The 69458-nt window shown below is 52.3% G+C and overlaps 12 protein-coding genes across 12 annotated transcripts in view; 9 read left to right on the plus strand and 3 right to left on the minus strand.

Annotated features, from left to right (window-relative positions):
• Window positions 1–375: 375 nt before the first annotated feature.
• Aud_000793 (myo-inositol transporter) lies at window positions 376–2061 on the minus strand (the record flags this gene model as incomplete). The annotated part of the gene is made up of 3 exons (XM_043286297.1): window positions 376–861; window positions 921–1846; window positions 1893–2061. 3 exons carry the CDS (start codon window positions 2059–2061, stop codon window positions 376–378), a joined length of 1581 nt encoding a protein of 526 aa, XP_043142232.1.
• A 713-nt stretch (window positions 2062–2774) lies between these two features.
• Aud_000794 (cytochrome P450) lies at window positions 2775–4417 on the plus strand (the record flags this gene model as incomplete). The annotated part of the gene is made up of 2 exons (XM_043286298.1): window positions 2775–2880; window positions 2931–4417. 2 exons carry the CDS (start codon window positions 2775–2777, stop codon window positions 4415–4417), a joined length of 1593 nt encoding a protein of 530 aa, XP_043142233.1.
• A 976-nt stretch (window positions 4418–5393) lies between these two features.
• Window positions 5394–7526, plus strand: Aud_000795 (NADPH--cytochrome P450 reductase; the record flags this gene model as incomplete). The annotated part of the gene is made up of 1 exon (XM_043286299.1): window positions 5394–7526. One exon carries the CDS (start codon window positions 5394–5396, stop codon window positions 7524–7526), a length of 2133 nt encoding a protein of 710 aa, XP_043142234.1.
• Window positions 7527–7665: 139 nt separating this feature from the next.
• Window positions 7666–12490, minus strand: Aud_000796 (putative ATP dependent RNA helicase; the record flags this gene model as incomplete). Its single annotated transcript, XM_043286300.1, has 9 exons — window positions 7666–8287; window positions 8334–8547; window positions 8595–8979; window positions 9029–9170; window positions 9220–9277; window positions 9323–10044; window positions 10092–10979; window positions 11035–11695; window positions 11749–12490. 9 exons carry the CDS (start codon window positions 12488–12490, stop codon window positions 7666–7668), a joined length of 4434 nt encoding a protein of 1477 aa, XP_043142235.1.
• Window positions 12491–12796: 306 nt separating this feature from the next.
• Window positions 12797–22890, plus strand: Aud_000797 (translational activator of GCN4; the record flags this gene model as incomplete). Its single annotated transcript, XM_043286301.1, has 13 exons — window positions 12797–12917; window positions 13002–15070; window positions 15125–15809; window positions 15862–16056; window positions 16121–19945; window positions 20001–20192; window positions 20252–20407; window positions 20464–20545; window positions 20605–20746; window positions 20799–21352; window positions 22085–22354; window positions 22481–22631; window positions 22738–22890. 13 exons carry the CDS (start codon window positions 12797–12799, stop codon window positions 22888–22890), a joined length of 8595 nt encoding a protein of 2864 aa, XP_043142236.1.
• Window positions 22891–24086: 1196 nt separating this feature from the next.
• Window positions 24087–25349, minus strand: Aud_000798 (uncharacterized protein; the record flags this gene model as incomplete). Its single annotated transcript, XM_043286302.1, has 1 exon — window positions 24087–25349. The coding sequence occupies one exon, from the start codon at window positions 25347–25349 to the stop codon at window positions 24087–24089; it is 1263 nt and encodes a 420-aa protein (XP_043142237.1).
• Window positions 25350–27584: 2235 nt separating this feature from the next.
• Window positions 27585–29546, plus strand: Aud_000799 (uncharacterized protein; the record flags this gene model as incomplete). The annotated part of the gene is made up of 3 exons (XM_043286303.1): window positions 27585–27612; window positions 27869–29250; window positions 29301–29546. 3 exons carry the CDS (start codon window positions 27585–27587, stop codon window positions 29544–29546), a joined length of 1656 nt encoding a protein of 551 aa, XP_043142238.1.
• A 9069-nt stretch (window positions 29547–38615) lies between these two features.
• clcA (putative C6 finger domain protein) lies at window positions 38616–42325 on the plus strand (the record flags this gene model as incomplete). The annotated part of the gene is made up of 6 exons (XM_043286304.1): window positions 38616–39254; window positions 39349–39461; window positions 39531–40973; window positions 41034–41114; window positions 41177–41379; window positions 41433–42325. 6 exons carry the CDS (start codon window positions 38616–38618, stop codon window positions 42323–42325), a joined length of 3372 nt encoding a protein of 1123 aa, XP_043142239.1.
• A 1257-nt stretch (window positions 42326–43582) lies between these two features.
• On the plus strand, window positions 43583–44761 carry Aud_000801 (short chain dehydrogenase/reductase family protein; the record flags this gene model as incomplete). Its single annotated transcript, XM_043286305.1, has 2 exons — window positions 43583–43665; window positions 43726–44761. The coding sequence occupies 2 exons, from the start codon at window positions 43583–43585 to the stop codon at window positions 44759–44761; spliced, it is 1119 nt and encodes a 372-aa protein (XP_043142240.1).
• A 1261-nt stretch (window positions 44762–46022) lies between these two features.
• lah (involucrin repeat protein) lies at window positions 46023–63145 on the plus strand (the record flags this gene model as incomplete). The annotated part of the gene is made up of 3 exons (XM_043286306.1): window positions 46023–51416; window positions 51562–61527; window positions 61616–63145. 3 exons carry the CDS (start codon window positions 46023–46025, stop codon window positions 63143–63145), a joined length of 16890 nt encoding a protein of 5629 aa, XP_043142241.1.
• A 1116-nt stretch (window positions 63146–64261) lies between these two features.
• On the plus strand, window positions 64262–67115 carry Aud_000803 (corA metal ion transporter; the record flags this gene model as incomplete). Its single annotated transcript, XM_043286307.1, has 4 exons — window positions 64262–64629; window positions 64705–66702; window positions 66764–66966; window positions 67045–67115. The coding sequence occupies 4 exons, from the start codon at window positions 64262–64264 to the stop codon at window positions 67113–67115; spliced, it is 2640 nt and encodes an 879-aa protein (XP_043142242.1).
• Window positions 67116–68970: 1855 nt separating this feature from the next.
• The window catches only part of Aud_000804 (putative phospholipid metabolism enzyme regulator), a gene marked incomplete at both ends in the record, with an annotated part of 2718 nt that continues 2230 nt past the window's right edge, over window positions 68971–69458 (plus strand). The window contains one exon of the mRNA XM_043286308.1: window positions 68971–69458. This exon is cut by the window's right edge and continues 2230 nt beyond it. Within this exon, the coding sequence (XP_043142243.1) occupies window positions 68971–69458 (488 nt within the window).

Here is a 69458-nt window from a genome sequence, read left to right on the forward strand (position 1 = left end):
CCTGTTCTGAGCTGCGATGGTCTTATATGAACAGAACAAGGAGGGCGTGCATTTCTTATAGTGCAGAGTACTGTACATCAGATAAAGACAGGGATATGGACTTGATCAACTTGTACACTGCGCGTTGACCAGTGCATAGATGCGTAGGCGTATATGTGAGTTTATTTGGACTTCAACTTTGTATCCTATATACTGACACTGACATTTGAGCTTTCGGATGGATATCTGAATGTATCAGCTATGAAGCTTCAGAGCTATACAGACAACAACTATACATATAGTTCAGATGTAGAGTGTGGTTACAGGCAGTCAGTATCTGATGTCACTTGGTTTATCTCAATGGCTAACAATGAGCATTTAACGGCATGCTCAAAACTAGACATCCACCGGCCTCTGCCTTTCCCGAAGCTCCCGCTCCCTCTGCAACTGTTTGGCATACTTGACCCCAAAGCCGTGTCTATAGACCTCCCGCACCGACTCCAGCGGCATATTATGCACCTCCGCATAACAGAAAAAGACAAACACCCAGCCGACAAAGCAAATACCGGCATAGAACCCAAACGCCCCGCTCGGCGTCATGGCCTTCATCATCGACAGAAACGTCGACGAGATGATAATGTTGCATCCCCAGCAGGTCACCGTGTTCATCATCGTGCCGAGAGCGCGGACTTCCAGCGGCAGGAACTCCGTGCCAACCCATGCGATTGGGGCAACGCCGGCGGCAAAAAAGGCTACGTAGATGATAATGGTTACGAGGAGGAGGATACTGGCCCAGTTCATTTCTTGCGTTTGCACCACGGTGAGGTCGTGGTTGACGGGGATCCAGTGGAAGGCGATGGCGGCGACTACTAGAGAGAGTGACTGCGGAACGTTAGCCGTTGAACGATTATCTTGACTGAGCAGAAGGACGGGGAAGCTACCATTCCGAGGACGGTGATCAAGAGGACCACCCGTCTGCCAAAACGGTCGATGGACGCAAAATTGGCGAAGCCGAACAGAAAGTTCGTCGCGCCGACCACCATCGACACGGCGGTGGGTTTGTTGAAGCCTACCATCGAGAAGAGCGTGGCGGAATAGTACATGAGCGTGTTGAACCCGCCCAGCTGGGATATGGCCATGACCATGCAGGCCGTGACAAGAGCGCGCACGTTCTCGCGCACCGTGAAGAGCTGCTTCATCTGCCACCACAGGCTCCTCTCCGAGACTGACACCGCCGCTTCCTCGATGGAATGCTGGATCAACCGCGCTTTCGCATCCACCTGCTGATCAGTGGCTTGTGGGAAGATCCGTTTCAGCACGTGCCGTGCCTCCTCACCGCGACTATGCGAGATCAATTGACGGGGAGTCTCGGGGCACCATGGCATGGCGGCGCCCAGCATCAGGGCAGGAAGCGCCCCGATACCGACCATGTACCTCCAGCCATGGGCTACATCGGTAAACGCAGCGCCGAGTGCGTACGACACAAGCTGGCCAAATGCCACACAGAGATTGTCAAAGACGATCAGCCGGCCGCGGAATCGAGCAGGTGCCATCTCGCCAATATACAGAGGGATGATCATGGCAGCGTTGCCTACGCCAAACCCGACGATGAGCCGTCCTACCGTCATCTGGGCTATGGAATACGCAGCCGCCTGGATCACGGTGCCCACGACAAAGAGCGCACAGCCCACGTAGATGCCGAGCTTGCGTCCGTACTTGTCAGAGGTTAGACCGGCTAGTACTGCACCGATCAGCGCGCCTCCGGAGGTGATGGAGGTGATCAGCTCCTGCTCGCTAGACGAGAGGCTTTTGCCTAGGTCTGTTCCCAGGCTGACCAATACAGCAGAGATGACGCCCGTATCGTACCCTACGTGCGTTAATTGAATGCTCCGTGAATATGTGTGGATACTAACCGAACAGGAATCCTCCCATGGACACCGTACAAGCAATCAGCCAGACAGCCTTTCCCGGGTCGGTCATCTCGATCGAGTCGTCTGGATTCTCGTCGCCCAGATGCTCTTGATGGACGGCTTCCGCTTTGCCATCCAGTGACAGCTTCATCGAGTCGGTGTCGAAATCCATTGCGAATTGATATGATGTTCGTCGCTATACTGGCACACTGGCATAGAGCTGAATAATATTAAGGAGTCAATTCACTCCTTGTTGCCGAACAGTGAGATCACAGCATTTATACTAGATGCATCCAATCGTCAAGCCAAACCTTGTCAACAAACGGAGTATTCTTCATGTAGCCAAACGGACTCTACGCAACACCAAATAAGGGCCCCCAGATTTCCCCGCACTGATTCCCCAGACTCCATACTTCAGTGCATTCATTAGGGCGAAGAGCCGGCTATCGACATCAAATACCGGCGTGGCTTGCGGGATTGAGTCCTTTTCATGGAAACAATAACCGATCCTAGCTTACTACTGCTAGAAGTGGCAGCTCTATCGCGGGGTAATGGACACTATTCTGATCGACCGCGCGGGGACGTTTACTCGTTCCTTGTTCCTTGGTTGCTCCGAAGTATATCGTGGTGGTAGTCCGAAGAGGAAGTATTCCCCGCATATGCATGTACAACAACTGACGAACTGAGGAACATGAACGATTTGCTGATGACATGTCAGTGATTTGGGCTTAGAACCGTCATTTGCCATGTACAGTTCAACGGCCCTCCATCTTCGGTTCCCTACTCAAAGGTCTTCCTCTTGTCTTTAAGATATAAGAGCCTCTCTCTGGTCATGAATTGATCTCCCAACCACTAGACTCTATACTTTTGTTGAGCACAGTCGCGATGTGGTCACTCTTCACAGTTGCCCCGTATGCATGCATACTGGGTCTTCTCCTCTTCGTCTATTTCATTGCCTATCCATTTGTGGAGTACATCCGGGATCCTAAAGGTGAGTAAACCTGTGGTGGTCTGATTCTAATGACAATACTGACTAGTTAGGCCTCCGGAGATATCCCAACTTCCACCCCTTCTCAGGCATGTCTGCCATTCCTTTCATGGTGCTCGCATCCCGAGGCTTCCGTTCCATGGAGCTCATGAAGCTACACCGGAAGCATCCCGTCCTCCGCACCGGCCCCAACACGCTGTCGTACGGGGACGTCCGCGCCATCAAGGACATCTACGGGCACAATACCAAGTGTACCAAAGACCCGTCGTACATCGTCACGGCAGGCACACACTACCATCTCGCGGATGTGGTCGACAAGCCCGACCACGCGCGCAAGCGCAAGCGCAAGGTGCTTTCCTCGGCGTATGCGCTCAAGAACCTGGAGACGTGGGAGTACAAAGTCAGCGACAAGCTCGAGCGGCTGATCGCGCACTTTGACCGGGTCTGCACGAAGCCTCCCTCACCAGCCGTGGCGGAGGGCAAAGCGGCGCCAGATCCGGCGGATCTGACCGTGGACTTTCGCGCCTGGACCAACTACTTTACTCTCGACGCCATTGCCGACATTGGTCTCTCGGAGAAGCTGGGCTTCCTGGACAGCGGCAGCGACGTGTGCACTGCCGAGAGGAAAGACGGGACAACGTACGAGGTCCACCTCCGCGAGGCGCTGTATCCGACTGCGCGCAAACAGTCGCTGATCTTGTGGAACTACGAGTGGTACCCCGTGCTCAACAAGCTAGTAAACATCATTCCATCCTTCGGGCGGATGCAACGCTCGTCAGACAACTGGGACAACATCGTGTGGCGGCGCTCATCCGAACGCCTCCGCCGCTACGAGGCCGGCGAGAAACTAGACGATTTCTTCCAGGCGCTCATGGAGGACAAGAACGGACACCCGAACAACCTGGAATGGGGAGAGATCGTCGCCGAGGTCAACATCATGATGAACGCCGGCAGCGTGACGACCGCCATCGCCATCGCTAACGTCATGTACCAGCTCCTTAAGAATCCGCGCTGTCTGGCCAAACTCCGCGAAGAAGTCGACGCCGTTTTGGACGACGACGAAATCATCGCCCCCTACGATAAAGTCAAGCACCTCCCCTACCTCCGTGCCTGCCTCGACGAATCCCTCCGCATCTTCCCGCCCACCTCCCACGGCCTCCCGCGCCAGACTCCGTCCGAAGGCATGGAGATCCTGGGCCAGTGGGTGCCGGGCAACATCTCGGTGAGCATCTCGGCGCTGGTCGCCCACCGCGACGAGTCGGTCTTCCCGCAGGCGGACCGGTACATCCCTGAGCGGTGGCTGGGCGAGGAAGGCAAGGCGCTGCAGCCGTACTTTGTGGCCTTCTCTGCGGGGGCGCGGTCCTGTATCGGGCGGAATATCTCTTACCTGGAGCAGACCAAAGCGATTGCCTCGTTGGTGCATCGGTATGACTTTGCCTTGCCTCATCCTGGGTGGGAGTTGAAGCGGTTGGAGACGATGAATTTGATATTGGGCGATATGCCTGTGAAGGTGTGGAGGAGGCAACGGGATATGATATAGCATGAATCCATTGTTCTTTGCATTAGCACCGTGATTCAGCCTACATAGCCTGAGTATCCTGCACCGTGATACTGTGCATAGTAGTGCAACCCCACTAGTCTGAAAAAGGATAACTCCCACACATTTTCTTCCACTGTCAACTTGTTCAGTGTCAACCATCTCATCCCGTCGTCCACGAATTACCTCACAATAAAGAAAATGGGCTTCCATCCAATCGAACTCCGTATCCAAGTCCTCTCCCTCTCAGCATTCGGCGTCGAACCCAAAGCCATAGCAGCAGGGCTGGACATCCCCCTCCGCAGCGTCCGAAACATCATTCGCCGCGCCAAAGAGCGGGGATTCGATCCCGCAACGAACCCGCGGGTCAAGATGGAGTACGTAGAGGATGCGGAGAGGTCCGGACGCCCAAAAAAGGGAAGTAAGGTGGTAGCAGCGGAGTCGCAGGTTCAATCTGGTTCTAGTTCTGTTTCTGGTGTTGAGGCCGAGTCTGAAGCTGGGAACCGGGAATCGATGCCTGAGGCGTAGTAGCCCACAAGGGGAGTTTTCCCCGCGGGGAATGTTTCCGTTTGGGGATTGGGGATTGACTGCGTCAAGACAGGCACAGAACAGAACTACTGTTTCTGATACCGCCAACCTTACTGCGACAGCATCTTTCCTACGTGGACACGGACGCAGATTTCTGCCCTGTTGGTCTATTGGTTGTGCCCCGCTGCAATGTCGTCAAAGGCCGATACTTGGTTGTTGGATCGCCATCGGCAAGATGAAGACAACGGTCTGTCAGCTGGGTCATAGTCATTGTATATTCCCGCGATTTACGAGAGATAGAGTTGTGAGGGAAAGTTACCCCATGGGTAGATGGATGGTTCTGCTTTGCTGAGCATATGCTGGACACGCTGTGGCAAAATGATGTCCATATATCTGGGCTCCCCTGGCTGTCTTCCAGAAGACCACTGACAAGTGACTGTCTACACTCAATATGTCGCTCTTCTATCAGTGGAGCTCGCACCCCGAGATTCTTCGGGATCTCTTCAAAGTAATCACCCCTGCAAGTGTCGCCGACTATGCCGCGTTGACTGTCCTCAGCATCATTGGGGGAACCTATGTCTCCCGAGGCATTCTCTGGGACCAGCCCGATCCTTATCTCCATCTTGTGTACGAACGGCCGCAACTGAAGAATGGAGGCGCGGCTGGCGCCAATGCCAATAAGCAGACCCGCAACATTGCCCAGAAAATGGACGAGACGGGCAAGAACATAGTCGTCTTTTGGGGCTCTCAGTCCGGCACGGCCGAAGGTTTTGCACACCGGCTGGCTCGCGAGGTCTCGCTGCGGTTCGGCCAGGAGGCAATGACAGCCGACTTGTCCGATTATGATCCGGACTCTGTTGGTATGATCCCAGACTCCAAACTGGCGATCTTCATTCTCTCGACGTACGGCGAGGGTGACCCCAGCGACAACACCGCCGAGTTCTGGGATTGGATTCACAAGACGCAGAACGTCTCACTGTCCAACCTCCGCTACGTTGCGTTCGGCCTGGGTAACAGCAACTACAAGTTCTACAATCGCGTCGTTGACGTCGTCGTGGAGGCTCTGGATCGGTTTGGGGCTGACTCGTTGATGCCCGTCGGCAAGGCCAACGATGCTGAGGGCACAACGCAGGAAGATTTCATGAGTTGGAAGGAGGATTTGTTCACCACGTTCAAACAGCAGCTGGGTTTTCAGGAAGGTGAGGTCAAGTATATGCCAACGCTGTCCGTCCAGGAAGACGAGTCGCTCGAGCCCATCGACCTTCACCACGGAGAACCGGACAACCGCCGCGACTCGTTCAAATCCTCTGCCCAATGCTCTCCCGTACGGGCAGTCGACATCAGCAGCACTAGGGAACTCTTTACCTCCTCTGACCGTCACTGTCTCCACATCGAGCTCGATCTCAGCAGTCAACCCGAGTTTACATACAAGACTGGTGATCATCTGGCCGTCTGGCCGGGCAATCCAGATGCCGAAGTGGACATCCTCGTCAACGCTCTTGGACTTCCTCCGTCGCGCCACGAGGTACCCATCAGCATCACATCGCTCGACCCAGCAAGTAAAGTGAAAGTGCCGACTCCCACTACCCCCATTGCCCTCTTCCGCTACTACCTAGAGATCTGTGCCCCCGTCAACCGCGACACCCTCCTCGGACTGGCTCAGTTCGCCCCCACTCCAGCAGCCAAGGACTTTCTTCTCCAGCTCGGGCAGGACAAGACCGCCTACGCCAGCTTCCTCAGCCACACTCACCTCACCCTTGGCCGGCTTCTGCAGCTCGCCTGCCCGGCTGTCCCCTGGACCGCCCTCCCACTCTCCTATCTTATCGAGACGCTCACCCCAATCCAACCCCGCTACTACTCCATCTCCTCCAGCAGCGTCCTCGCCCCGCGCAAACCATCCATCACCGTCCTTGTCTCCTCCGCCCCACTCCCGGCGAACCCAAGCCAATCCATCCACGGCCTCACATCCAACTACCTCCTCGCCCTCTCCGCCTCCCTCGCCTCGTCCGCCCACCACCACGGCCTCACCTACCCGCTCTCCGGGCCCAACGCCAGCCTGACTGGCGGCAAAATTCACGCCCACCTCCGCCGCAGCCGCTTCAAACTCCCGCTCCTGGGCAAATGCCCGCTCGTCATGGTCGCCGCAGGCACGGGACTGGCCCCATTCCGCGCCTTCATCGCCGAGCGCCGCCAGCTGGGCCTCCTCGGCAAGGAAATCGGCGAGATGATCCTGTTTTTCGGGTGCAGGGCTCCGACAGAGGATTTTATCTACAAGGACGAACTGGACGAGATGCAGGCTGCTCTTGGCGGTAAGCTGCGCGTCATCACTGCGTTCTCGCGGGTCGTCGGCGGCCAGAAAGTCTACGTGCAGGATCGAATAGCCGAGCATGCCGCCGAGGTAATCCGGCTGATCGACGAGGGCGCGAATGTGTACATCTGCGGCCGGGCGGGGATGGCCCGCGAGGTGGAAAAGACGGTTGGGGAGGCGATGCGAGCGGCCAGGGGGTGGAGCGAGACCGAACTGAACGAGTGGAGCAAGGCGATCAAGAGGAAAAAAAAGTGGCAGGAGGATGTATGGGGATAGTTTTCTGTCATAGTTGCGTGCCGTTTAGAAACTTCTGTCCTATTGACGTCATTGCAAAAACTTTTATTCTAGTCTAGCCAGCCCAGCTTGTAATCGTAAGTCCATAACCGTTTCTTTACTAGCACATAAGTGATCGTGATCACCGCTTCTCGGCCATCCGTTTCCCCGCCTGCGAGAAAATCTGCTGCCAGATCCCGACCCATTGCTGCTGTTTATACGACAGTACCTTCTGCGGGTCGCGGACCGTGCCCGCGAGGATCTCCCGTATGCGCGCATTGAGGATCTTCAGCGCGAGCATGGCCTTCCAGTCGCGGACCGCGAAGCGGATGCGGTTCGCGTCGATGGAGACAACGCCAGCGTACATCTGCAGCCAGTCAGTCAGAAACTCGCACCTTTGCAAAGGTGTAGAGAGGTGGTAGTGGCTACGGACCTTGAATTCGGCCTCTCCGCACAGCAGCGCAATGGCAAAGTCGTCGACGGCGTTTGTCTCAAAGGCGTTGTAGTTCCGGTTGCGGGCCTGCATGATGTGGTAGTAGGAGAGCCATTTCAGGGAGGCGTCGGCGTGCTTGTTGACGGAGGTCGGGTGCAGGGTGACGGACTGGTTGTTGGCGACGTTGCGCCAGCCCTTGCCTTCGCGGGTGAGCAGTTTCGGGTAAAAGCTCCAGGCGATAACCGAGTTGACGACGACGTCGTTGCTGCTGTTTGTGTCGTAATCCTCGGGGATGGTGAAGAATTGCCGTTGGCGGCCGCCGGATCGGGCTCTGCGTTGTGTGAGTCAAGGTAGATGTAAGATAGGTGTGAAAATACCTGTTCAGCAAAGTCTTTTCTGTTGGATCCAAGGTTAGAAGCCCTGCATCTGCAAGGGAGACTATGAGCTGCATTTTGATGTCTTCGATGTTCAAAAGTGTCTGCGAACTGAGAAAGTTCTTCCGGCAAAAGGCATACTCGTTAGCCCCGGGCGTACTTCTCGTGCGCTTCCAGGCGCAGTACGCATTGTACACGGTCAGGAGGTCGGAATCTCCTGGACTAATATTAGCATAGACCTCGCTTTATCAATAAGTTACCTACCCTTCTTGAATGAGAGCCTCGCAAGATCTTTCTGGTTGTTTGATCCCATAGTGTTGACAAATGGTGATTTGGATGAGAGAATGGCGGCAATGCTAATGCAAGCGTCCAGGCACTTGAAGAACACGCCATGGATGATCAACTTTCCGAGGAAGACATCCAGGGGCAATTTGGCAAGCTGCATGCCCAGAGGTGTCAAGCTCTCCGAGTTGGTGAGAGCTTTGACTTCCTTCAGCGAGTCAATCGCACGACGTATGTTCTTGGACGATGGTGGATCCAATGCCTCAAGGAGAGTCTGTTCCACTTCGCCGAGTTTACAGATCTTGACACGCAGTACAAGATCTTGTAGGGATAGCCGAAGCATCTCCGGCGTCTGTTGCTCTGCGAGCTGTGTGGTTGTTAGTATCAAAGGACTAGCGACAGGAATTTGGACATACCAGTTTATCATGTCGATGCTTGGTGAACAAGTGGAAACAGATACCGCTCTGCACCCGTCCAGCTCTTCCTCGGCGTTGCTTTGCATTAGCACGCGAGATAAAGGCCTCCACGAGCCTTGAAAGTTGTCGTCTCTCGTCAAACCTAAAATGTGTCAGCAGGATCTTGCATAAAACCGTCGCATGATACCCACCGCATCGTCTTTTCCTTGCCAGCGTCGATGACTGCTGTGATATCCGGGATGGTGATACCTGGGAAGTCAGCATCTGGTAACCGTGGCAGCGTTGCAAACATACCTGTTTCTGCAATGTTTGTAGCAATGACAATTTTTCTCATGCCCTCGGGGGGCACAACAAAGGCCTTTTCTTGGTCTTCGCTGGCAATGGAAGAGTGAAGTGCATGTACAATCCAGCCTGTTTGGAAGATTGGATCCGAGAGAATCTCATCATTCAGACGACGAATTTCCGCCATGCCAGGCATAAACACCAGGATGGCTCTGCTGTAGGGTGCCATCTCCGGTGCCGACGCCAGTTTCACTAGCAATTTTTTGATGAGCTGGTAGTCGAGGCGGTACTCGTCGAAACTGAGCACTGTTTCGCGAGTTTGCTTGGAATATCCTTCAAGAGTGGCTAGCAGGCCGCCAGCTGTGTCGCCTTCCCCGTTCTCTGACGGCGTGTCGTCCACATCGTCATCTAACACAGTATTCGCCTCGTTTTCCAGTAGGCGGTAGTTGGCCAGCTCGATTGCATCCTCCAAGAACTTCATCTCGACAGGAAAGGTCCGTCCAGGTATATTCAGCACAGGAACACCACCGAGGTATGAAGAGAAACGTTGAGCCTCGAGAGTGGCCGACATCAGTATCAACTTCAAGTCTGGCCGTTTCTGCATCAGTCGCCGAAGCACAATCAGAAGGAAATCGCTGTCAATGGTCCGCTCATGAACCTCGTCAAGTACAATATGAGAAATGTCCTGAAAGTCGTCGGGACGCTCCAGCATCCGTACTACCACTCCGGTTGTACTGCATCAGATCAGTATGACTTCTGAAAGTCGGGGCATGATACATACGCAAATACCAGTCTCGTGGAATGGCTGACCTTGCTTTCCAACCTAACAGCAAAACCAATCAGAGAACGGGCCGTCCCAACGTCTGCTTTACTCTCCCCAAGCTCCTCACTGACTCTGCGCGCCAGGGATATAGCAGAGATCCTCCTAGGTTCCGTCACATAGATCTTGCAAGGATGACCTTGTTTCAACTCATGCTCAAGGATGAACGAAGGTATTTGTGTGCTTTTTCCGCTTCCCGTCTCACTGCAGATGATAACGGCACGATGAGTGTCGAGCGTGTTGAGAATTTCGTCCTTGAAGTCCCAGATCGGTAGGTTCATCCGTCCCTGAACCATGTGTTGGAAGGATGGTGTGGAGGATTTCTCCGCCCATATTCTCTTCAACTGCTCATCAGACTCCTGGACCCTCGCGCCGACCCTCCCGGGAGACTCCGCTTTGCCAGCTGCGCCATTCCTCCGCCGGAAATTATCCGACAGTACAACATCGTCTTCAAAGGTACCCTGATTCTCTTGGATCAGCGTCCTCAGGCGCTTGACAACCTTTTTGTCAACTTCCTCCTCCTGAAGCTTTTTGACATCTGCCAACTCAGTCCACAGATCCCGCCAAACGGCCGGCAGTCGCAGATAGGCTTTTCCTTCTTTCGAGTTTTGTGGGAATAGAATGAAAAGAGCTATCGTAGACACAAAAGCCTCTGCCTGTTGAGATGTGGATGTAGCGACCGACTCCATTGATACATATGTCGCGTAAGAGTTCGATTTATGTGTGACCATATCCACTTCCAAGGGAAAAGGCACGTCTTGAGGTTTCGACCACCTGACTTCAACGGCCTTTCGATTCGTATGTGATGAGGGTGAAAAATCTTTGTAAGTAACCGTACATCCGGTATCCCTAAAGCACCATGAGTTTCTGGTCTACCACAAAAGGAGCGCCTACAGGTTCATACCTGGACTTGCACGTCTCTTCCAGGACCCGTCGAGGACTAAGCCCGGTCCATTTACCGAAGTCACGCATCGTGATAGAGGCTTTTTTGAGCTCTTCTGTAATGATACCAGTCTCCAAAATTGGCTCTTCAGTCTCGAACATATCTCCAAGAAGATCTGCTGTATCTCCCTTGTCGTCCATGAGTCCGGCGCTACTCTCCGCCTCAGTCGATGTCTCATCCGGCTTCCTGACCTCCGGTTCCACAGGCGCACAATTTCCTTCGTCGCGAGCAACACGTCTGGAAAATGCTGCTTCCCTCCTTAGGTCATCAAGCTTCTCCCTCCACCGGTACTCGGCCTCATCACGGTCAAACAACACGTCATTCTCAATGCTTGCAAGTTTACGCTGGAGTCTCGCAACCTGTGGGTCCTCTATGGTGACATTTGCCTGCTCACGACCAGATTTTTTGCCCTTCTTTGGCTGATCAAACAGTTCTGGTCGCAGGTCGTACAGCTTCGTTTGCAATTCCAGGAATTTTGGAAGCAACGTGTCAGGGTCAAGAGAGCTATCAGAGTCGTAAGGACTTGAGGCCACAGGAGTGACCATCTTTACATTCCTCGACTTCTTCGGCTTGCTGTCAACATTCGTTGCCTTTGACGGCGAGGATTCTGTCGGCTGGTTCTCTATTGGGCGTTAGCCTCTTACACTCCGTAGATGGTCACAGCTTAAATTTTACCGGATATAAAAGAAACGAGTCGTTCCGACTCATTGCGTGTTTGAGCGCTCGACTGTGTATAAGATGGTAGTTCAGCGGGAAGGCAGTGCATGGCAAGCCAGTCCAAAGACTCATCCAGGTTCGGGACCACATCTCTATTAGAACTTGTAGATGTACCGGGCAAGTACAGCAGCACATGTTTCAATACCTCCTCGACTTTCACTTCGGGGAACCCAAGTTTCATGAGCGTCTCCCGCAATGTCCAAAGTTTCATGTACAGCTCTTCCTCAGAGCTCGACTTCTTCATGCTAGACGGAGGGCTGATTTCGCGTTCTTCCGCTTCGGCAAGGCTGAGAATTAATTCATGCGCTTCTTTAGGAAGCCACTCCAAAAGACTCAGAGAGACGGCCTGTTGCCGCAGGACCCTCCGCTCATTTTCGAGCTTTGTGACTTGGCGGGCGGCATCGTTCTTGCATTTGGCAGCAAGCTTTTCAACCAGCAGCTGCAACTCTGCGTTCTCCAAATGTTTCTCAAGCTCCTCCGGCGAGTAGTTCTGTAGGGAGGAAGGCACTCGCTTCTCGGACGGTGGCTGGCTCGGTTCTGCGGGGGTTGGCCGGTCACTCTCAGTGACTGATCGGGAATCAACGGTCGATGCAGGGGTCGTCGAGTCTACCGACTTTGGTTTCGAGGGTACGGAAACGGTCGCGAAACCCCGAGCAGGATTGGAGGCCGGTTTCTTCTTTCGTTTGTTGTTGGAGGGCATGACTCAAGAAAGACCAAGGTCCGCCTCGCTCAGAGGGTTCCCGAACGAGACGCAATTAAGACCGTTTCAACCCCACGAGCCGCACGAAAATTGGACTCGAGATATTGACGGAGGTTTTTGGGCCCGTAGGGGGTTTAAAGTGTGAATGCGAGCGTTGAATGTTGAAAAAGTCTCCATGGACGCGAGAGAGGGCCGATGATGTCGGCTGCGGTTTGACGGAGGTCCTCCCCCACAACGTCGAAAACTCTTATGACAGCATTGCGGGAAGGCTTCTAGCGAACGCCGACATGCTCCAGTCCACATAATATGGACGACTTTCCTTGGGAACAGGTGAAATCAGGGGACCTGGAGAGCCTGCGAGACGCTCTCTTTTCGAGTTCGACTACTCGCAGGACTCGTGCTCTCCAGGAGCTCCGCGATAAAATTGGTAAGTTGGTTGTTGCTCACCCCTCCGAGTGAGCCATTCAGCATGGACATTGCTCACGCGCTCTGTTCTTTTTTGGACTTTTAGGCTTTGAATTACCACAAGAAATCCGTCAGTCTCTTCTAGGACTCCTTTTTACAACCTATCCGCTATACGTCGATCGCCCTTCTCGACAAGCCGTCCAGCAATGTCTGCGTACGATACTCAAGGCGCCCGTTCCGCCCGAAGATCTGAAATACCTCAAACAAAAACTGCTCACAGAGGCTTCTAAACCCGGGTTGGCTCCATCTTCCGCGTTTGTCCTGCTAGAATGGTGCTGCCTTCTGCTGCAGATATTGAAAAAGGACCCGGACACTCCTCTCTCGATCATACTGGACATCGTCGCTGTGGATGCAAAGGCTCTCGAAACCTGTCTTGCCGCTCGTCCCAGACCTACAGTGAAGCAGTCTGCCCTTACTGTTACCAGACGTGCTCTACGCGCCGTTTTCTCGTCAGACAATTGGGGCGAGGATGCTGTTCGCCAGTCAGTCGCTCGGCTGACTGGTGACTCGGCGGCGGGGCAGAAGAATGCGCCCTTCCTCGGTGTCGTTTCTGGTGTATGTGCTCGCTTACCGAACAACAAGGCCGTCCTGGAACAAGAGAAGAAATTGATTCTCGCATACTACGTCAAAGAATTGATTGGCTCAAAAGCTGCAGTGCCGAACCACATCGCAAGTGGCTTGTCTGACTTCTTCGCCTCTTTTATTACCTATGAGGACTTCACATCGGAGCTAGTACCTCCTCTTGAGAAATCGCTCTTGCGTGCACCAGAGGTGGTATTGGGTGGATTGGTGCCTTCACTATGCACTTCCCTACCGGAAGACTTCGACCTGTCTGAGATTCTTTTCTCTCGGCTCTTGAAGCACCTTCTCTCCAGCATGAAATCAAACAATGCGACTATCAGGCAAGGTGCTGTGCAGTCTCTTGAGTCCATCCTCTCAAAGTCTAAAAATGAGAACTGGCTTGTCAAGATCGCTGGTGAGATCATCGGACCCCTCAAGACCCAGAAGATCACGAGCCCAGAGCATCGTGCCGTGTATGCTCAGGCGGTCTGTGCTATCCTGCCTAGTGAGAGCGTCTCCAAAGACATAGTGCAAGGGCTTGCTCCTGTCTTCTCGCGGGAATCTAACGAAGTAGCATTGGAACAAGAAATCATGGCTCTCTGCAAGCACCTCACTTTCCTCCTTCAATCCAGGGTGAAAGTTAGTGACGATGTCATCAATGCCGTCGTCAAAGGAATTGCAGATAAGCGAATCCCATTCCGGAAGCTCTGGCAACTGATTGTTGGGGACGTCTTCTGGCGTATTGAGGCGCCAACACTGGGTACCTCCGAGGTCGGACCATTTGTCACCAAGTTCCTCGACAAGATGAAGGATTTGTTCAAGGAAGTAACTTCAAATCCTCTACCTTCAGCTCAGAATGGCTCTTTGTCCGCAGCATTTGTATACCTTGCCCTCTACGAAAGAGTATCTGCAGCCCAGGGCGTAGATAAGGCGGACTGGGAAACCACTGTGGCACAGTCGATGCTCCTCAGCCCAAAGCCTTCTTTTCTCCTGAACCATAAGGCTTATACCAAATTGACGTCTTCAGCAGAGATCCAGTGGATGGTTCGCGCGCTTGTGGCTGTCTCGTCCGGATCCAAGTTTGAGAGCACCGAACATGCAGCCAAGGTTGCATGGGCTCAGGCATTCATTTACGCTACCACAGCTCCCGGTCTTCGCACAAATTTGCGTGAGGAAGCTGCTCACGCACTTACGGGAATTTATCTGCGAAGGTCGGAACTGATGGGTCGCGTGGTCACTGAAGCTCTGTGGACGTGGATTCTCGCCTTGAGAACGGCAGAGAAAGAGTCTGCTGCATCGTCTGCAGGGCCGGCGAGTGAGAAGCTCCTTCACCTCGTCGCGAAGGCCATCTGTCCTTCTGCTGCTGAAATACAGTCTGATAAGATTCGCTCTGATCTGAAGCGTCAACTCATTCAGCTTCATGTACTTTGCAGGCCAGAACTGATTCCCAACGTTTCATGGATCGCACTGTGCTTAAGGACAGGTACAGATCCTGGTGATCTTGTTCGTGAATATCCGGATGATTTTATGAAGCAATTGACGCAGGTGCAGGAGGTTGGTCTTCAGGTGTTAATCCGGGATAGAAAACAAGATGCTAACTTGGCGCAGGATCCCATCCAATCGAAAGTCCCTGGGATTGATGCAGCTATCTGGAATGCTGCAGGGGACCTGGCGTTCGTCGCACCAGACACTATGGTCCCTCGCCTAATTCAGCAGATCAGAGACGATTTGGATGCTTCGCGTCTTTCCAGGTTCACACCAACCGATGTAGCCATCGCCCGCACCCCAGAGGGGACCATGTTCGTTGATGTCCTCAACACCAAGTCGAAGCAGCCAGCATTCGACAAGAACACCAAAGACTACGACACCCTCAAATGGGAAGAAGAGCTGCGGGCACAATTAGCTCAGAAGAAAGGTCAAACACAGAAGAAGCTTACCGCGGATGAACAAGCGAAGGTCAAAGCTCAACTTGCAAAGGAATCTAAGATCCGTGAGGAGGTCCTACAGGAAGTGAAGAGAGTCGAAAGAGGCGCCGGCATTATTCAGGGGCTTGCGAGCGGGCCAGCCGTTGATGCTGATGGATGGATCAACCCGGCTATAAGCTCGTTGCTGTCTCTGGCCCGAGCCGGCGTGGGCTTGTTCGCCGGTGACGTCGTTTCCAAAGCGTACGTGAAATGCGCTGAGAAAGTCTCGTCGCGCCTGGGCCCCCTTCGCCCCTTTGTTGGTGTTGCGACGCTGCGAGCAATTGGCAGGTCCCACCTGGCGCCTGAGATGGAAGCCGAGCCACTTGGTGGTGAGTTTTCACATATTATTAGCAGTTCGGGCATCTATTGACTATTTGCCAGGGCTTGTTACAAGAATTCTTTATCGCCTTCGTTTTGCTTCTGAACAGCGCCCATTCGACATGACGTCCTTGGCATATATCCTTCCCTTGATATTCATGGTTCTGAGCCGCAATGGCATCGAAGAAGTCAAAGGGGAAGAAGAAGGAGAGCAGCTGCTTCTTGCGCTGGAGTTCCTGTCATTTCACTCCGGCTCATGTGAGTTCTGGCATCGCTCAAGGAGCATAATTTCGGCTGAGAATCGCTAACACTTCATGCACAGTCACTGATAACCGTCTTCCACGCGTTGAGGTCCTGAATCACCTGCTTGCTGCCATGCAGAAGTTTACCCAGCACTACAAGTTGATCAAGGATACTCTTTTTGATTTTTGCAGATGCATTTCGTCCAACATCACCAATGAGGAGCTCAATGTTCTTCTACAAGGCACCATCATTCCAGATACATCCGTCCGAACCTCGGTGCTCCAGGTTATCGAGTCTGAAATTGATCTGACTGACCTGGACTTCTCTGAGCACATCTGGTTGGGCTGTCACGATCAGGTGGAGGAGAACGTTGAAATTGCTGAAAATATCTGGGAAGAAAATGCCCTCGAGGTTGATGAGACTTCCTACGGGAAAATCATTCCATACCTCTCTTCCAAGGATTCCCAACTCCGAGGCGCTGCTGCCCGCGCCTTGGGCCATGCAGTGGAGCTCAGTCCATCCGTTTTCGGTGACATTGTCCAGCAATTACAGTCGATGTATGAGGAGGAAGTGAAGCCCAAACAGCCCGCGAAGGACAAGTACGGAATGCCGCTCAAGGTGGATCCGACCGACTACTGGGAATGCCGCAGTGGCATTGCGCTCGCTTTTGGTGCGATGACAAATAGTTTCGAAGGCGATCAGATTGTTTCATTCCTTCGGTTTCTTATTGAAAGAGGCCCCTTGATCGACAGAAACTCTGTGGTGAGGTCCCAAATGGCTGACAGCGGCAGATCCGTCGTCGCCTCGCGCGGTCAGCAGCGGGTTGAGGAGTTGATGGAAATACTTGAAACCACTCTGGAAACTTCAGACAAAGGAAGCGAGACATCCGATCTTCTCAATGAAGCAGTGGTTGTTCTCTACGGTTCTCTGGCTCAGCATCTCAAGTCGGACGATCCGCGGTTGCAAACAGTCATCAAGCGACTTCTGGCGACACTCCCGACCCCGTCGGAAACTGTGCAATCTGCCGTCTCCGGATGCCTTCCGCCACTCATTCGTCTCTGCGGGCCAAAGAGCGGAGAGTATGTGCAAGAAATGCTGGATCAACTGTTGCAGACCAAGAATTATGCTACCCAGCGTGGCGCGGCCTACGGTCTGGCTGGTATCGTTCGTGGAAGGGGCATCTTCACTCTGCGGGAGTACCAGGTCATGTCTCACTTGAAGGACGCAACTGAGAATAAGAAAGAGGCACATCAGCGACTGGGTGCGCTGTTAGCGTTCGAACTCTTCGCCACCATCCTCGGGCGCACCTTTGAACCATATGTCATTCAGATCGTGCCGCAGCTCCTTGCCGGTTTCGGTGATCCCAGCATCGACGTTCGCGATGCTTGCCTCGACGCAGCAAAGGCATGCTTCTCCAATCTCAGCTCCTATGGCGTGAAGAAGATACTCCCTACTCTCCTCGATGGTCTTGACGATACGCAATGGCGCAGTCAAAAGGGAGCCTGCGATCTCCTTGGAGCAATGGCTTATCTCGACCCCCAGCAATTGGCAGCAAGCCTGCCCGACATCATCCCTCCACTTACCGTGGTGCTCAATGATACTCACAAGGAGGTGCGCAACGCTGCAAATCGCAGTCTGCAGCGATTCGGTGAGGTCATCAGCAACCCCGAGGTGAAGGGCTTGGTCAATGTCCTCCTCAAGGCGCTGAGTGATCCGACCAAATACACAGACGAGGCTCTGGATGCACTGATCAAGGTCTCTTTCGTTCATTATTTGGACGCTCCCTCTTTGGCGCTTGTTGTCCGTATCCTTGAGCGCGGTCTTGGCGACAGATCAAATACCAAGAGGAAGTCTGCACAGATCATTGGCAGCTTGGCTCACCTTACGGAGCGGAAGGATCTTATCTCTCACCTGCCCATTATCGTTTCTGGACTGCAGTTGGCCATTGTCGATCCAGTGCCTACTACTCGTGCCACCGCGTCCAAAGCTCTCGGCTCACTTATTGAGAAGCTTGGAGAGGATGCACTACCCGATCTCATTCCCAACCTCATGTCTACGCTCAAGTCGGAAACTGGCGCTGGCGATCGTTTGGGATCCGCACAGGCTCTTTCGGAGGTTCTGGCGGGTCTGGGAACAACCAGACTGGAAGAGACACTGCCAACAATCTTGCAGAACGTCTCAAGCTCCAAGCCGGCTGTTCGGGAAGGCTTCATGACGCTCTTTATCTTCCTGCCTGCCTGCTTTGGAAACAGCTTTGCGCCATATCTTAGTAAGATCATTCCTCCCATTCTCGCAGGATTGGCAGATGACATCGACTCCATTCGGGAGACGTCTCTCAAGGCCGGTCGTCTGCTGGTCAAGAACTTCTCTTCCAAGGCTATCGACTTGCTTCTTCCTGAACTTGAACGCGGTCTTGCAGACGATAGCTACCGTATCAGATTGAGCTCTGTTGAACTGGTGGGTGACCTCCTCTTCAGCATCACGGGTATCACAGCCAAGGCAGATGCGGAGGAGGAAGAGGAAGAGGCTGCTCAAGCCGGACAGTCGTTGCTCGAGGTTCTCGGCGAGGAGAGGAGAAACAAGGTCCTGTCCGCTCTGTTCATTTGTCGCTGCGATACTTCTGGTCTTGTCAAGAGCGCAGCGATGGGTGTTTGGAAGTCACTTGTCGCTTCACCAAGAACGCTGAAGGAGATGGTGCCTACTTTGTCGCAGTTTATCATTCGGCGCCTTGGTTCATCAAATATGGAGCACAAGGTTATTGCCAGCAATGCGCTTGGAGACCTTATCAAGAAGGCTGGCGAGTCTGTGCTCGCTACTTTGCTGCCATCTCTCGAGGAAGGCCTCCGCACGTCACCTGATGTGGATGTCAAGCAAGGTATCTGCATTGCCCTGAGAGAGCTAATTACCTCTGCGTCTCCTGAAGCCCTGGAAGACTACGAAAAGATCCTCATTTCGACCGTTCGGGTTGCCCTTGTCGATAGCGACGAAGACGTCCGTGAAGCAGCAGCAGAAGCCTTCGATGCACTGCAGCAGATTCTTGGCAAGAAGGCTGTTGATCAGGTCTTGCCCCATCTCCTGATGCTTCTGAGAAACAACGAGGATGCTGAGCAAGCACTGTCAGCACTACTGACGCTCCTTACCGAGCAAACAAGGGCTAACATCATTCTACCCAACTTGATCCCGACGCTGATCACTTCGCCCATCTCTGCCTTTAATGCTAGAGCCATCGCTTCCTTGGCTGAGGTAGCCGGTTCGGCCTTGACGCGCAGATTACCTGCGATTCTCAACTCCTTGATGGACAACATCCTTTCAACTACGGACGAGGAGCATCGGGAAGAATTGAACAGCGCCTTTGACGCCGTCTTGGTATCTGTGGATGAATTCGACGGTCTGAACGTCGTGATGAACGTCATGATGAGTCTTCTGAAACACGATGACCACAGACGCCGCGCCACCGCTGCGCTCCATCTGAGCAAGTTCTTCTCGGAAGCCGAGATCGACTACTCCAGATACTACCAGGATCTGATTCGTGTCCTGCTTATCTCCTTCGACGACAGCGACAAGGAAGTTGTCAAGGCAGCTTGGACAGCACTCAGTGGGCTCACGTCTCACATGCGCAAGGAGGAAATGGAAGTCCTCACTATTCCAACCCGCCAGGTGCTGCGACAAGTGGGTGTGCCCGGAGCCGATCTGCCAGGTTTCAGCTTGCCGAAGGGTATCACTGCCATTTTACCAATCTTCTTGCAGGGTCTCCTCAACGGCAATGTGGAACAGCGTACGCAGGCGGCTCTGGCCATTGGCGATATCATCGACCGTACCAATGCAAACTCTCTGAAGCTTTTCGTTACTCAAATCACTGGTCCTTTGATCAGAGTGGTTTCTGAACGTTCAGTGGATATCAAATGTAGGTTGATATGAGGCTTGCTTTCTGTATCGTTCACAAGACTGACCAGGACTAGGTGCCATCTTCTTCACACTTAACAAGCTCCTTGAGAAGATCCCGATGGCAGTCAAGCCATTCTTGCCACAACTGCAACGTACGTTTGCGCGAGGTCTAGCCGATTCTACCAGCGAGACACTGCGCAACAGGGCTGCCAAGGGTCTTGGAATCTTGATTACCTTGACGCCAAGGGTAGATCCTCTCATTGCAGGTAGGTCAATTAGTTTACGTGATAATTTGATGGTAGCCTTGATACTAATCTTTGACCAGAATTGATTACGGGTACAAAGACAGATGATATGGGCGTCAAGAATGCGATGATGAAGGCACTACAAGAAGTCGTCGGCAAGGCTGGCACGAATATGAGCGAGGCTTCGAAGAATGCTATCCTTGCACTCATTGACGATGATGCCAGCGATCAGACTGGTAGGTTGAGATTTAAGCCCGACAAGATCACCGTCGCAAATCTAACTATTCGGTAGATGGCGTTGCTATTACGAATGCCAAATTGCTTGGTGCGCTGGTGAAGGTCCTTCCCCCATCTACCGCCAGCCCACTGATCAAGTAAGTCTATCCTGCGATGCCTTTCAACTTCGGGAACAATGCTGACATGGTAATTCAAGGAACCGTGTGCTCACAAGCCATATGACACATGCATCCATTCTGGGCCTGAACGCCTTGCTGGTTGACTCGCCGTCGTCTCTGACTGAGAATTACGCTGCCGAGACCCTATCGATCATTTGTCAGGGAGTTTCGAACAAGGATGTAAGTTACACACTGGCCTTTCAGCACTTCGCGGTCCTGATTTCTGTGACAGCCTTTCATTGCCGAGAACAGCGTCCTCGCAGCCGGGAAGTTCCTTTTGATCGAGGATGAGAGTCGCAATTTCGAGACAAACAAGGCCATCTTCGAGGCACTAGCGCCCTGCATACAGGCGGGCGTGCCTCCTGATGTTCGCCGTCTCACTTTGGTGGTCTTGCGAACGGTGAGCCGACTCCACCCCGAACTGACCCGACCTCATCTGGCTCTTCTTGCGCCACCGATTTTCGGCTGCGTTCGTGATGTGATCATTCCCGTCAAGCTCGCTGCTGAAGCTGCGTTCCTGTCACTCTTCTCTGTTGAGGAATCTGAAAGTGCTGTCTTCGACAAGTATATGGCTGGACCAGGGGCGGAACTTCCCCCAGGTCCTAAGCGGAGCATGTCAGACTACTTCAAGCGAGTTGCGCTACGTCTCGCCAGCCAGGCTAGAGAACGCAAAGAGGCCGAAGGTGGACAGGGAGGACTGGGTTTGTCCAATGACGAAGCTGAGGATGAGAAGGAACTGTGGAGCGTCGGAAAGGTCGATCTAGGGGAAGGCTCATTTGCCGATGAGTAGTTGAGCGTGGTTTACATTCTCCCAGCGTTGGCATGAGCGAGATCTATACCCTCCGCATTCGAGTGTATAGTATAGAGCAGACTATATTACAAAAGCAGCATATGATATGAACGATGATTTCCTTTCGTTACGTTGAACGCTCGCTTAAGAACTTGTCCCTCTTCCCAAGCCAATGAATGTCACGTGATTGGTACGGAGACCCGGTACATGACATGAGAATACAACGAGATTCGAGGAAAAGTCAATAATCCGAATAAGCCTCTCATGTCTTTTCAATGTAATCCAGAAGTAGCATGATCCAAATAACTTTCCAGTCAGATATCATCATATCATAGGCTGCGAGACGTTGAGGCTCAATCCGCTTCCCCGGTCGGGACAAGCGTCCGGGGCACAAACCCTAAGGTGGACCCTCTCGCTTAGCAGCACAGTCGCTTAGCTAATCAACCGCCCGTATCTCAAACTCCTCACCTGGGAATTCTACCCGTCGACGAGTGCAACGAACATCATCCGCCAACGACCGTCGATACGCCGACTTCAAGATGTGAGTTCCATCTTCAGAATCTGATATTGTCCTTTCATGGGGAAATACTGTCACTTGATGGAATTTTTTCCCTCGACCAGCGCGTGGAAATGTCCCATTTTCGGAAAATTTCTCTCTGCTTGGGGACTTTTTCCTCGACCGATTCTGAACATCAGAAAGGCTGACCGTGTGGTTTTTCACTTTACAGGGTCAACCTTCGCACCCAGAAGCGCCTCGCCGCCTCCGTGGTGGGCTGCGGCAAGCGCAAGATTTGGCTCGATCCCAATGAGATGACTGAGATCTCCAACGCCAACTCCCGCCAGACCATCCGCAAGCTCGTCAGCGATGGCCTCATCATCCGCAAGCCCGTTACCATGCACTCCCGCGCCCGTGCCCGTGAGCTCAACGCTGCCCGCAGAATCGGCAGACACCGCGGTCTGGGTAAGCGTAAGGGTACCAAGGACGCTCGTATGCCCAGGTATGCACACTCTGCCTCTGTCTACGGTTGAGGAGGATCATCGATCGGTTGCCACACTCCCTGCCAGTCGTCTGGGGGACAGAATGAAGCAAAGAGTCTTTACTGATGGATGCCTGCCTATTACAGCCAGCTCCTCTGGATGCGCCGCATGCGTGTTCTCCGCCGCCTCCTCGTCCGCTACCGTGCCGCCGGCAAGATCGACAAGCACCTTTACCACGAGCTGTACCACCTGAGCAAGGGTAACACTTTCAAGCACAAGCGCGCTCTGATTGAGCACGTAAGTCTTCCTCTCGATTCCTGTCGTTTTCAGTGGGATGCAAGGATGGCGAATACGCGGCGAATAGAGATAAAGAGGCTGACAAATTGCTTTTTAACCCTTACAGATCCAGAAGGCCAAGGCTGAGAGAGCGCGTGAGCGCCTGCTCAAGGAGGAGATGGACGCCAAGCGTGCCAAGAACAAGGCCCTCCGTGAGAGACGACAGGAGCGTATCGAGGCCAAGCGTAACGCTCTGGCCGGCGAGGAGCAGCAGGAGTAAACAAAAAAAGCCATCTGACTTTTTTTGGCGGTGCGGAGGTTGAACTGGGGGGAAATCCAATAGCCAACGGGAATCAGGTCGGCCATGTTTGTTTTGTGTCTCTCAGGTCTGGCTCGGTGGTTTGATTCTCTGTCCGGGACAATGATCAGGGGAAACCTGGAAGATATTTGATACCTGGGATCGGGAAGCAGTAAAATGCTATTCCTCTTTTTTCTCTCCCAAGGAAAAAGAGCAAAGAATGAGAGAGAAACAAAAAAGGAAAACGAAGCTTTCTTTTTCTTCATTTAAAGGAAAACAAATGGCATGGCGCTTTTGTGTGATATGAGTCTTGAAATGTTTTTTTTTCTCTTTTTTTACCACCACTCTACGAGTCCTCGTTCTCTCTATCATCATATCGCATCCAACCGCTCCTCCGCATTCCGACCAGAGGACTGCTCGAATATCCTGCTTACCTTCTCCCCATACCCCTCGGTTCAGCCTCGGTCCGATCAAAGCTGTTTATCTAATGTCGTAACGTTACGTGAATATCAAATTCCCGATTCGGTCCACTGCGCTTGAGATAGTCTGAGATGAAGTTGGTGTTATTCTGTCTGTAGTATTGCCATGTATCCCGTATCCACTATCCGGACTTCCCAGATTCTTTTCCCTTCCATCTAGGTGGTCGTGTCTCCGTCGTTTCTGCACAGCCTTATAAGACCTTCACTTTTCAGCGCCGGTGTGCAAATCTGTGGCTGTTAGCCTTTTTACCTTTTTATTATATCGTATGAAATTGAAGGAGGATGTTCAACTCGTTATTTGCAGTATTTCAAGGTTGAGCTGTGTTGGTCGTGGAGTTGCAGCGGATATATATCTCTGAGAGAAGGACAGAGTATACTACGGAGCGGAGAGTAGCATGTCTTATGTAAAGCAGGTAAGAACATGGAGTCACGGTCCTCTCGAGCTACATGATTTTAAGAAGTACAGAGCAGCAGTATTTGATCCCATATAGAGCGACTACTGACAAATCATGATTAAGTTTACCTGACGTACATTTACATTATGATAATACACTATTCTGAAATGATACCTACTAGAATGAAAGATGATGTACAAAAGCAAGAAAATCCCTGCAGCCCTGTTCGTCCTGTAGATAACATTCGTGTCTCATGTCACGTATCGCATTGACTGGGGTTCGAACACTCGAGTGCTTGCGCCAATCAACCCCGGGGAAGTGCGCCAGAGCTGCGCTTGTGCGTCGCGTTTGGAGGGACTTCCAAGTCAAACGGGTCGCTCCGGGTACTGACTCTTGTCACGGAGTCATTGGGTCCAGGCGGCCCGAGATCCGATATGGATATCGGATAGCTCGCCCTTTGCACGCTGCTGCCAAAGCTACTTCGCCCTGGGAGAACGATGGTACTTCCTAAGCTGCGTTCACTGCTGTAAATGGAGTGCTGGTCCTGGTTTATTTGTATGCCTGGCGAGATTGATTTCGCGTATGAAGGGGAATGCGACCCCGCGAGGGTTGAAGCATCGGGACAAAAAGGTTGGTCGCCTCGTGTCGAGTGCACTTGTGTTCCACTAATAGCGTCGCGTATGTGTGGCCGCATGCCAAGAGATACCTCTGATGGGTTTGGATTGGGCTCCGAGAGATGAGATGAGCCCTTTCTGACATGAGCATAGCTGGAACCCATGTTCGGACCCGGCACATGATGGTGGTTCGGTGCAGAAGTGGCATCCGAAAGAGATGATGTCCTGGATAAAAAGGCATGCTGGGAGCTTGCCCAGGAGTCTGCGGAGTGCCGACCATTGCGCAGCAGTTTCTCGCTCCCGCCGAAACTTCGACCGTCGCGCGGTTTTCGCCGTCTATAACGATAGATCAGAAAGCACATCAGGAGTATGAGGGCGATCAAGCCCACGGTACCGAAGATGCTCCCCAAAATCGTTCGAAGCGTATGACGGTTCACGTCTTCGGATGCGCGATCTGAAAAGTTCTGCAAAGGGTTTGTCGCGGAAGGAAATGCTGCGGTGACTGTATTCCTTGTGGGTGTCTCGACCATAAACTTCGTCTGCGCCGTAGACGTCGTCAGGACTTCGGAGCTCGCCGGTTCAGTCGACAGATCAGTCGGTGGAAGGCCAGATGTCTGATTGTGAGAGGTAGGAGATGCAACGGATGTGTGTATGTCCGTGTTGCTCTCGGGATTTTGTGGAGGTTCCGAGAGAGAGGAAGTAGTTGGGAGGGGTACTAATTGGACATCTGAAGGAGCGACGGCGATAAGAGATGATAGCGACACTGTATCAGCGGTTTCCGTACTGGATAGTAGAGTCGTCGTCACGGGTTCTGGGCGTTGTACTGAGACTGGCAGGAATGGTGTAGGCTCTGGCACAACGGCAGGCACTGATGCCGCTGCAATTGAACTTCTGGGCACTTTGGTACATCTCAAGCCCTGATATAAGATGATAGAAGGACTGGACATCGACATTGCGCCAAGCCCACAGGCTGGACGGATGCGACGGTTGCTCTGCTAGATTGGGAGGCCAAGAGCGGTAATTGCTGGCATGCATGAATCGATAGTGCCGAAATGATGAATGAAGACCCGTTCGATACAGGTACGGCGCGTAAAATGCCACAGCGACCAGAGTCAATAAATCGGAAGAACAGTATAGTGGCTGTCGGAATCTAGTCCAGAGCGAGAGAAGGAAGGTATAGGAAATGTGAACGCGCTATATCTTCATGATTGACGTTTCACTATGCCCCGTGCCAGGAGACGAACGCAATGGTCATAGCAGTCCGGGCTGGGAGGGGCTGCATTCGCGTTGTACCCTGCTGTTTCAGGATTCAACGGTGAAGCACAGGTGGTACACAAAACTTCAGCATAGCATTCTAGCCCACTTCGTAGTATATAGATTGATTTCAAGTAGATTGATACTATGAACTCATGAAAGGATGGAGAACAGAGTCAATACCAAAAACATGGAGCAATAACGGGGAGTTCTTCCTCAGCTCAACCGCGTGTGTTTGGTATCGACCGGGCGCTTATGGGAAGCGAACAGCGACGAGGATAGAGTTAAGAGGAACCGAAATCTAGGGCTTATTAGTTATTAGTAGTTCGTAGTACCCAAGATGGGAGAGTTCAATCGAACAAGGACCTAAGCAGGGGATAAGTGCTCCCTGACTCGAGGAAATTCATCCGGAAGAGATTGAGTGAGACAGAGCCTAATAAGCACGTCCAATCCCATGAGGGACTATGCAGTGATCACTGTGACGATAAATTGGCAGGGCGTTAGTCTGTCGCATGGGGTGGAAGCGAGAGGCCACTCCCCAGCCCCTCACACGACGCTCAGTCGCTGGAGATTCGTATCTTCATTTAACCATGATTCAAGGGAGAGTAGCAGCTGCAGATGGGAAGTGGTGGTTTCATAGCATGTTGGGGTCGTATTCCTGAAGACCGAGGAATTGAACCAAATCCCATTGAACTTGATGAACATGATGAGCAAGATCACCTGCTACCGATCCATTGAGCTATGATCTATCAAGCGATGGATGTTTCACTTGTTGAAGCCGGGGAAACTTTACCTACACGGAGACGATGACACACTTCCTGATTGGGCCATCAACATTGGTCATTCACTAGTCTGTATGTGGATTAGTTTCTGTGTAAGCGTCATGTGATTCATTCAACGGTCCGACTATTGTCCTATATGACTGCCTCAGGCAGCTTAAATGCGTTGGCTTGTACTCGACATACTTCCCATGAGGCAAACCTGTGAAACCAATCAGGTACTATGAGTGGTGGGTGAAATAACATTGGCTTGTGTTGCTCTCACAAATTACTCTACATAACTACTTTGTACTCGTTGAAACTATCATTTCTTCCAAGTCATAACGTTGTGTGCTCCTGCCCCTCGAAGCGGGGCAGTCAATACATCTTCCTCCAAGTCGAAGCCATAGATGTGGAGAGGCGGTCAATATATAGAGTCTATGAATGGTCACATACAATTGCATAGTATCTACTAGACGTCTCTCTGCTGGCCGAGTGACTGTTATAAAGCGTGTGCGAGGGCCCAAAAGTACTCCTGGCACGAGTATCTGGATGCCTTACCGCAGAGGAATTATATAGTTACTACTTTCGATCCTCTCTACTGGTCACTCTGATGGCTCACTCGCTTCCCGTCTGATGAGATCTTGAAAATGGGGATAATAGGAATAATGATAATGACGGTTGAACCAGAGTAGGATGGACCAATGCTGATGCTAATCCGGCCCACCAAGGACCAAGATCATCATTTTCCCCTCTTGAGTCCTGATAGTGGCTTGTTTTCGTACCTTTTTCATCCTTGGCCCAGGTGGACATTCTACTAATTCATTTCTCTCCGCAACCGCAATCCAACTTCGACAAAAATCATTCTTGCAATTCCCCTTATCATTTGTTGTGTGGTTAATCGCTTCAACATCAACCACCTCAGTCAATGAACCGACTGTCATCGAAAGAATTCCATCATTGCTTTTGGTCATGGTAATTCTACTCGGTCAATTGAAGCTGCCGTATCTCCGTTCGATATCCCGCGATTTTCCCATATACGGAGGAGCATGTGATTGATTCTTCATCTTGATCATTTTCTTCTCTTCTCAATACATTGGACACGATCTTATCTTGTTCGAGCTGGATACTCGCACGTTCCCTTGACAGGAAATACCAAGCGGAAGCCTAACCAATATGATGATCGGTTGGACCAGTGGGTTGGGTAAGATTTCCCCTCACTAGTTGTCACACAGAAATCCGTGGTATATACAAGTATACCTTATGATACAAAAGCTTCATTGATGAATGCCACCATGTCAACTGTGCCTTCAATGCTCAAAACCAATGGCTGCTATGTCAGTGGGTCACGCAATAACTACATCCTGAGCTTCCTGGCTGTGAGATTCGGCATTGCTTGAATGCATAGATTCTCCTGACATATCAATACTAGCATTGTCCATAATGCTAATGTCGAATAGGGTTGCCCATGACGGGCTCGCCGCCTGAACAAGAGAAACGACCCCCGCCGCCTCCAACAGAAATTGACTTTCCAGTCTATGACCTGTTAGACGTCCCGCACGACGCATCGGAATCGACTCTAAGGGAGATATCCAACCTTCTAGCCTCGATCCGCCGGCCGCAGGACCTCTCTACAGAGAAGTTGAAAGCCTTCAATCTTAGATTGGAGACAGGCATTACTGCAGATCGCATTGTGCCCCAGGGCTCAACACTTTTTCCTCCGCTCCCTTGGGAAGCTCGTACCTGTAATGAGACCGAAGACGGCGAGCCGATTTTGATGGACAATGGTAACACATACCCCGCGGCGGACCGATTCGAGAATCTGAAGAAGGAACTGCTCTTGGATAACGATGATGCTTTCCGAGAAGTTGCACGACTACCGCCTAAGGAGGGCCGTCAGCGGGTCCGAGTGGCTCATGCAAGAAAATTTTGGGCGGGGCTGGAGCGAATGTCCCAGTGGTGGGATTCCAGTCTGGACAATTACTTCGAGCGCCCTGCCACCCCTGAAGTAGCGTCGGACGAGGCCAAGATGCAGACAGATGGGGAACCGCAGCCGGCAGAGATACCGGACTCAACAACTACGCCTATGGATCTGGACAACCCACCAACAACGCAGACCGTCAACGGAATGTCTTCAGACCGGGAAGAGGGGCAGCAGCCGATTGTTCAAAGATATACCGGCCGCCGGATAGGTAGCGGGCAGGAAATGCCAGAGGATATTCGGGAGGAGACGGTGCGAGCGCTGGCTGAGATGGCCGCCTGGCCATTTGGCTGCCAAGTAACTGTCCCGATGCTCCCACCGCGACTCACCGTCAAGAAACTTCTCTTCCCCATCCGACATTCCTTCCAGGCTGCCCGATCGCCCAAAGACCGACAATTGGCCCGTAGCGGTGTCATGGAGGGCCCTCTCTTTGTTGCCCAATGCCGGCCGGAGACCTCGTTCCGAGGACCCGAAGACGTACCAGGGTCCGGCGTTGGGGAGGTGTGCGACCTGTTTCGGGAGCTCGGTGCCATGCTTCTCGCCGCGCAGGAGCGCGCGAGGCAAGGGACGACGGAAGTGAAAGCCGGTGAGGGCAAGTGGTGGGCGACCAAATCCCGATGGGGCGGAGCGACCCAGGACACGCAGGACAACAGCAATGGCGAGGACCAACCTGTGAGGGACGGTAATGACCGCAAGCGCTCCAAATACGAGCATCCATTTCTCGCATCCCGTCGGGCGGGCTCCGGGCGGAAGCTTAGCAATGCCGAGAAGTGGAAGATTGTGCAGCCAGGGCCTAGTCTTTGGGACAAACGGATGAGGTACATACAGATTGGAAAAGACAAGGACAGTCCATTCGACGATGTATGTTGAATCATCAAGGCAGGGGTGAGCTCATGCTAATCCGGTGCTAGATCTACATGCTCTCCTCCATCAATCACCACGTTGCCATTCTTCACCTTCGAATCCACCGTCGGTATCTGGACATACTCACAACAGGCGAGAGTGACTTCCCACCAGAGACCGACACGCTTGACCAGCCCTGGCAGGTTCTCAAGCTTCGGCGAACGAAATGGTACGACTTGTTTGACGCGCAGGAACGCCTAGAGGCGTTTCAGGGCGTGTGGACGATGTTCCATTATCTTTTGCGCAAGCAGTGACCGTCTTTGACCGGCCCTTAGACTTACTTCCAGCAAGAATCCAAATGGAAGCTGAGCATCACCACATTTCCTAGCATTCTAACACAATACCTACGTTTCGGCAGAGTACATAGAGCAGACGCGTCCATCATCCTCCGATTTTATGCATGTTTAGATGAAATCAAATCAAGCTAATAACCTGACGCAAGGGGAGAACCGACAAGACCATCAACCACAATACATGCTGCAAGTCATATTCCCTTACATGCCATAGATGAAGGCTATGTGCAGTACGCAACCATTCCAAATATCTCCTGTACTCAACACACGTAGAACTATAGACAGTGCAGTCAGCTATACCTATGTGCAGCTTTATCAGCGACAAGTTGTACTTACTCTACGTCCTGTGGAGTAAGGAAGTAATAATTGGCATGGACGCAGCTATGGCCATTTACCCCCTGAAGTAGGATAGGAGCACGCAGGACCAACCCCCCCGTCAGCTTCCATCCACCCCCGAGCCCGAGTGAAAAGCAACGAAGCCATGTGGTGGTGGCTTGGTCCCACGCGCCCCAGCAAACACTTTCACATTCACATTTGCATCTGTGCGGAATACTCGAAGCCGATACTCAGGCACTCAAGTGTCTCCAACACCCAAGACCCGAGACTTGAGACTCGAGATTGCAAGTCGGAGATACTTTATGATACCTCCCTGAGGTCCTCCAAATCCATCACCATGCAGGAAAAAGTGAGGCTCCGGTGATCTGCGCCTTCGCATCGGTTTCTCGTGTCCATTCTCTAGGCCCTATAGTTGTAAATTGCGTGGCTTGGACTATCCAACCTAAGGAGGGGGAAATCATATCCGGGGGGCGGTCACATTGGAGATGTTTTATGTCCTCGGGGTGTGTGCGGGGTTGCCTTGTGATGGTCGTGTGTTCCTACCTTCCTATTACGTTGTTCCTTTGAGCAGGATAAGATAGCCTAGTCTAGTCAATCGTGAAGACAAGAAAAGGCAGTAAGAATTACGAGGCCATCGAGTCGGTTTTGGACCGATTTGAGGACATATGGTGCCGATCAGGGGCTGGAGCATGCATTTCCAGTACTTTATACCCTGCACTGAGGGTCTATCCGGCCAATCTTAGCAGTCATAGGATCAGAGAAGGTTCAGTGTAAAGGGGAGCATGGTAGCACCGTACTTCTGCGCGGTGATCCAGACCAGCCCATCTGTTCGATTGCAAGTATGCTATGTGCTCTGGCTCGGAGCTAGGTTACTGTCTTGTCCTCCCTGAAGAAGTTTCAGCCCTTCGATTTCATCATTGTATGGGCTGTAGCCTATGGCCTATGGCCTATGCCCTATGGGGCTGGTCTTGACGCTCGGTAAAAAGACTACAGCGCTTGGTCCATCTGCTGATGAAAGTGAGGATGGTAAGTGTACGCTTGGGCCATTGGTGGTGCACAGTGCGCAAGAGCAGTACCAAGAAGATGGAGTTGAGCTTAACTACTCCATACTGACATTGTTCCATGGTTATGGTAGGTAATAGCCAGGGTATCCTATGCGCCTTGCCATGTCTCCGTTAGGTAGACATGGATGAATAGTCCCGGAATCATGTATATCATATCAAGGCATGCACCTCAAGTTTTGTAGCAAGCAAGGACGGAGCAATTGCTGGAACAGTATTTGATTACTGTGTAGGTACGTGCAGTCGGAGTACTCCGTACTCCGTGTAAAATGAACATGTCAATACGGTTATATTGGGGGCCCGCAAACCCCTCACGCCTGTCTTATTGAACAGTGGGCAGTGGAAAGTGGACAGTGACAGAGGTCCATTTGAGTGATGAAAATGTGATAGATCCAGTGGCTTGAGAGACCGCGCTTCATGACCAGTAAGTATTGGGAGTTCTTGCGGGAAAGGATAAAATCTCTCTCTATTAGACTTTTTGTCTATCATCAGCACTGACAGATGACAATAATCATAAACTACTCTATGGAGGGAGTGCGGATATGACGATCATTGATTCTGGCCTCTTCCACGGATGCCGTTACTGTCATAGGGAAGGGTTACCCGCGAAAGCCTGTCGAAGCCTCCCGAGCCCGTCAACCAGGTCGGTGGATCGATGACTGACGTGAGGATTTGGGGGGAAGTTACTTTATTACTGCAAGTTATTACTTCTCATAATGATGTTTAGTAGTAGTCGAATACGCAATGGGCCCTGTGGTTAAGCCAGCTGCAGAGGACTCCATACTGCGCAGCTGGCCAGTTTATACATCCCACCAGATAATCAAACTCGACTCAGTTTCAGATCAACATTCACTGAGAACGGTTGCGCCCACTGACCTCTCCTAGAAGAGACAGTATTACTAGATACATAATCGTCGGAAACCTTGGCTACGACCGTTTAGGTTAGACCATATGCATGTCTACATATACAGCTAGTAGCATCTACCACATCAAGAACGAACTGCAATTGATAATGATATTTGGCGTACTAATCCGCTCTAAATATTCGATAAACCATAGGTGTGGATCATCCCAGAGCCGTGAGAATGATGTTTGCTTCACCTACTGCACTTCCACCATAGCTACGCAGGAGCCTCAAGGGACGACAACGTGACGCTCTCTAGAGAGAGATACATATCTGACTTCCGAAACGATGCAGATTATGCACATGCAAGAGGCATGATCAAGAGATCCGAGCTCTCGTCTCAACTACCGATCAACCTCTCAGACGTCGCAAACCATGGTTCATCAGTCTGATCGATCGTTTGATGGTGTGTGAGTACTCTGTAACGAACATGCAAATGTTCAAGATGGGACTAGGGAGGTGATTGATCGAGTAAGGATGACAGTAAGGTTTAGCTAGAAAATGGAAAGTAGGATTGTAGAGAGTTAATCATTATGAGGGGTTACATTCATCGGTCAATCTAGTACCTCTCTAGTTCATTCTCCATAGAAGTCGATAGGTCATATAGGGCGATTGCGGAGTATGCCCTCTCATAGTGTTGAGTCTGTTGCGCATTTGAGATAGATGTACGCCATCCACGTGGCGGGGTTTATTTCTATACGCATCTAGGACATGTCCACTACGGTGTCCAAGAGATAATGCAGATTGTTTCTCTATGATCGTAGCAGTACTCTTAGATGATTATCGACAGGAGACTTGTGTCAATGTTAGGCTCTAAGGGATCAGATCTTCTCCTTAAGGCCATAGTTCGGAGCTGGAGGACTGAGAATGATAGAAGCAAAGCTTTCGTGATCGATCTTTCAGCGTCGAGCCATGGGTGGGCACGCTATCTACCAGGGTCCAATCCGTAGACGGCAGCGGGCTCTCCCGCTGCATCAAACTTGGTGCGGGACAATTGTGGCTCCCCAAAATACAGTTGCTGATGAATATCAAAAACTATGGATGAATCAATATTGACCCTGATGTCCCCCTTTAGCTACCTCGACAATAAACATATCAGATTATCCACGGCTCAACTGAGCATCCTGTCTCGGTTCTTGAGGCGCTGACCCGCGTCAGTCTCAGAGTTATCCGATACATGACCAGGACTGATGAGAAGCAGCTCCAGCGTCCAATGGCGGCGCAAGTCTTGCTCCTGAGTCTGGAGACCCAGAACAAAGGGTGCTGGTTAAGCAGTAGCCGCATTTTTCCTGTTAAGGTGCGGTTAGTTGGTAAGCAGCGTGGGAAGCGGCTTGATGAATATGCATCTTTCCAAATACGTTTGCAACCCAGGAAATGCGAGTCAGTTGCACTGCTATAAGCCTTAAACAAGGTTAGTATAGCAAACAGGGTAGTTGTGGTGGTTGCGGTAGTGGTAGCTAGTAAGTATCTTAGGTTGAACAACAGCATGCCAGCCTCTCCTTCTGGCAATCTTGGCCCGTAAGGTGAGGATAGAGGATAGTCGTAACACCAAACCAAGAGCCACTGATAAGGACAACTAGGCAAACGGCCATGAGTAGAGTTAGAGAGCCCTCTACCTGGTCGCACTGCCTGGTTTACCCCATGCAGATCTGAGCAAGCAGTCCGCCACACTTGACTTCTGAAGAGGACAGGGCTATCCCTTGCTTCAGGCACCTGACCATCCTTCGGTTCTGTCATACGTACATACATTGCAGTATGCATGTACATCATCCGCAACATGGACGTCGGACGGCGGACGCTTCCATTTCGTTCATTCTGACCCGATGGTGTCCGCCGTTCGGGTGGATACTGTAGATCTTGTCCTGTGGGGTGTTTTAGTTTTTGTCCTTACAGAGAAAGAGGCTTGAACGAGGGCTGTACAACGTACTCTGTTTGGGCAAGATTTTGATGGCACCAATCTTTTGCAGTAAATTTGCGCCAAGTTCTCGAATTATTCCTGTGAAGTGCACATTGTTGAATACGTACTGGAGTGTTAGAAAGTTGTGGACCGCCTGTTTCGGCGGAAAGATCCAACCAACAGATATGATGCTAGTAACAATTGACGGAGGTTCCAGGGGACGGGATCATGGAACTTTAGGCAGACGATCCACAATTCGATCAACAGGTGATTTCATTTAGGACCTGACGATAAATAGACTACATCATACCAACTGGAGACAGACACAGGTAGAGTGTAGAATATATTACGATAATATAGATAGATTTTGGAAGTTATTCCTTGCGTAGATCATCAACTGGCTCGAAGGGGATCGGCTATAGTTAGTTGGACGTTCTGATGATGTCAAGGATATGTAGCATTGTAGAATAGCACCTTAGGAATGAAACCGTTTCTAGTGTTCTACGTTCCCCCGTGATCACACAGAACCACTCTAGAGCGAACAAAGGAGAAGTGGCAAATGTAATCAGACCGTGTCTTTTAGAGCTGTGATCTATCAACATGTCGTAGACCTCGTACCTCTCCGTTTTCCGAAGACGAGAAAATTTCTTTCTCACCGGTCTAATGGATTAGGGATTTCTCAAAGAATTCAGTTCCAGAGAACGCCGGTTTGACTTTATGTGCTCAATTGTGTCTTCGGTATGGCGCCCAACACTTCTGAGTGCGCTGTAGAGCTTTGACCGGGCTATCATTGCTGGTTAAGCGAGGGGGGCATTCATTGCACTACTCCGTACCGAGGCGCAAAATATTTACCTGTCAAGTGATCCTGAATAAACTGCAAATACTGACTGCTACAAGCACAACATTCGAAAACTACATTTGCTTTGTGGATGGAGAGGAACACCCCTGGTGCGGACCTCAGTTCCACTTCCAGATGTTGTTTGCCGCGCGTAACCCGAGATCTGAGATGGAGCCAATCCCGCGGTGAACCACAACCACAACCACTACCAGAACGCGTGACACCCGTTCCCGTAACTTACCGTCTCTTCTTTCCCTGTGGTTGGGAAAGAGTGGTTGTGCCTGAAAATGCGGACGGGACCAGGGGACAGCTGGCATTTTATTTTGGCCTGGTTGCTGCGCATCAAATCATACATGGAGGCAATGATTCTGCCCCGTATGGCAAGTATAGATTGTGTTATGGATCTGGAAAACGATGCTGTGTAGGCACTTGCCGCTCCATACAACAACACCAGGACTCTACTGCAGCAGCCACAGAGCAACCCGATGATTCTCACCGTCTTCTGCGTGGGGCATTTATGCAGCACACTTTCAGGGTCGCATCATGCATTCTTTCTCTCCTGTTGTGGGGAGCCCCTCCCCCTTGGCTCGATCAGTCTCAGTATCCATGTCAGTAGTATCCATCAGAATCATCTGCCTATCAAGTCGAATGCTTCTCAGAATACCTGGAATGGCTGTGGATATCCACCTCCGGCTTCTGAAGCAATCGCTCCATGAAGATGCAGTTTAGACTTCAAGATTGAGTTTTACAGGGCGACGAGACGAAAATAGGGATCCCCCTTGCTAATCAATAATAGTCAAACTGACTGACCGCAAAATGACATGAAAACGAAGATGCTAAGGTAGGTAGTAATGATCATTTGATTTGAATTGGCAGTTCTGCTGTCCAGTCAGATCATCATCCATTAGCGGCACCATCAGTGTCTGAATACGTAGTCTACCCCGAGTTCCCTCCATTCCTGGTCTGATCTCATAAACAATGTTTGTTGATTTTGGCTGATAGTCATACTTACTGATCAAGAACAAAAAAAAAAAAAAAAGATTAAATGCAATGGTGAGCAAGTCATGGGTATCCACGGAGTATATTGCGGAATTTGCCCAAGTGTGTGTCTAGTGCCCACTGATGGATTCCGCCCCCTCCGAAATTTGGGTACCAACAACGGAACCCGTTTACCTTAGGTATCTAGTCTATACTTTCCTCTGTCGACCTCATCCCAGACAGTCGGTTAGGAATAAGATTTGCTCTCCAAACTCAATGCCAATTGTTATGTATCAGAACGATACCAGAGATGAAGAGTCCTCGAACGGTGCGGGAACATTTCCGTTCCAGTCCTCCGTCCTTTTTACTCCATATCTTCTCTACTGTCCATGTGGCATATTTCAGACAGCTCATGGAGCTACGCCCTAAATAGTGGCGGACCCTCAACTACAAAATAGGAAATTGAAAGAAACTCAGATTCAGAAAACGTCGCGGAAACGCTAAATCGTTATCTATTCGCAGGCTATTCAGGAGGCTCAGAATGAGCAGATCGATATGGAGTACGGAGGTCCTTTAATGCTTCTAGTGAAAATGAATTAGAATTATTATTATTATTACGTCTCTTCAGCCCGTCCATGATCCCGCACATCAGCAGACAGCTTTGCTCCATAGCGTCGGCTATTCCATTAATATTAGTTTCGTTGGGCTCCACTCCGTAGTAGTAGGTATTTGTATTTCCATATTATTTATTTGTTATCATGATTATTATTCTATGTTTTTATTTTATATTTTACATTTTATTTCTTTTTCCCCAGTGTAGCTGTCCAAATACCTCAGAAGAGCAGTAACCGAGACACCTCCCAGACCTGGAGGCGTAAAATAATGAGGAACCTCAACAAGGACCAAAAACGATCTGTCAATTCTGGTGGCTTGTGTTAATACATGCGAACCAGGATCCTGGCTCAGGTTACAAGTAACAAGACCCAGTCAGTCAGAAGGACGCGCGCGTCAAGAACGAAAAGAAAAGAAAAACAACAGAAGATCAAAGAAACAAAAGACACGCAGAAAAGTGTGCCTTTCTACTCCGTATTTCTTTTTTGTAGAGAGTCAGAGGTTCATTACCTCGATTATTATCCATTTACCACAGGCACCTATCTAGTACTTACTGACATTCCCTCCACTCAAAAGAGAACCTGAGCCAACCGCATCAAAGGAGAGAGGTACAGCTACTAAGGTTGCTGCTATCAAGGAGGGGCATTTTTTGGCATCCTTCTATGCCATCTCCTCATCAGTCTCGTCAGTACCAGCAGCATCAACAGCAATCTCGACGACCACATCTGCTTTTTCTGATCGGTTTCCTTCGATCTCTCAGTCGCAAATCCACGATATTCACCATACACTAAACAGGCTGTTACTGCCATTCCATGGTGACAGTGTGGAACTATTGAACAGTCAACAACGCAGTTGACATTTCCAACCCCCTCCTTCTATCTTGATCACGGGGATTCTCGATCCTTCATCCTCACTTCCCACCCTTAATAATCATATTTCCGCCCTTCGAGTCTCCAACTCCTGCTCCATCCAAACCGGCCTGCCCTTTTGGGGCCATCTCCGCGTTTCTTGAGCGTTAATACCGTTACCATTACCATTTGAGAAAAATTTTGAGGTGACTCTTATTATTATTTACCAGTATTATCTTATTATTTTCCTGGAGCTCACCCTTCCCGACACTCAAGCTGTGCCACCATTTGCTCGATCGGCTCTTGACACACCCAGGGCGACCCGACAGCTTGGCTTACCTACCTTAGCTAACAGCTATCTATCTCCCGAAGGATCGGAGTGTGAAAAGGCAAACCTCTGGCGTATCCATTCTATTTGAATTATCCTTTCTGGATGGATACCTAGTCTATTCTTGTGTAAGTGTCCCATAATCCCATCATCATTTTGTCTCGATTTTCCCATCCTTTTTGCCTATTTGCTTCTCTCTTCGTTTCTTTTCAACCACACTGTTTTCATTCACCAAGGTGGGTTGTTCCTGTCGTTATTACCCTCGTACCTTACCATCTTCCAGTCCTTACTGGCTTTTGGACTGTGCCAGATGGATCCGATTTGTACCTTTTCTTCTTTTCCCCTTCTTTTCCCTTTCGAAGCGGAGTCAGCGTGATTTCTTATATTGATGCCACCACACCACATGTACCCCCAATCGTCAACCCTGGTCAGCTCTATCTGAAGCTACTAAAAAAGTACCTTCCCCTGCCAACACCTTACCAGGGTCAAGTGCCCACTGCAATTAGTGTGGACGCAGATCTCTTGCTCTTCCCTCTTCCCCCCGTTGCACTATAACAGGCTTGGTACCTTTGAACGGTCCGCTACTGTGCATCCGCTTTGCTTTCGCTGCCCATTCCTGCTATCCTTACCATCTCCTTGGGTACCCCGTTGCATTAGCCTTCCTTCGTCCTCTGGCTGCTCAATTGTCGTTGCTTCGATCATTTTCTTGTCAAATTCTTGCTTCATTTCTTAATTCTCTCCTAGTTAACGGATTGCTGGCTCTTCCTGGATAGCTATCGGAAAGCTATTTCACCGTGCCTTGCGCGTTCGTAACTGCCATCGCCGGTCGGTGAATACATCCCCGAAACTTGCGCCTCTAACTGTTCGATTGCATCGTTCGGAGCTACTGGTCGCAAACGTTTCAAAGGAAGATATCGATCCGAAAAGAGGGACGGAGAGGCCAAGAAGAAAGAGGAAAAAAGAATAGAAGAGCGAAACGCGCAACGGAGACTATCGAGAGCTAAAAGAATTGACCGGCTGAGTTACCTGTTTCGGGAAGCTCTTGAGCTTTGTCCAACTCTCACTATTCCTCCACCCCACCCGCTCACTTGACATTGCACATTGTGATTTCTGCGGGACTGCAACATGTCCTCATGACTGTATGACTGTCGCACTGAACAGACCGTTCGTAGCGGATTTACGGCAACCTGGAGTCACCGGCCGGAGGTGCGGACCTACCATTGTCGAAATGATTGGAACGGACGATAAGCCACATTCGCTCCCTCCTTACTCCGGCCCTCCTCCCCCTCCTCAAATGCATCATCGCATTCCTCCTGAGGCGGCGCATGGCCTGGCAAATGCGCCGGGAGCATACGATCAGCCATGGCGCCCCTACGCGCCGTCCTTCGAGCATCATCACGCGGAGCAGCGACGGGCTTCCAATCCCCCTCAACCTTCCATACCCTCCCACGGGTATCCTGTCATGCCGAATCGAGAGTTGCCTCAGCTACCTCCCGACGGGCCGTATGGTCGGCCAAATAGTTTGCCTGCTCCCAGTCTCACCCCGACAGAATCGCATCCACCGACTTTCCGTCCTATGAATGGAGCTTCGCATGATTCCATCCCCCATTCGACACCAACACATCCAGCTCCTCCTCCTCATTCGGCTCCCCCCGACTTTCGTCCGCGGATGACATATCCTCCACAAGAACAGAGCAGTAATGGCGATGCCCCCCCTCCCCCTCATCCAGCTCCACATACGATGCCTCCAGCTCAGTTTCCGACGCCGGTCCCGCATATTTCACATACTCCTGCTCCCTATGAGCCGAGCTATTACCAGAATCAAGCCTTTGGTATGCGTCAACGCAAGGCTGCCCGGGCTCAACAGGTAATGACTGTCTTATTTCCATGGCGCAGAAAACAAGACTGCGCCGGATACAAAGGAAATAGACTAACTTGACGTCATTCTATAAAATCAATAGGCCTGCGACCAGTGTAGAGCAAGAAAGGCAAAGTGCGATGAAGGGCGGCCTGCCTGCAGCCACTGCAAGGAGAACAATTTGATATGTGTCTACAAAGAAGTTCCCCCCCACAAGTGCGTGATCTGCCTGACCCCTGTCCTTCGGTTGGTTGGTTGGCTGTCGGATACTGACCTTCAAGCTAGACAGGAAAAGGCCACCCAGCAGATCTTGGATAAGATCCAATATCTGGAAGATAAGCTCGACGAGCGTCTGACGCATTTTCAAACTGTACAGATGGAACATGGGATGCAGCTTAGTAAGATTTCTAATGAGGTCGGGTTGAAAGAGCCGAAAATGTTGGCTGTCAAAGATGCAACCCGATCAATGCCACCCAAGCAGACACTTGATAGATTGCTGAAACCAAGTGCTGCTGATCTTTTGCTTGAGTCAGAATCAAAGAATGGAGAGGGAATGCAGCAGTTGGATTCAAATGACCCCCCAGGGCAGAGTTATGTGGAGAGGGAGGACGGCGAGCTGTCCATCCCTGTGGAACACACAACGGCTGCCCACAAGCTGCTCTCCTGGCCATCGATTAGGAACTTGCTGTATCCTCGCGAGTACGACGAGGATTATGTGATGAAACTTGAAGAGCAACGTGGCTTGATTCGCGTCTATGGCCGTGGTGAGGGCGACGACACGAGTGAGGATCGCATGTCGCCAACCCCGTTAACTAGCTCGAATTCCAGCAGCGGATGGGAAGATACTCACGCTCACCGAGCATCGCCCAGTAGTCCTTGGACGCAGAGCGCTCATCCCAGCGGTTTCCCGCAGAAGCTTCGAGACAAGGGGGTTGACGAGTTTGGTACTCTGTGGGCTGATCCAGACACCATCCGTCGCTATCATCGCAGTTACCTGGAGCACATACACAAACTTCATCCCTTCCTCGACCAGGGTGACCTGGACAAGAAGATCGAAATGTTCATCAAGTTCCATTGCTTACCGAAGACTTCCGGATCGACGCCTACAGGGACTGGCGACATACCACGAGGCGCAAAAAGAAAAAGGTCATGTGAGACTTTGCAAGGTGCAGCATGCGATTTCCCAACTTCCACTGGCGTTAGGACGGAAGCGACGAGCCGCCGCATCGAAAAGTCAATCGATAACGCTGTTCTCCTTCTCGTGCTTGCGCTGGGCAGTATCTGCGAAGTGGGAGCACCAGTTCCAGGTCCTGTCACTGATAACCCTCCGGATTTTCGCAAAGAGTGGATCCCTGGCCCGCCCACCCGTAGCGTCCTATCTCCCGCTGGATCTGACATGATTCTTCCAGCGCAAGGGAGCTTCTACGCGCCCCACGCTGTCCCATCTCCCTCGCCTGTTGACGGTCGGAGAAGTGTCGGAGGTCGGTCAGCGTCATCAGGCCGAGACGTACCTGCCAATCGACATCTCAGAAACGTCGATGTAATTCCGGGTTTATCTTATTATGCATATGCTACACAGATCCTTGGAGGCCTTCAAGGGGCCAATGGCTTACTTCATGTTCAAGCAGCTTTGCTCGCAGGACTTTACGCCGGCCAACTAGCGCATCCTTTCCAGAGTCATGGGTGGATATACCAAGCCGCTCGCGCTTGCCAAGTACTCATCCGATCGTAAGCTTTTGTCCAAAGCCGAACTGAACCCTCAAGGGGACTTGCTGACTGCCGTACCAGGAAACGCTATGACCAGATGCAGGATGGCCCTCTGAAAGACCTCTACGATTTTGCGTATTGGACATGTCTTCAGCTTGAGAGGTATGCTTATAACAGTGTCACTGTCAGATCTAGCCTGCGGGCCCAACTAACTCAGAATGTAGTGATATTCTTGCAGAACTTGATCTCCCTGCTAGTGGCATTTCTCGTGCAGAGTCACGTATAGGTCTACCAAAGGGACGCTTCACACTTGCTTTGCCAAATGAGATCTGTGCGCCCAGCACCATGATGATGTTTTTCTATTCTGCCCAAATCCACCTCCGGAAAGTCCTTAACCGTGTCCATACTGATCTGTACAAAGTTGAGAGTAAGGCACCCAAGACCTTCTCACCAGGAAACTGCTAATTATATCTCTTAAAGGACAACAAGGCTCCAACACTGCAAACCCGGGCAGTGCCACTAATGCGGCTGGTTCTGCGAGCGCTGTCAACGCTGCAATCGCCGCAATCACAGCTAATCCTTCCAGCAATACTACAACCACGAACAGCTCAAGCAACAACCGGTGGACCTCAAATGTCCAGGAAATTCTTAGCATGAACCTCGAACTGTGGCGAAATAGTCTTCCAGAGATCATGAAATGGAAAGACACTGATCCCCCATCGAATGACATAAACGTCGCTCGCATGCGGGCCAAATATTACGGCGCACGATACATCATCCATCGTCCTCTTTTATATCATGCTCTGCATTTTGCTGGACTCCCCAATCCCAATCCAACCTCCGCATCAGTCGAGTCACCCGCCGGGTCCGTTCTCTCTGGCTCAAAATCTCAGCAGGTTTCGCCCTCATTACCACACAGTCAACGGGCTTCAAACATGGCGCGTCTGTCGAGCGATATGGGAATAGCAGTCCATAGCGCCCCCCCTTCCTTTCAAGGAGGCTCGATGGGCACCATTGCATACCGAGACCTCCCGCCTAAGCTACGACGAGCCTGCAAAGTATGCATCGACTCTGCAATCCTGAGTACAGAGGCCTTTGATGGCATCGAAGGTCGTCCGATAGTGACGAATATTTTTGGAACTGCTCATGCGCAATTCGGCAATATGCTAGTGCTGTCTGCGACCTACATGTCCTGTCTTTCAGAGCTGGTTGACCGAAATGTGCTCGAGAAACTTCTCAAGCGAACAATTAGATTCCTATTGCAGAGCCGATATATCTCCCCTAGTCTCCGAGCCGATGCACGGATCCTCACCGAAATCTATGAAAAGATCTTCGGAGAGCCCGCCACGAGTTTCTCATCCGCCTATAGCTAGGTTCATACCGCTTCCCGTCTCGCTACCTCTGGGGGAGACCGCCTCAGAACATCGCCTGCACGGTATTCCCGCGCGTCGCCTGAAAGGTAAACCTCCTCACCAAAATGGGGCTTCTACAAACACCAGCTATCCAAGCTATACCGATCCTTCGAATCTATTTTCTTTTCTAGGACATACTCGAGTCGAACCTCTCTTCCTCCCCTCTTTTGTCCATGCTCTTGTCTTCGACCCTTGACTCCCTTGCATATACTGCTGCCTGACATGGCACGGTTCATATATAACATACATACACAGGTGTCTTGCACGGTGGTTCTTTGTTTTTATCATTATTCATTCTTGGGCAAGGCTTCAACATCTTGGGTTATTTCTTTTTGATATAATTTGCTGCGCATTGGGAACGGATGGGCGGCTACCTGGAATTATTCTGATCATATCGGCATCATCTAGCCTCGGACCTTTTTTGTTTGGTTTGATACCTTGTTCCTCCTTGTTGTTCATATGGCGCTGGTTACACCTTACCATTGTGACTGGGATTGGGTACCTATGGGAGGTATCGTGTCGTTGCATTTTCCGCGAAGCGAGGCTGATGGTCGCCAACAGACGCGGTTACTTGCATTATTGGACAGATGGACGGCCGAATATTGCATGCGAAATTGCCTAAAGTCTAACAGATGATTGTCCCCAGTTGCTGGGGATGGAAGTGATGGTGTGTGATACCATATTTTGGTGTCACTGGGTCATTGTCGTCATTATAAGAGTTTAAGATAGGACATGTTTGTCGAATGGCGTACGTTACTCATTCCAATAAAGACTTGCATTTCAGGAGCACTCGTCGTGCGTGATGCACAATAGGGACAGTGGTGTGACTGTAGAGATGACGGAGAGACTTGTCCCTGCTCAGAGGCCATCCAGGTTTTACTCGTACAACGCGTGATTCGGCAAGGAGAAAAAATATCCGTGAATGAGCGGATAACTGGTGAATTGGACCAATTATATCCGTCAATTGTAGGACAGACATATAGTAAACGCTGAATATCCAGCCTTAGCATTAGCATGCCTATGGACAGGGCAGCGTTGGCGAGGGACCGTAGAGTCCACCTCGGCTGCTTCTGAAGATTTCCCCGCTGTCCCTTGCTTTTGCTTGGACAATCAGCGATACCCCTCATGCTCGCCTATATGCGCAGATCACTCATTAAAAAGGTCATGCTCGAGATCAAAGGTCCAAGGGGCCATCGTCCATCATAACCTGACTATTGGATGGTCTGCATCTTGGAATTGGAGGAAACCACTTTCATTGATTTCCACCATGGTGACACAAAGAAAGTGGCTCTCACGCAAAGGTTGGTCTGATTGCTTCACATCCCAAATGTCAACTATCTGTTGGGCTATCCGATCTAAAGGAGCGTGTTCTCTCGGAGGATAGGCTTCACGGCCGATGATCTCGGCAAATTGATTCAGGGCACGCTTCTGAGTCCCCGGAAGACGCTCCCTCTCCTGCTGCTGGCCCAGTACACGCCGAAGGGCCAGCGACTCGCCCTCGAGCATCCGCGATTCTTCCAGGTCCTCCAGCTCCTCAACCTCCTCGCCGTGCTCCGCCGCGTTAACGCCTGGCTTAACTCCCGGACCCTAAACAATGGCGTCTCGGACCGGTTCCACTGGAGTCGCGAGGTGGTTGTGCTGACGGGTGGCAGCAACGGGATAGGCAGACGGATCGCGCAGATGCTCGGCGACCGTGCCATCAAGGTTGCCATCCTGGACATCCATCCACCACAGGAGGACCAGGACCGTCTCCCGCCCACCGTCCACTTCCACAAATGCGACATCACCTCGCCTTCGGCCATCGCGGCCGTCGCCGCTGACATCCGCGCAACCCTAGGCGAGCCCACCGTCCTCATCAACAACGCCGGCGTCTGCAGCGGCAAGACCATCCTCGGCGGCACGGAGGCGGAGACCCGCATCCAGTTTGAGGTCAACACCCTCGCGCACTACTGGCTTGCGCGTGAGTTTCTGCCGCACATGGTCAAATGCGACCACGGCATGGTCGCCACTGTTGCCTCGCTGGCGGGATACACCACCACCCCCAATATGGTCGATTACTCCGCCACCAAGGCCGCGGCGATTTCGTTCCACGAGGGGCTGGCGGTGGAGTTGGTGACGAGGTACCATGCCCCGCGGGTGCGGACCGTGCTGCTCACGCAGGGATTCACGCAGACGGCGCTCATTGGGCGGCTAACTCCTGAGGATACGTGGTTCAACCCGCTGCTGAAGCCGGAGACGGTCGCGGAAGAGTTGGTGAGGCAGATCCTCACGGGGAATAGTGGGCATGTTGTTGTGCCGGGTTCGTCGGGGTGGCTGGCCCGGAACCTAAGGAGCTTTCCACCTTGGTTCCAGCATCCGCTGAGGTCGCGGTTGGAGAGATTGATGCGCGCGGATTAGAGCTTGATTACTCGGTTTGACTTGGTAGAGCCTGGTTGGTGCTTGGACTGTTTGCTCCGCTTGTCTAGCTGATACTGTCTAATCCTGAGTGAGACTTTTAGTATTCAGTGTGCGGCTACTGACTGGATAGGGAGTACTTTAGCATCGTCCCTTTTAGGGAACAAGTCGGTAGCCAGGTGGTTGCAGCAATGGAGAGGCCTCAAATGGACACCTGAGGCAGGATCTACGGTCTTAAGTTCAGGTAGCCACAAACCTCGAGTGATTATGAGGATTGTATCTACCGAACAGGGCAGAGAGATGACGCACAGAGGCATTGATTAGGTTCAACCATAGCAGTCTCCAATCTACTAGTAAATAAATCGTCCTATACAGTCCTCTGTATCTACACATTAATGTGGAAAAATTCATCACCAGCCTCCTGGCCCGGGGCTGCCATATTCTTCTCATGGTCCTCGTTGGTGATCGGCACGTGCAGCCAACCAGCCTCCCCAGCCTCACCGCGATTTCGTCGGCTCTCACTCACCTTTTGATTCAGTCCTGCGGGCATACTTTGCCTTCTCAGCCGTATACACGTTCAGGCGAATTATCATCCAGTCATAAGCTTTGGATGAGTTCTAATTATCATCTGCATCAACTCCGCTCTCCACATTCTTGCTTTCATCATCATTCTGTCTAACTTCATCATCATCATTGTTTTTCCTCGCATAGTCTAAGCTACTACAGATCTCTGAACCGTGCTCTCGCGGCCTTAGGCGCTAACCGCCCACTGGATCGCCTTGGCGGCCGATTCTCTGGAGCAACCACCCTTAGCAGCAAAGCTGACCCAGCGCTATCATCCGAGCGGTTCAGGCTGGGGCTGCCGACGAAAAAGAACCACGGCTCAGCTCCGCTGTTGTCCTTGTTTACCTTTGCGAAAAACAACAATCCATTATCCGTTCGATAGGTTCTCCTCTCGAGCTGGGACTGAGCGACCTGTTTGTTTCCACGCTGTTCATGCCATCGCTCTTTAGCATCACGAGTTACGATTTTGCTTTGGTCCCTCGCTCAGCTACCTAATTAATCTATTGATTTAATTTACGCTTTGGATTGATCGACTTAGTGCCTCATTACGACGATTGTTATTCTTTTTCACTCTCGATCAGTCGACCAGCCACCAGCTCCGCCTTGAACCGTCGAAGCATTCCCAGACTCAACATTCCGATTCCCACATGGTCGTCTGAGCCGCAAGGAGCATCGTCTTGATCGCTCTTTTCAGCCCACCATGTTCAGGGCCCTGATGGGCGGGGGCCGTTCCTCCGATAGCCGCAGCACAACCTCCAGCTCCAAGAGCAGTAGCCGCCGCCGAACCAACTCCAAGGCTTCTTCGACGGTCAGCCGCAAGCCCTCACGGGGTGACGACCGTGATCGTGGCTTGGGCGATCTGTCGGCCTACTCTTCTTCAGGTAGCCGCAGCAAGCGATACGCCCCAAGCGCAGCGGGCGATTCTGTCGCTTCGAGCTATGCGACGGCAGAACCAGGCATATCGGTCGAGCACGATCGGATTATCATTGAACGGACACCCAAACGCAGAGATACTGATGAAGAAAGCGGTCGCGATCGGTTTTCTGATATTCGCGACAGGGATGGGCGCAGTTCTCGCAGACGCGACCGGGACCGATCGCAGAGTCGTGAGCGTGAACGGCCTCGGTCGGAGAGGAACGAGCGGGCGCAATTGGAAGACGACGCTGTAGAGCCTCGCGACCGTCGTCGGGAACGGTCACGGACTCAGTCCGGCGATACGTATTTGCCGCCTGTTTCCACATCGATGCCCATTCAGCCAAATTCCCCCATGGTCTATGACCCCCATGTCCAGCAGCAGTTCCCAGGTCAATTCCCTACTTATGTTGCCGAGCCATATCGGCCTCCGAATCCCGCCGGCGAAGCAGCCGATTACTATGGTGATCAGGGACAGTCTGTTGCGGAGCAGCCAGGTGTGCGCCCGAAACCTCCATCCATCATTCCCAACAGCCAGGCGCATCTCATGACTGCGTCGCCTGTCGCCAATCCACCACCGGAGCCGAGCAGCATGGGCCAGGTGGGTGCAGCAGCTGCGTACTTCGCAGAGAACGCAGACCTAGAGGTGGATCCAGCGCCAGGACGACCGGATCGTCCAACTGCTGGCGCCACGTCCAAGCCCCCCAAGCCATCTAACGCTACATTCGGCATTCCGGGGATGGCTGCTGGTGCTGCTGCCTATGGCGCAGGAAGCAGTTTTCCCTTACCGGCCAGCCCGACATCGCCTCCGGAACCTGTCTCAACGGCTGCTCCCTATGCCCCTCCTGTGACGTCCAGCACCTCCAAACCGCCCCATAACCATGGTATCGGAGCCTCGGTTGGAGCGGCAGCCGCGGGTGCTGCAGCGGGCTACATGCTTGGTCACCACCAGCACCATTCGATGTCGAGCACCGACCATCTATCCCAGTACACCATGCAAAATTACGACGAATCTTCCCAGCATGGGTTCGGAAACCCAGGTCCGACAATCCAGAATGCACCGGCCAATCCAGCGTGGTACGCTGCTGGAACAGGAGCAGCCTTGCCGTATGCTGCAAGCCCTCTGCATCCCCACCACGCTGCTGTCCACCACGGGGCACCCTTCCCCTCGGGCAGTTTGGCCTTTCAACAGCGCCAACGTGGTCCGCTTGACAAGTTTATCGACTTCTGGCGTGATCCGGAGGGTGTTGGCATGTTTGAAGACTATACCGAAGCCATTGGCGTCTGCAAATACTGCTTCGAACCCGGTACTTCCTCGCGCGACGCACCTCGTAAACATCACTATCGCCCACGCCGTTCTTCCGGCGAGCGCTATAGCGGTGGCTCGCGGGTGGGAAAGGCAAGTCGCTATACATCCTCCGAGGATGAAAGTCGCCGACGGAAGAAGTCATCACGGAGTTCCTGGCTGCTGCCTGGACTGTTGGGTGGAATTGCGACCAAAGCGCTTTTCAATAACAAGGATTTTGAAGACACCTATAGCGTCCGTTCGGGCCGAGTAATGACCGTCAACGACAGTGAAAATGGATCAACAACACGGCGGAGCCAGACCTCGCGTGGCGTCTATAGGCATCGCAGCCAGTCTCGAGACCGCGAGTCCCGCATCATCTACTCAGACACGAAGAAGAGCCAATATGAAGGTCGACGACACCGTTCCCGGTCCCGATCCCGTTCGTCCTCCCGAAATGACCGCCATTCAGCGCTCAGGGATGCAGCGCTAGGTGCTGCAGTGGGCTCAGGAGCTTTGGCTTTGGCCAAGTCCCGTCATCGAAGCCGAAGTCGCAGTCGCAGCCGCAATCGATCCCCCAGAAAGGCAAAAGGAAGAAAGTCGTCAACTTCTGACTCTTCCTCTTTTTTTGATATCTCCCAACCTGCTCGAAAGTCCATTGGCGGTGGCATTGCTTCTTTCTTCACGGCTTCTTCTGAAAACCGTAGCAGGCGCCGACTCAAGAAACGCAGGAGTATCTTTTCATTCAACGACTCATCCTCTTCTTCGCTTGATGCGGACTTGGCATTCGGTACCGGATTCGCACGAAAACCCGCTGGCAGATCGAACAAGAAGAGCAGTAAGAAGAAGGACCGTGACGTAGACGCAGCTTTGCTGGGATTAGGCGCTGCCGCCACCGCATTAGCTGCTACATCTCATCGACGAAGTCGGCGGACCGGAGAGATTCTCGCGGCCAAGGAGACGCGGTCACGACACTCGGATTACGCATCATCCGCCACTAACGATGAGGGCTGGGAAGATCTGGACTCAGGGGACCAGTCTTCCTCCAGTGTCAGTTCGGCGCTCGCGTTCGGTGATAGCGGTATGTTCCGTACCGATGAATCACAGTCGTCTGACTCTGGTACCTCACGATGGGGTTGGAGATGGGGAAGCAAGAAAGATAAAAAGAAGAAGAGGGCTAGCTCTCCTCAGGACAGATTCCCTACAGGTGCCGCTCTCGCTGCAGGTGCTCTAGGAACGGCTGCGTTGGCTTCTACTCAGGACAGGAACTCCAAAATACCCAGGCAGGCTGCGTCAAGCAGCTCCGGAAGCTTGCAGCATGTGGCCCCAGTGCCAACTAGCGATCCCACCCTTGTCGATGCGATCAAGGTGACGTCTCTGTCGTCTGCTGAACCCACACTCGTTCGACCTGGTCCTATTCCATTGCAGCAGCCGCAGCCCATGACTCCAGTCTCCCAGGCCGTTTATGCTACCCAAGGCGAGTCGATTCCCGCTTACACTGCTCCCGTGATTCCACCTACCTTCCCCCCCACCTCCTACATCCCCTACAGACCTGAGCAAATTCAGAATGTAGCTCAAGGCTTCAATCGACCACATCGCAGGAGCGACTCTTCTCCTGTGTTCCATACAGAGCCTCTGGAAGGAGTGCAAGCAACCGGTCTGAAGCGTCGCTCGACCGTCAAAGATCAGACCTCGGTTCAGTTTGATCTGACCAAGGAGCAAGCTGATAAGGAGCGACGCGCGGATCACCTTGAGCACTTGAAGCGCGAAGCGGAGCGGGCTAGCGGCGTGCAACTCATTGATAGAGAATATGAACCGACCGTCCGGGATGATGATCGTCGTTCAGGACGCTACGAAGACCGTGGATACGATGACCACAGAGAAGAAGAGTCTAGAGAGGATCGCTACGTCAAGGATTCCGGAAAGGACAAAGATTCATTCTCGCGGGTCGGTGCTGTCGCCGCGGGTGCAATAGGCGCCGCAGCTGCAGCTACCGTGCTATCTGGAAGAAGTTCGGTTGACGAATCTTCCGAAACAAGCCAACGCCGCCGTGACGAGCGTCGACAGCAGCGCCGAGCGGAGCGTCGCCGGGGATCCGAGCCAGAGTCAGAGTCAACAGTGTCCAGCCGTAGTAAGTCTGAGACTGCTCAGGAAGCGAATGATCATCCGCCCGAGGAACGCCAGTCGGAGCATACCAAGCCGCCCAGTCCCAGTCGTAGTCCCCACAAATACGACGATTACGCCGAGTTCTTCGCTCCTGAAGAGTTGCGGTATAGCCCGGACACCTACAAGCGGCGAGGGCCTGCTTCGATGCCTACGATCGTTGAGATCGAACCTGCAAGTGAACGACAATCTCGAGAAGCGCTGCAGCAGGAGGAGGAGTCACATTCCGGATACCGAGATCTGCCATGGTCTGTACCCGTTCTGAAACTTATCGAGCCCACTCCTCCTCAAAGTCTGAGTGGATCTGTCAGAGATGCTGCTTCACCCGTGGGAAATCCTCGGGACTTGCCTCCTCATGAAGAAGAGGAAGATGTGAAGCCGGCTGCACGCCAAACGACCGGTTCCCGTGTTTCCTGGGGGGAGCACGAAACACATGAGTACGAAGTTCCGTCCACGTCCTCCGAGCTTGAATCAGTGGACCATGAGACCACTAGGGAGCGACAGGAGGCTTATTCACCGGTACTTGAACAACGGAAGGTATCCTCCAGAAGCGTCGCGAATGACGTGGATGCGGACATTGAATTTACGGCTGCCTTGGCTGCTGCCACCGCAGCCGCAGGCTTTGATCCTGCCCTCGTGACGGAGGATCCAACATATCATACGCGGTCTTCTCCTCCTGGCTCTCGAGGCGGGGTCGAATACAGACCTTCATGGGCTGCGAGCGAGTTAGAGTCTCGAATTCCGCATGGCTTCGTTGAAGGCGAGGTTGAGACCCCTGAACATGAAAAAGCTCAACCCAACAGAGTCGTCGAAGAGCAGCCACTGTGCTCTGAACCCGAGCCTGTTTCATGGGAGCCTGATAATCAGGAACCGCCTGGGCCTCAGACTCGAGCTTCGATCGCTCAGGAGGTAATTGACCGGCTCAACGAAAAGCACAATGAGCGAGACGGTTCACGTAAAGCTCTATCCGACGCTGAAATGAACCCGAACTCTGGCAAGGAACGCGATGAATCTGATCTTCCTACCCGAGACTCGTTTTCTATGCCCGGGGGATTCGAAACCGAAGAGTCCCGCTCGGAAACAAAGCGTGATGTGGACTCGCGTGACGACGGCGAATTAGACCGCCGGTCCGTTGCTTCTGCTCCTGTATCTGGCGAATACGAAACCTCAGCAAGATCAAGAAAATCCACACAGGACAGTGGTTACTTTGACGATGGTGAAGATGCGGCATCTGCGTCAGTTGAACCAGATGGCAGTGAGGGAAAGAAAAAGCGACGGAAGAGGCGCTCCAAGCGTGACAGCGACACCTTTACTGACTCTGCCTCTGTAACATCCTCGCCCGCCAGGATTGGGCAGTCCAGCGACAAACGCAAGAGCACGGATGACAAGGATAAGGAGAAAAGAACGGGAGGTTTCTTCAGCAGTATCTTTGGCTCGCGAGTTTCAGAGCCGGTAGACAGCAAGAGGTCGTCCTCTGCAGATAGACCTTCGTCGCGTGAAGTTCAGTCGGAGGTCGGGCGTCGAGAGTACGAGGAGTCTCGCCGCCGGAGGAGAGAGGAACGGTCCTCCCGGCGAGATGAGGAGAGCGGTTCCGACAAGGAAAACAGTAAGGCTAGAGACATGGATGGTATTGACATTGAGAATTACAAGTCTAGCAGGCAACGGAGGGAAGAGAGACGGCGACGAAGATACGAGGATATTGTGGATTCGGGAAAATCGGGGGAGTATGAGAAGGTATAGTCATCTTTAACTGTTTTCATCTCATTTACTGTAACGTGTCTTGTGCTCGGTTTATGGCCCGAAATGTGGACCGATCAAGCAAGCGAGTCTTAACGCGCATATGCTAAAATGATCTACTCTTCGTTTCCTCTACGTATAGGATCCCAAAATATCGGAAGACAACGACGAGAACCTGTCTTTTTTAGCAGAAGGCCCCGAAATGCCGGTCCAGATAGGCGGCGGCGATAGAGAGCGTGGTGCTTCGGGGCGCGTTCCTTTGGCAGAGGGGGCTGTCACAGGGTTGGGTATAGGCGTACTAGAACAGCGGCCAAGAGGGCGCTCAACACCTCCTGAAGCCTCTGAGAAAATCATGGGTCCAGCCCCCAGGTCTCGGAGTAGGCCGGCCTCGCCCGAGCCGAATAGGCAAGAAGATGAAGCCAGTCAGAGCCACTCATCACGCCGATCATCCTTGTTGCGGTCGAAGGAGTCTCCCACTGCGGTGCCGTTGCACTTTCGTCGCCCCCCGATCTCGCCAGTGTCCAACCGTTCGGCTTCCGTCGGTGCCCCTACTGCACCGTCTCCCGGGTCTCCAACTGCCCCTAAACGCCGACCAAACTCTACAGAGTTCAAGAGTTCGCGCGAGATCCGGCCTCTGTGGTTGGTAGAGCGTCACGGTCCCGGACACGGTGAGCATGAGCCCGAGGAACAGTTACCATCGCTGCCGTCAAGCAAGACCTCATCCGCGAATACCTCCGTGGAAGACCTTACAGCCCTTCAGGACGAGAGAATCTGGGAGGCGGTTGATCTGAGCCATCATGTTCATGACACTCGGCGACCAAGCGGCATCGACGTGTCTCAGAGCAAAGGTGTCGAGCACGATGTTCTGGGTTCTCAGCAGGTGACACCTACCGCAGCAACTTTCGATCAGATACACCCGCATCCTCCTTCACGGAAAGAGAAGCTGAAATATGAGTTTCATTCTCCCTCAGAACTCCTTCAAGATCCGAGCCCGTACGGAGATATACAGCCCTTTGACATGGGAGATCTCCCTTCCGCCGAGGGCTCGGCCGTGGGTGTCAAGGATGCAAGTGCTGAGAATGAAGACAATGTAGAACGCGGGGCTGAGGCGATGCCCTCTCGGCCCTCTACTCCACAAAATAATGTAATCGCGACCTCAGAGGACACGGAGACCACCCCCACCCAAACCAGGACAGCAAAAACTTTCGAAGGCCCTGGATTCGCTGGGGTAGTGGATGCGGCTGTTGCAGCAACTGTGAGCGGTCAGTTCAGCATGCAGCCGGACGTTGCAGGTTTCGACAAAGAAGGTCCGGTGGATCTTCCTGGTGATGTGGACAGAACTGATAAGTCGAGTGTTGCCAACCATGGACCCGCGGCAACTTCCGTCCCCACCCCCGGCACGCCTCTTGACTTTGCAGCTGTTGTCGATGCTGCGGTAGCCGCAGCCACAGGCTCTACTGGCGAGAACCCTGAGGTTGCTAGAGAAATTGAGCAACCGCAAGCCACTGAAGAGTCAAAGGACGAAATAGTGGCTACCGCAAGCGAACAGCAGGGGCGCGAGGAACCGCACCTGCAGCAGTCTCCTGAGATATCCGAGCCTGTACCCCAAGTCCCACACGCGGACGAACAAGAGACATCACGTCCAACTCGGAACGACGACAGCGTCCCGCAAGATGACAAGAGAAGAGATTCGGTGGATACAGTGGTTCCCCTAGCGGAAGAAACTTCCCAAGAGAAGGAGATGCTGGACGCCAGCGCGGTCGTCCCAGACGTAACTGGTGAAAACAAGGAGCTTTCATCCGAGACAAAAAATGAGAACGCGAACAACAATGATCAGGCTACCTCTGAGGTGCCACCAGTGGACACTGACGAGCCATCTTCGTCTTCTGCCAAGAAAAAGAAGAAGAAGAACAAGAAGAAGCGTCAGAGCATGGATTCAAGCACCCAGGAGCCGACTACACCTGTCGATGACTCGAATGCCGATCAGGGGGAGGTGGGAATATCTCTCGTTGAAGATGCTCGGACTGATGCTGCCGAGTCGTCTGAGCCAGCACTAAAGGAGCAATTTCTTGCTAAACAGCCTGCCAGTGTTGAAGCTACAGCTGCGCCCGAGCAGGAGCCGATGGAGGCTACATTTGCCGTAGAAAAGGCCACCGAAGCGCCAGACGTCAGTAAAGCACTTGAAGAGGAACCAGCACCTGCTGCACCCGAGGATACACCTGCCGAGTCAACTGCTGAAACACCAGCTGAGGACCAAGCCGAGATGGCATCTTCCAAGAAGGCTAAAAAGAAGAAAAAGAAGAAGAACAAGGGCTCCGCTCCTGAGGAGAACACGGAGGATCCCACTTCTACAGAGACTCAGGAACCATCCGCTGCAACTTCGCATATGGTCGCGGAAGAGCAGATGGCACGTGCCGTGGAAACTACGCAGCTGGCCCAGGCAGAACCTACGCCTACTGAGGAGAGTACTATTGCTGTGCCTGAGAATACCATCGAGCCCGAACCGGTGCCCAAGGGAATGGAAGCTATTGAAGACCCTTCCCTTGTTACGCTTCAAGATGTTCCCGTACCGGGAGAACTTCAAGGCTCACCGGTAGAGGCTGATAACCATGCTAAAGAGTTGCCGCACTCCGCCGAAGAGTTCCAAGCTGAGCCTACTCGCGCGCAAGAGCTGCCAGAGAGTACCGAGATCACCCACAAAATTGACGAGTTACGTTCAGACATAGATCCTTCGGCACACGCAGTGAGTGACATGGTGAATGAGACGGACTCTCCTGAGGTCTGGCATGACGCATTGGCTTCCTCTCCCGAGGATAAGAGCGCCGAAACTGAGCAAGCTGATCTTAGATCTGATGGGCAGCAGAACGAGGAGAATGCATCAGAGTCCGAGATACAGCCACTTAACAGAGAACAGGCTGAGATCCCAGAAAAGCCTGTTGAGGTCGATGCTCCTGCCCTCACCCAAGACGTTCCCGAGGAACAACAAGAGCAATTCAAGGAGATCTCTACTCCCGTGTTTGATTCTCCTCCTACGGATCAGGTCGAAATAGCAGAACCTAGCGTTCGAAACGAAGAGCCCACTGCGACTACTGCGGAATCTGAAACTCCCTTGTCACGCAAAAACAGCAAGAAGAACAAAAAGAAGAACAAGCGGAAGAACACTGCAGAGACGCCAGTTCAGAGTGAGGCTCTTGATACTACAGAGCCTATTCCTTCAGTTGAAGGCGTGCCTGAACCTGGGCCTGAGCATACAACCATTGCTGTGGAGGAACCTCAAGTAACGGTACCAGATGAGGTTGTGGATGAAAAGAATGGAGAAGCTACCGACGTTCCAAAAGACGTCAAAGAGAAACCCTCGCCGGAAAACACAGCCGAGGTAGCACACGATTCCCAGCCAACTACAGTTGAAGAGATCCATCATCAGACAGCAGTGGAAGAGGCCGCGCCAGTCGCGGTAGCTGAGATCATGAGCGAATCACAGCCCGCTGCACCTCAAGACGCCCTGGAGACAGCACCGGAAGCGGAGGTTGACGAGCAGCCAAAGAAGAAAGGCAAGAAAAAGAAGAACCGCAAATCAGTCGATGTTTCCGAGTCCCAGCCTGAGTCTGAGGCAGAAGCCAAGACTGAAGAACTCCGATCAGTTGACGCTGCGGAGACCCCGCAGCCTCAAATAAGCGGTGAGGTAGCGACCGTGGGCGACAGTCAGGTACCCCTAGAGTCGAGTAACACAGAAGCATCTACAGGGATTGAAGACGTTGCCCATATTCCCGCAGCGGAGGTAGTTGAACTGAATTTACCTGTGGAGAAAGACGAGTCCAATGGCGGAGAAACACATGTGTCCGAGCCCAGCGAGCAGCCAAATATTGAGTCTGTGCCTAGACCTGAACCGGGCTCCGAACCTGTGCCCGAAGCGGGGGAAACTGCTCCGTCTGGCAAAAAGAGCAAGAAGAACAAGAAAAAGAAGCAGAGCCTGTCTCTTGCGCCCGATGAAACGCCAGTCTCCGAGTCGTTACCTCCCGCAGACGCGGCAGATGGGAACGCGGATTTGCCTGTCGCACCCGAAGATTCCTCCTTGGAAACTGATAAAGAGCCAATGCGAGAGGAGCCAACCGAAAGCCAGCCGACCGTTGACTCAGTTACTGAAACAGCAGGTCAAAGCATGACGGAGGAAGCTGCCCCTATGACGGCCGCGCAGAAGAAGAAGGCGAAGAAAGAAAAGAAGAAGAAACGCCAGTCTGCTTTATTGGATGAGACACCTGCATCTGAGTCGATTGAAGAAGCCGATACCAAGGATGTTCCTTCTGAAGGTGCTCAGATGCGCCAGGAAGTGCCGTCTGAACCGCAGTCATCTGAGCCTACTTTGGGTGCCATTGAGCACGCGGAAGCGACAACTGAGCACTCGCAAGAGCAGCCGAAGGAGGATGTGTTTTTGCACACTGAACGCAGCTCCAACTCCGACGGAGAGTTCGTGATGGTACCAGAACACGTGTCCTACGGATCCAATGAAAATACACCCCAGTCTGGTTCCACGGGGTTCGATGTCATACAACTGTCCAGTGAATTGGAGAAGCAACCATTGACCCAAGATGGGGTCTTGGATGCAAACGAGGCCACTCCCACCGAAACACCTGTTGCTGCTGCTCAACTTGTCCAAGAAGAATCAACCCCCACGCCCGCATTAGAAGGTGGTGCTGCCCTCGAAGAACCGGAGGCAGCAGAAAAGGGCACACCTGAAGATTCTCCAGACAAGACTATTGAGCACAATGAGCCTGCCGACGATAACCTGTCGACAAAAGAAGTTCAAGCCGAAGTAGTCAGCACAGAGAATCAAGAGACTGACCAAGGCGGAGCAGTTCTGGACGTCGAAGCTGGCTCTGAAGACTTCGCCCAGGATAATCAGTCTTCCGCTTCCTCGAAGAAAAAGGACAAGAAGAAAAAGAAGAAGCGCCAGTCGCTTGCCCTAGACGAAGAACGGAGTCCCTCTACCAAGGAAGAGCTAACTCCTGAGCCTTCGTCCGACCGTGTTCCGGAGCCATCAGCTGCTGATGAAGCGGCGTCTAATCCTTCCGCGACCGAAGAGCAGCAGAAGCCTCAGACAGACGCCACTGAAACTGTTACAGAAACAGCTGATGAGCTAGCATCACCTTTCGCTTCAGAAGAGCCAGAGAACATTGCAGAAGCTCCTTCCAATGAAGCTACGCAAGAGTCTGCTGCAGATGAAACTCAGACTGCGGAGTCCACAGAGGAAGCTCAAACAGCAAAGTCCAAAAAGAAGGCAAAGAAAGACAAAAAGAAACGAAAGTCTGTCTCCTTCGAAATCGAAGAGCCGTTGAGTCAGCAGAGCGAACCTGGCCACGCTACTGCGAATTCTGGGGAAACAGTGACCCAGCATGATGACCCTAAGCCCGAGGATGAACCTACGGCACAGAAAGGTCTTACTGAGGAGTTTCAGCCCGCAGAAACAGTCCCTGAAAGCCTGACAAGTGGACCAGATATTGCTACTCAACCTGAGCAACCTGAGCCAACTGCCGAGGCTACAGAAGTTACAGAGCAAGTCAAGCAGGTGACTGAGCCTTTCCAAGGTTCAATGACAGAGGAACAGCCCGTTGTGGAAGGAACTGCAGCTCCGACGTTGGCTGATGAGGCGTCCCAATTACAAGAACAGAAAGTCTCGTCAGAGGCCCTCTGGTCTGAGACTCAGGAGGACGGTGTGAGGAGTGTCCAGGACGCTGAATCGTTAGACGAGAAGAAAGAGGAGCCCGCTGTCCGGCCTTCGTCGGAAGACAACGAGAGCATCAAGCAGGAGGCCTTGGCGGAACAAGCAGAGTCCGAGCCGCAAACGCCCATTGACGATGGTGAGCAAGGAGCCGGCCCCTCTAAGTCAAAGAAAAGCAAGAAAAAGAAAAAGAAGAACACTCTGGAGTCAACCGAAGATGTGCCAGTGATACCGCCTGAGCATTCAAACGTGGAGCGGCTCGAATCGACACCGGTCCTTGAAACGGAAAAGACCCAGGACACTGCCGAGCCTGACACTACAGTGTCTGAAACTGTGCACGAAGAGCAGACACCGCAAGAGGAGTCCAGCGGCTTTATGTCTGCAAAAGCAAAGAAAAAGGCCAAGAAAGACAAGAAGCGCCAGTCCAAGATCCTTGATAGCGCAAATGACGCCGCCAGCACCGCCGAAACCACCCCAGATTTGTCGGAGCAGGCGCCCTTGGCCACATCAGGTGGCGAAGCGGATGGCCCAGATGCGATGTTCTCTCAAGAAACGAGTGAAGCCGTCTCTACCGAAGCGAAGTCCACGGAGCCATCGCCTGAGACGGCACTCACGCCCGCTGAAGATGACGGTAAAGAAAATCAGTCCCGCGACACCGAACCACACGGCGGCAACGATAAAGATCTGACATGGACTGATCACATGGTATCTTCGCAGGTAGAGCAGCAACAAGCAGCGCCTTCCGACCCTCCGTCCCAACCCGCGCTTGAAGTCGAGCCAACCTCCATCGGCGAAGCAGCAACATCTATTGAGGTTGAACAACGTGAAAATAACGCAGACGATGCTTCACTGGCTGTTGACGATGGGTTAGAGCGATCTGGTGAAGAAGACACGCGAGTCAAGAGCGAGATTGTGGCCGGAGATCCCGAGATTAGGTATGAGGGTCTACTTGAAATTCCACAGGAAGAAAAGGGCGAGATATCGAGCCAAGGAGAAGATGCCATTCAGGTCAAAAGCGACGCACAAGTGGAGGAGTCGGTGAAAGAAACTGTTGAAGGATCACCTGAAGATTCCATGAGTCAGGAACGCGCTCCAGAATCCGTGCCAGATGGCGGGGATGCCCCGACCAGGGATCAGTCCCCGGATATCGAGGTTAACGATCCTTCAAAGTCAGAGGACGTCCTCGAGCCGGAGAACGAAGAGCTGCCATTATCAACCTCGGGAAAGAAAAAGAAGAAAGACAAGAAGAAAAGGAAGGCGCAACAGGAGACAAAGACTGATGAAATGTTGCAGGAGCCACTGATAGATGCTGTGCATGAAAAATCGCCAACAAGCCATGCATTGACTGATACCGCGGTACCTGTTGCCGAGTCTCAGGCAGACCCAGTTACTGAGCCCTCGCATGAGCTTTCCGAGCCACAGAAACCAATTGGCACTGCAGTTGAGGACAAAGACATGGAGGAGAGCCTAGAGGTGCAACAAGAGGTAACACCTGCGGAGGACGGCTTGGAGGAAACACCGACTCTCTCACAGAAGAAGAGCAAGAAGGACAAGAAGAGAGAGCGCCTTGCTCGAAGGGCTGCTGCTGAGTCACGCGAAAATGAATCAAAGGAGGAACAGCTGGCGAGTGAAGAGCACCTCGTCCCACCTTCGGATGCTCAGCCAACCGAGCTCGCGACTCCTGTATCCACCCAAGCACTGGAAATAGAAATACTTTCCGAGACAACGGCAGACACTGGCGAAGGGGAACTGCATTCGAGCGTGGTTCAATCCACTGTTCCGGTGGAAGACAATATAAAGTCCATAGAAGCCTCTGGATCTCAGACAGTTGAAAGCTTCCGAACACTAGAGGATCCCGAACAGCCATTGGAGCGTGAAATTCTGCTGAATGATGATGCAGCCACGGCTCCAGAGGGACTACCTGCTGCGGAGAAGTCAGTCGCTGAGGCCGAGATAGCTACGGAACCAATAATCGACGTAGCAGTCCTGAGTCGTAAGAGCTCCAAGAAGAAGGCGAAGAAAGCAAAGAAGCAAGCTCACGAACAGCAAGAAAAGAACACAACTTCCGCCCCTGCTGAGCTTGGAGAAGACAGTATTGTGGAGACTACGCCCACCATACCAAGCAGTCCCGTTCCAGCAGAGAATTCTGGTGATGTTCATGAGGGAGAGCTTTCGGAAGAGCGGACACTACTTGAACATTCTGTGCAGTTGGCTCCATCGGACGCCGCTCGAGCTCAAGAGACTCTTGAGCACACTCCGGATGTGAGCAACCAAACTGAGGATGTGTTATCGATGGAGCAGGAAAAAGAGGGCAATTTCCAGGCCGAACCAAGCCAAGGTTTTGAAATTAGAACCGAGCAAGTTGCCGAGGATTCCATCGAGAGTCTGCCTGAACCCACAGCAGCTGTTGCGAGAAAATTGTCCAAAAAAGAGAAAAGAAAGGCCAAAAAGAAATCTGCTAAGGATGCCATCGAGCCTGCAGACGAGCCGGAGCTGCAAAATCCAACACGTTCTATCGAGGCATCCGTTTCTAACACGGACCAAGCCAAGGGTGACCAAGATCCAGGTCTGACGGTTGCCTCCGACAAGCAAATGGTCGAGGAGGTTCCACGATCACTTGAGGTCGAGGCTGGAGATCAGGAGGTGCATCAAGGTGCAGCTGACGAGGATGACTGGCCTGCAATAGACTGGGAAAAAGGTAAAGTCGAAATCAAAGAACAGACGCCGCTGTCATCACCTGAGGCTCATGCAGTTCCTTTTGAGCCAGCCATTGCAGAATTCGACGAGTCTGCCATCCCAGAGGGATTGCTTGGACGACAAAGTCAATCGGGTGAAGAGCAGCTAGGGGGAGGCAAGGACGGAAGTGCACACCACCATACAGGAGCCGACGAAAGAGAAGCTGCTCCGCAAGAAGGCGGGATACCGATAGAGTCTTCTGTGGTGGTCGGGACAGAGCAGTCTGCCGAACTGAAAGCAGAACCTGTAAGTTCGCAACTGGCTCCTGAAACGATCCAAGAAAAAGCTGTGCAGAATCCCGAAAACGATTTGGCATGGGATCAAGCAAGGAGCGTGACGGAAGGGGTGCCGTCTAAGCAAAGCAAAGTTGCGAGCATCTTTCCAAATCTTGAGCGCAGATCCTTTCGACGTCCTGTTCCGGGCCAAGGATTGAAGTCGGTAAAAGATAGGGCTGAGGATGAGACTATTGACCAAAATGCGGATGGCGACAGCGCAATCCAGGTCTCGGAGGCACCTATCCCGGTCGGCGAGCCGGAAAAGAGCCATTTACAGGGTCAGCAAGATGAGAAAAGTCCAGAGCCAACGACTACGGTTCCTACACGGCATCTATCTCTGGAAGAGCCTACGAAGATGCAGGACACAAGCAGCACCCCAATTAACTTCGCTGTCGACGTTGAGGTTGACCCTTCATACAACGTTTCGGTGGTATCCGATGGTCCAGGGAATGAAGCCAAGTCTATTGAAATCGAATGGGAGGACGACGCTACGCGGACCCTAGAAGTTGAAACACCCTTGTACGCACCGTTGCCTGTGCATGAACAGAAGTCGTCCCTTGTGAGCCAAACTTCTCCCGTGGAAATGGACCAGGACGAGCGGATTCCGAGAAACGATTCGTTCTGTGGGCTTCGTCGCAGCCCGTCAATTCATGGGCGACACAATCACACACCGCGAACATGGTCGCTGGAGGATACACCGATTGCCAAGGCAGTGACACCACCTCTAGCGACGACATCTCTATTTGGGGGACCGGCAGCGGCCGCTGCGGACATGGGCTCACCTCCACGTACTCCATTACAACCCATCGCGGAACAAGAGCCAGAGGATCGAGTGGAGCAAGCGAGCGGATTCAGGCCCATGGTTTCCGAACACGGGACGCCCCGTCTGGAGATGAAGCCCGAACATGTTCTTCCACGTCCCGAAACTCCGATCAGAAAGTTTACAGATAATGCATTGGCACGTCAGACATGGCCTGTAGCGGACAACGACAAGCTCAAAAGCTCAGAAGACGAGGATGCGGGTCTCATTGTCAAAAGACGACGGCCAGGTAACGAATGGCCTGCAGAAGTACTCAAAACTCCGGACCAAGGAATGCCCATCCTTAGGCCCAGCAGCGTGGCCAGCATCAAAAGCGTGCAGAGCAATCACAGTATGACTGGTGGGCAACGATCGCTACGGCGCACTAGCCGCAACACCAGCGGGGATTTGCGGGCAGCTAGCCAGGCACAGGAAAGCCACAGTCCCCAGCCACACGCTACACCCCAGCCTCCTCAGCCCCCACCCTCCGATCTCAACATCGAGCGCATCGCTTCGTCTTCCTCCTACGACCCCGTCACGGACAAGGGCAAACGCCCCATACGAGCTATGACGGACGTCTATGTAAGTGTTTCCCAATTCAATTTTGTTATCTCTTTCAATAGATTCGATTATTGTTGGCCATTCCAATACTAACTGATGCCCGGTCTAGGAGGGATGGGGAGAGACGCCCAGCTCGCCTCGGTCGCCGAGCCGACCGCCAAGTATCCGTCATCGTCGAAGTATGCAACACCTCCAAGAACTTGAAGCTCGTCTCGATCGACTCATCTCTGAAAATCGGCTCCTCATCGCCGCTCGTGAAGCCGCCGAGGATAAACTACGGAATGCTAGTGTCGCACGTCGGAAGAGCGACCATACACTCAACGAGCGCAGTGCGGACCTACGGGACAGAGAAGCCGAGGTGGAAAATCTGAAAAGTTCCGTGGAATGGCTGCAAAAGGAAGTGAACCGCCTAACAGAAGAGAACGAAGGACTTGCTACGACGAACTCCAACCTCACCGCCACCCATGCCAAGGAAATTGAGTCGGTGCGCGAATCCTCATCTCGCCAATTGGACGACTTGCGCTCAAGATATGAGCAGCTCTCCACGGAAGTACAGAACACAGTGCGGCATGAAATTGAGACTGCGCTGGCGCGAAAGGATCAAGAACTGCGACGGCTGAGGGAAGAGCTTGAGACCGCTCGGGATAAGGTGTCGCAGTTACAACAACAAATTGCGGCATCCTTGCATGACAACGTTCTTGCCTTCCGCGATGAGGATTACTTTGACGCTGCTTGTCAAAAACTGTGTGGACATGTGCAACAGTGGGTGTTGCGGTTCTCCAAACACTCCGACCATCGACGCTGCCGCAAACTTGCTGAGATACAGGATGAGAAGATTGCGGACCGCTTCGACAATTCGATCCTGGACGGCTACGATACAGATACCTACCTCGCCGACCGCGTTCGTCGTCGCGATGTCTTCATGTCTGTGGTGATGACTATGGTGTGGGAGTTTGTGTTCACGCGGTATTTGTTTGGCATGGATCGCGAGCAGCGCCAAAAACTCAAGTCCCTGGAAAAGCAGCTGAGCGAGGTTGGTCCACGGAGCGCTGTCCATCGTTGGCGCGCGATTACTCTTACCCTCCTGTCGAAGCGTCCGGCATTTGCTCGCCAGCGTGAAAGCGACACGGAAGCGGTTGCATTGGAGGTCTTTGAGACTCTGTCGCGTCTCCTCCCACCCCCAAGCCATGTCGAAGCGCAGCTCTTGGAGTCTCTGCGCAAGGTCTTACGGGTTGCAGTCAACCTGTCAATTGAGATGCGCACGCAGCTGGCCGAATACATTATGCTGCCGCCGCTCCAACCTGAATACGACACAAATGGAGATCTGGCACGGCAGGTCTATTTCAACGCCTCGTTGATGAACGAACGCAGCGGGGAGACAACATCAAATGAGGAGCTGGAGGCGCAGCAAGCAGTCGTCCGGGTAGTCTTGTTCCCGCTAGTGGTAAAGAAGGGCAACGACACAGGCGAGGGTGAAGATGAAGTAGTTGTCTGCCCTGCTCAGGTGCTTGTCGCTCGACCCGACAAGGATCCAAGGGCCAGCAAAATCTTCAGCAGCGACCGCATGTCCCTGGACGGAACCAAGTCTGTTCACAGCGTCGCTCCATCATCGACCATGGATATCAGCAACGTGATCTGAGGCGTCACACTCTGGTCACGACTTGTTGATGCTGACCTTCATGGGATGATGTAAGCTGAAGGCTCTCGGCTAATCTTCATATTTTCTTTCTGTTCTGGTATGGTAATTGGCAATGATATCCGGAGGCGTCAGGGTCAAATGGGAAAACTGGATCTATACAAGATCCGTCATGAAATGGTAATGGATAATCACGGAGGCTTGAGGTTCCCTTGTGTTCATTTTTACGAATATGTTTACGATGCTACGGCCTCTAGCTTCTGGTATTGTTGATGATGTATATGCTGTTCTTTATTTGTTGCTATCTTTTCGGATCTTGTTCAAAAGAAGATCTTTGTCTTTATGTATCTTTAAATAGATGATTATGATGACTGATGACTATTCATAAAGTCCTTGGATGACCGCGTTGAGATCATTGCCCATCACAAGTTTCTTTGTTGCTTAAACTGTAAATCTTCGAGGGGTGTATGTGAGGCATGCTTCACAATGTGAAACGCAAGTTTTAGTTGCAGTATTGAAGCCGGTTATCGTTGGAACGAAGAAGGATACAGCTGTAGACACCAGACAGACTGTACCTTTCTATAGCTTCTTCAGGATTGGCAGAAGCTTTAAGAAGGTTGCAAGGCCGCCAATCAAAACACTCGAATGATCTCATCGTCATCGACAGTCGGCCTGAGGCACTCCGCCATCTCAACCGCCGCCGCCTGCTGTACCTCTCTAACTTGCTTTTCTTCTCAGTCATCGCCCTCTCTCATACAGTTGTCGCCTTTTGTGACCCTTGAATCATTTAACATCACACTGCCACTGCCACGACTTTGTGTTCTCACTGAAGAAGACCCTTTAGTTTCTGTACTGCTCCATGTTCCACTGCACTGCGCCACAGGCGTCATCCCCTGCGACCTCGTTACAGTACAACTCTGCTCGTGAATTCTTGTTCAGAGCTCCGATGAATTATCAGAAGGCATGTAGGTTGCTGCAACGATAAAGCTGCTGTAATTCCGTGTTTCTAGCCAGAGTTCGGTTCCCTTCCTGTCGCCGTTATCATTGACCACTACGCCTGAGATTCCAACCGAGGGATTTCACGATAATATTCGATTGGAAGAGATCTCTTGACTCACCATGCCTTCTGTCAAGTCGTCGCGAAGCAATGGGCCTGAGACCGAGATGGCTGCGGCGACAGGAGCTTATCGTAGCTCAGGGGGCTACGAGACATCAGCCCCACAGACCCATCACGACACCGCATCGGAGGGTCGACCTGCGACGAACAAGCCGAAGCGGAGAAAGAACCGTCATCGAAAGCGTCGCAATCGCCGACAGTCCTTTCTTGCGCCTGAAGAATCCCATACTGCGACTGCGGTCTCGGGTGCTGAGGCGGAGGCCATGATAGCCGGTGATCAGCCCCATTCTCCGCCGCCGCTTCCATTCTACAATCTGGGAAGGGATTTGAGCAGTACAAGCTTGGAGAGTGAGGCTCTGCTGGATCATCGGTAAGTTTAATTTTCATTTGGGGGGATATCGCGTCTTTTCCACAAAGCTCATATGCGCCTTCGTAAATTATGCAGAAATCAACCCATGATGCGGCCACGGAGAGAAAGCCGGCTGGCGCAGTCCTTTCGACCTGGATCTATGACAATTCCGCCTCGCTCTACCGATTTAGCTTCTCGCGGTACACCCTCCGGTCCCAGGGGCTTCCATGCTGGAGACGACAGCGATGGATCAGAGGGAATAGATGATCATACGCCGTTGATACGACCACCTTCAGGCCATCATAACAGCAAATCCTGGTACGGAACGGATGCCAAGGCAAGCCCATTTGCATCGCGCCAGCGACGGGCCTCTATGCAGTCAACTTCGTCCCGATGCTCTCCTCGCGGTCTCGCGACTTCTGACCCTGATCGAGATTATGACATCAATAACCCTCCTTCCGTCCCTAGCTCTCCGAAGCTGGGAGGTGAGATGAACTACGACGATGCGGTGGTCACGGGTGCAGACTTTGACTTTGCTCTCGCCAAATCGATTGATAATCGCAATCAGGCGGGGCCTCGGCCCAATGACATGGTAATTGACGTTGACGGTCGTTCCACTCAACCGAAGCCTTCTACTCAGTCCTCCCCCAGTTCACCACACCTTCCGCCTCACGAGGCTCTTCGTCGGCGCCGCACTGTCGCACTACCGGTAGAGGAGGATGTTTGCTTTCCCATCGAAGAGGCCTCAGAGCTCGCCGAGGAGGATGCACGGAGAACGTCCCGCGAGGACGCTCGGCGGCGGCGGAGGACCAAGGAGTGGCCGGATCTGTCTGTTCTGGAAGAATGGAGTCGGGAGGAGAAGGAGGAACGGACTGGCGTGCTTCGCGCCAAAAAGATCAGCGAGCCCGTGCTTATTGAGGGTCGACTGAGACCTCAGTTCCGAGTGTGGCGGCGCGAGGAAGACGAGGCGCCATATCGATTCACTTATTTCAACGAGGAGTTCCAGAGTACCATTCATGCTCAAAGCATATCCGAGCTGGTGCAGCCGGGTGGTAGTTTCCGGGAGTTATTCATCCCTGATCCTCCGGAACTGGAGGATTCGTCTGACGAGGAGGACTTTGAGGATGAAAACATTCACAGTGACCATTTCACCGACTCCAACCACAATGGCCAGGATAACGCCAAGGCGGAAGAAGCCAAGGCGGCACAGTCCGGTGGACACAATGTGAACGGTGCCACAGGCCCAAAGCTGCAGCATGTTATGTCCGTAATCAGCGAAGGCATGTCTGAGGCACGCACATCTGTTGACGCCTCACCGGCGCGCAAGAGCTCACCACCGAAGCCTAAGAAATTTGGGCCTCGTCCGACCTTCTGGCTGGATGTTCTGTCACCGACCGATGCGGAAATGCGCGTGATCGCCAAAGCGTTTGGGATCCACGCCCTGACGGCCGAGGATATCATGATGCAGGAGGCGCGTGAGAAGGTTGAGCTATTTCGAAGCTACTACTTTGTCAACTACAGGACCTTTGAGCAGGACCCCAACAGCGAGAATTATTTGCAGCCTGTGAACATGTACATCGTCGTCTTCCGGGAGGGGATATTGAGCTTCCATTTCTCGCAGACGCCGCACCCGGCGAACGTTCGCCGGCGTATCCGCCAGTTGATGGATTATCTGATCCTCAGTTCCGACTGGATCTCGTATGCGCTGATCGATGACATCACGGATGTTTTTGGTCCGCTGATCCAGTCTATCGAGGATGAAGTGGACGAGATTGATGAGAAGATCATGAAGATGCACTCTCCTGGGCGGCCCATGGATTCCAACAATAACAACCCTCCCAACCGCCGAGAGGATGAGGACGAAGAGCCAGAACCACCCGCTCCCGGCGAGATGCTGCGACGCGTGGGAGAATGCCGTAAGAAAGTCATGGGGATGTACCGATTGCTGAGCAACAAGGCAGACGTTGTGAAGGGGTTCGCTAAGCGATGCAATGAGCATTGGGAAGTGGCGCCGAAATCCGAGATTGGGCTTTATTTGGGAGATATCCAAGATCACATTATGACTATGACCAGCAGCTTGACCTACTACGAGACGTGTGTTCTTCCCAGCGAGTGCGTTGCATCCGGATGTGGACCCAGCTAACCGGTGCCACAGGCTACTGTCACGAGCGCATTCGAACTACCTAGCCCAAATCAACATCTTGATGAATGAACGACAAGAGCAGACAGCAGATGTACTTGGGAAGCTTACCGTTCTCGGAACGATTGTGCTTCCCATGAACATCATCTGCGGTATGTGGGGGATGAACGTCAAGGTTCCTGGTCAAGACATAGATAATCTGTGGTGGTTCTGGTCAAGTAAGGACTCCTTGCATCATCCTCTCTTCCCGGGGAATTCACGGAGATAGTCATATGAACTGACACTGCCTTGAATAGTTACTGGAGGACTGATCTTCTTCGCTTTTGCTTCCTTCCTAATTGCAAAGCGAGTCTACAAGATCGTCTAGGTGGCGATGTTACGACCGGCTCGGCGCAGAGCTATGACGATGAAACATGATACCCTGAATGTGTATATGTTCTCTGAAGAGATACTCTGGTATTTATTTCGGATTGCACAGGCCACTGTTGGATAGATGGGTGGTGGATTTTGGTGTTGATGTGTGCTCTGTTTGTATAGAAGGGGCTCTCCGTTGTCTGCTTTTGTTCCATGTTTCCATGTTTGGAGAAATGATTGCTTCATTATCCAGCTACCTGTTTCGTATAGGTCTCTAGTCCAACAGAAGGTTGTATACAAATCAAAACAATAATAGGGCTGCTACTCTGGCGAGATCATCGGAATCTATTCCACCAATATGGTCATGGCCCCATGCTACCAACAACCTCTGCAGATCGCAATATTGCTTGACTGGTCGGCGTCTGGATCACTTGAGCATCAGGAACTCCGCATAAGCCGTCTCTGCTACTTTCATTAGTGGTATCGATTTATCGAAATTTCCTGGATCTTTCTTCCATCTTTGTGCCTTAGGTAGGTAAGGTTCCGGAAAACTGGGCAGTCGAACGGAGATGAGGTCATGATGACTGTCTGTAACAAGGTAATAATAATACCATACTGTTGCCATCATTCTCCCTAGATTCTCGGGTAATCTTACCTAATGGTGTCACATAACTGTAACAGACCCCAGGGGCTGGACCGTCTCCTCCCCCACCACTGACTGCTTTGCTTCACTGTGGGATGTTGTTTGGGTGTCCCTCTTTCTTCGTTTTGGTTCCCTTCCGTCCGTCGTGGTCATCTCGTGGTGGCTTCGTCATCATCGTCTTCATCGCCTCTTTCATAATCTTCCGAACCCTTGAATCCGTCGAATCTCCTGCCTCTATCTCTCGGTCTGTTGCTTTCCAAATCCCCTCAAACTACGCCCCTTGTCTCTCCCCCATTCCGATCGGTGACGAGAGACGGGACCTCCGGCCTTTCCCACGCTACCTAGCCTCCCTTCCTTAGGTACACTAGACTCTCTTCAGCCATTGTTCCTTGACGTGGGCGGCTACCATTGGATCTCGTCTCTTCCCTCCCCTGACTGGACGATCGTGGACGGGTGCGCTACCGGCTTGTACCTTCACCTCTATTGATCGAATTTCAACGTCCTCCGTTTGCCTTTTTCCCTTTCAACCTAACTCCCTTTCCACACCGGCTTAGATTATTGCTACTGCGAAGACTGGATTCCTTGCGTTTCTCCTGCACTTTGTTCACCTGCTACTGGCGAGCTCTGCCTTGGCGAGATCAGTCCACCATCACTCAACAACCGACACGCGATCCTTGGCCGACAGCGCCAAACTGTCATGACAACTCGTCGTGGGCTTCTAACCAACACCGCCATATCCTAAACAAGCATAGAGCTTGTTCTAGACGTTCCATCCAAGCTGTCTTCTGATCAATTTATGTGCCTACGACTTGCTCCGTGCAATCATTCGTCTACCTGACCTGCCGGGTCTATCGCATACAGTAACTATTTTGACCTCTCTGCGTTCACTCCTCTTCTCGGTACATCCTCCGTCAGCATGTGGTCTTCGTCTATTCGTCGTTTGATTTCATCTACCGTGTAACGTGTCTTTTTTTTTTTTTTTTTTTTCCTTCTGTACGGCAGGCGGTCGCCATTATTCGATCCCAATTCACTTTCCCGAGTGTCCGAACCCAACTGCGTTTATCCGCTTGGTCAACATTACCTGGATTTCGTTCAGACATCCCACGGGCTTTTTCCCCTTTTTTTTTTCTACCTATTTTTTTGCTCCCCCCTGGCTTAGCGGTACCCTCTCGGGTCTCCTGACTTGTCAATACCGTGTCAGCAAATTTCTGACTCGACAGAAACCATGGCAGCGGAGTCCGAGAGGTCGCCCTACCCCAATGGTTCCTCTGGTGGATCCAGCGTGGCCCAAGAAGATGAGGCTGCCTCATTTGCATCCCGGCGGTCTGCGAGTGAAAGTGACATGGTGGAAATGCCACGTTCCGCATTTAAATCTCAAACACAGGCGTCGCTTCTTGCCCAGCTACCGAAACTATCGTCTGCAGTTCCCGGCATTTCGGCCCCTCCCTCTGCCACGAATTCCGCCCTATCTTCGCGCGAATCCTCCCCCGTTCGTTCCTCCCGTCGTGCACGCAACCCGACGTCGGCGCCTCGCAGTTCCAGATCACGCCGGAACAGTCAGAATCGCAGTCCGCAACGGTCCATACCGGTTCCTACCGCGACTGCTGTGCAAAGAGCGCTCTCCCAGCCCAGCAAGCCTCTTGTGCTGAGCGCCTCCCCGAATGTCGAACCATCCTCCAATGTTCCCAGCCCAGAAAAATCTAGCAACATGCC

The sequence above is a fragment of the Aspergillus udagawae genome, assembly GCF_001078395.1.
Source record: "Aspergillus udagawae IFM 46973 DNA, scaffold_1, whole genome shotgun sequence".
Taxonomy (NCBI): domain Eukaryota; kingdom Fungi; phylum Ascomycota; class Eurotiomycetes; order Eurotiales; family Aspergillaceae; genus Aspergillus; species Aspergillus udagawae.